Source organism: Lolium perenne, chromosome 4, assembly GCF_019359855.2.
Source record: "Lolium perenne isolate Kyuss_39 chromosome 4, Kyuss_2.0, whole genome shotgun sequence".
Lineage (NCBI taxonomy): Eukaryota > Viridiplantae > Streptophyta > Magnoliopsida > Poales > Poaceae > Lolium > Lolium perenne.
This window is the reverse complement of record NC_067247.2, coordinates 213,963,668-214,035,756: the sequence shown is the minus strand read 5'-3', so window position 1 is coordinate 214,035,756 and position 72,089 is coordinate 213,963,668. Positions and strand designations below refer to the sequence as shown.

Here is a 72,089-nt window from a genome sequence, read left to right as displayed (position 1 = left end):
TTTCGATAGCCTGACGGGACTGGGAATTGCCCCCGAAGCCATCTCCATCGACTCCACCACCATCTTCATCGCCGTTGCTGACTCACATGATGATGAGTGAGTAGTTCTCCCCCGAGACTGAGGGATTTACCGGTAGCTATGTGGTCTATCTGTTGGAGATATGCCCAAGAGGCAATAATAAATTAGTTATTGTTATATCTTAGTGTTCATGATAAATGTTTACATCCCATGATATAATTGTATTAACTGAAACATTGATACATGTGTGTTATGTAAACAACAAAGAGTCCCTAGTAAGCCTCTTGTATAACTAGCTTGTTGATTAATAGATGATCATGGTTTCGTGATCATGAACATTGGATGTTGTTAATAACAAGGTTATGTCATTGGGTGAATGATATAATGGACATACACCCATATAAGCGTAGCATAAGATCAAGTCATTAAATTTCAAACTTGCTATATGTCGAGGGAACACCTCGGCAATGCCTACGTATTGTAGACTAGGGTTTCGGGAGAGCGACGATGGAGATTCCAGGGACGAGATTAGGCACACGACGTACCCAGCTTCGGGTCCCCTCGGTGGAGGATCCCTACGTGCTGCTAGCAATCCAGTATATGAGCATAAGTATGTTTACAGGGTGCCGCCATAGGCGGAGCTATGTTGTCTATCTATTGTCTATCTCTTGGCCTCTATTTTGGGTGCCCTGGCTAGCTTTATATATGCAACCATCCTAGGGTTTTACAAGAGTCCTAGTCGACTACTTCTTCGGGTTGCCTTGTTGGGCCTTCTCCATATTTGGTCTTCTCCATATTGGGCCGAGCCGGGTATACTAATAATGGGTATCCGAAGGGTATGCCCATGTCAGTAGCCCCCGAGTTTCTAGGGAAGTCGAAGACTTGCGTAGAAACTCCAAGCATAACCATCTCCGAAGTTGAAGAAAATATAAAGCGAGGTCCATGTCGCAGATCATGTGTAGCGTAGATGATGTCAACGATTCTTGAAATTATTTTTCTATCGGGTGCGCGACAGCGCTCCCGATGGGAGTAGCCCCCGAGTCTATGGATAAGTGCTTGCACTTAGGCATAGACTCAAGTTGTACTACTCGATGAATAACTTAACTATATTTCTGAGGACTTGATGAAATCCATGTGCTCCCGATGGGAGTAGGCTCCACTCGAGTCATAGAATCGAGTTGAGTCTACAAACCTTGATTGTCATAGATGTTGTCGAAGTTATTTTTCTATCGGGTGCGCGGCCAGCGCTCCCGATGGGAGTAGCCCCCGAGGCTACAGCCAAGTGTTTGCACTTGGGTGTAGGCTCAACTTGCTTTTAATCGACTCCACAATTTTTCCTCTTTCTTTTATCTTATCAGGAGGGTGAACAATACTCTCGATAAGAGTAGCCCCCGAGCCTATGGGCAGGTGCTTGCACCTAGGCATAGGCTCAAGTTGTACTACTCGATAAAGAACTTGGCGCAGCCCCTCTTTTTATCGACTCCAGGCCGTTGCTATTTTTATTTGACATCCATATCTATATTGAACAGGGATAATGGTAATTGGGGCTAGTTCACCTGACGGATCAGGTACTAGTTAACTGCTCTAGTGGCAATCCGCAAAAACCTACTTCAAGATCACGTCCCTGGACATGATCTCGGGATACTGGTGCTAACTCGACATGTGCCGCTTAAGGTCTTACCATCTGTCGAGCCCCAGTCATGTTTTATCGGGTCCACAGCGCGTCCGCTGGGATATTTCTTCACATCTGTTGATGTGGAAAAAAGTAGCAGAGCGCAGTCTTTGGCGATGCCACGCCACACAGGACGGACCCGGGGTCTTACCTTCGCAGAGTTTTGCGGCATTCAGAGATTATTCGCGACTTTGGCGCTCTGAGAATATTTTGTCAAGTGCCTTGTTCGGCTGATGCGATGACCCATTTTGCGGGTTCTTCTATATTTTCGGGTATATCATCAATGCTCTTGCTCGGAACAATATGACGAGTCAATGGACTCGAAGATTTGTCCACCTTTTTTTTTTGAGTTCCTCCTTGATGAAAATTTCTTCGGGTCCTCCTTGAGGACAATTCTTCGGGACCTCCTTGAAGATAATTCTTCGGGATCTCCTTGAAGATAATTCTTCGGGACCTCCTTGAAGATAATTCTTCGGGTCCTGTTCTTTCTTGAAGCCAATTTCGTCGAGTTCTCCCTGTAGATAATTTCGTCGAGTTCTCTCTTATATACTTTGAATTTTGCTTTCTCCTGCACAAATAAACAAACTTTTTCTATCTTTCCCTTGACTCGCTTTTTCGCATGCGGTGTCAGATGCTCAGATTCGATGATATATAAATTGAATATATGCCGCGCAGCCCCCAAGTGTCGAGTGCGACGAAAGTAAATGATAATCAACTTTGTACAAAATAAAAGAACACTTAGCTTTTTGGACACGACGAAGTCGATGCATGATGAAGTCTTCAAGTGTAGATAAGAAATCTAGCCAAAGTAGAAACCACCTAATAGCAAAGTGGATGCCGCGAAATTGTTGATGAAGAAATAGCCGAGCCCCCGAGCGTTGCTGAGGTGATATCATGATTATTGTGTCGCAGTCGTGACCCGAGGCGAAATCGTTGTCGAGCCCCCGAGCGTTAGGCGTGACGTCGAAATAAGGTGATGGAGTCGCAGCGTCATATTTGGTGAAGCCATTTAGGATGAAGCCATAGACAATAATATACGAAGATGAATCCCAGATGAAGTATTTGAGATGAATCCATATTGAAGATTACGCCATTAAATATAGAGCATATATTGAAGATGAATCCGCCAATATCATAGAGGATGAATCCTTTGACACGGAGAAACTAAATCCAGTAATAACCATAGAAGATAAATCCATTGACCCGGAAGCTCATCGGGTAGTATTGTATAAGAGTAAACTTAGTAATATCCATATAGATGAATCCGGAAAAAGTAATTTCACTGACCCGAAGAAATTAAATCCAGTAATAACCATAGATGATAAATCCACTGACCCGGAAATGCGTCGGGTAGTTTTATATTAGAGGAAACCAATGATAAATCCACTGACCCGAGTATTCTGTGTGGTGAAAGTAAATAATAATTGACTTGTCAAAGAGGAAAACTTAGCTTCTTTTTTTATATCGGCTGCGACGAAGCCAACGTGAACGCCAGTCATGTGGTGTAGCTAGTCGATGTAATCACACGGCGCCTAGCCGGAAGTAGTTGATGAAGAAGATGCAATCGATATGATAGATCCACGATGGGTGAGCACCCGAGTATATCGAGTCCGCGATGTTGTGTCCGCGAAAGGCGAGCCCCCGAATGCGACGAATGTACGATGGTGGGCGCGGTTGCCCGGGCAAAGTGGTCGAAGCTTTGTTTCAATCTGCAGTTATATTATAGTGCACAAATTCGTGCGCAGGTATAGTACAAAGAACATATATTTGGCCAAATAAATTTTGCAAGTAGTAATTAATTGGAAGCATAGCACCTAATATTTTTGTATCGAATGTTTGTCGCTGATGAAATTGGAGGACTTGATCCACGCAGAGGAATAATGGTCGTTGAGTTGGACGTACTTGAAGTTGATGATTCCTGTATTGTATGTCGAGTGTACACGCTGGCGGGTGCGCGACGACAGTTGTGCCCTGGCGGATGTTGCTGTTTCTTAGCACTCGATTGATCTGCCTTATTTTCCTTTGCGTCTTGCGGTTATCATCGCCCCAGACCATCCTCGTAATATCCCTCGGACAGATTTGTAGCTTCCACGCGAAGTATTGTTTATTGAGACTCGAACTTCTTGTTTTGCTATTTCTTGCGTGGCGTGGAGGTCCTCGACTCCTCGCGTCGGAAGTATATTGCTTATTCTTTCCCAGTAGATCTCTTCTTCCAACGGAATTTTCTTCTTCCTTGAAACTTGAACCCATGCGCTCTTTCTCATGATATGTGATCCACGTGAAGTACACAAAAAGAAATAAGCCATGCCCCCTGCTTCCTGCTCGTGACTTGAACAAACCAACTTGGTTTCGGCTGACGGTATCGAGACTTGTTCTTCTCCTGAAGCTGATTTTGGCGATCAAGTCCTCGCATTTTACCAGCTACTTCTCCGGCGCGTCGATCGGTACGCGCTTAGGTACGCGAAAAAATTTGGCCGGCCGCCAGACATAGTAGTTGATGATGAACTATCCAGATGCAATCTGAAATTTGTCGATAATGATCGATCCCGCCCGGATCACACAATCCAGTCGCCGCAATCCCTACGGTCGGCGCCAATTGTCGAGGGAACACCTCGGCAATGCCTACGTATTGTAGACTAGGGTTTCGGGAGAGCGATGATGGAGATTCCGGGGACGAGATTAGGCACACGACGTACCCAGCTTCGGGTCCCCTCGGTGGAGGATCCCTACGTGCTGCTAGCAATCCAGTATATGAGCATAAGTATGTTTACAGGGTGCCGCCATAGGCGGAGCTATGTTTTCTATCTATTGTCTATCTCTTGGCCTCTATTTTGGGTGCCCTGGCTAGCTTTATATATGCAACCATCCTAGGGTTTTACAGGAGTCCTAGTCGACTACTTCTTCGGGTTGCCTTGTTGGGCCTTCTCCATATTTGGTCTTCTCCATATTGGGCCGAGCCGGGTATACTAATAATGGGTATCCGAAGGGTATGCCCATGTCACTATAAGCTTTCAATACATAGTTACCTAGTCCTTCGACCATGAGATCATGTAAATCACTTATGCCGGAAGGGTACTTTGATTACATCAAACGCCACTGCGTAAATGGGTGGTTATAAAGATGGGATTAAGTATTCAGAAAGTATGAGTTGAGGCATATGGATCAAGAGTGGGATTTGTCCATCCCGATAACGGATAGATATACTCTGGGCCCTCTCGGTGGAATGATATCTAATTAGCTTGCAAGCATGTGACTGGTTCACAAGGGATATCATATCACGGTACGAGTAAAGAGTACTTATCGGTAACGAGGTTGAACTAGGTATGGAGATACCGACGATCAAACTTCGGATAAGTAAAATATCGCGTGACAAAGGGAATCAGTATCGTATGTGAGTGGTTCTTTCAATCACGAAGTCATCGTTGAATATGTGGGAGCTATTATGGATCTCCAGGTCCCGCTATTAGTTATTGGTCGGAGAGGAGTTTCGACCATGTCTACATAGTTCACGAACCGTAGGGTGACACATTTAAGGTTTGATGTCGTTTTAAGTATATATGGAATATGGAATGGAGTTCGAATTTTGTTCGGAGTCTCGGATGAGATCCAGGACATCACGAGGAGGTCCGGAATGGTCCGGAGAGTAAGATTCATATATAGGAAGTCACTTTCCAAGTTTGGACATGATCCGGTGCATTTATGGAAGGCGCTAGAATGTTCTAGAACCTTCCGGATGAAATCACCATGGAAGGTGGAGTCCTGGTTGGACAGGACTCCACCAAACCCAACCAGCCAACCAAGTGGGAGGGTGGAGTCCATGGAGTACTCCACCTCCTTAGCCGGCCAACAAGGGGGGAAGGGGAGAGTCCCTGTCCCTCTAGGTTTCGTCCATATGGCAGTTTTTGAGTTGGTGTCTTATTCGAAGACTTTGGGCAAACCCTTGGGGTTCCACATATATAATGAGGAGGAGAGGGAGGGGCAGCCTTAGACCTGGCCGCACCACCAAAGGGCCCCCTGGCCGGCGCCCCTAGCCACCCCCTCTCTCCCAAACCCTAGCCTCTCACCTCATCCATCTTCTCCCACAACGCTTAGGCGAAGCCCTACCGAAGATCTCCACCACCACCGTCACCACGCCGTCGTGCTGGCGGGATTCCGAGGAAGATCTACTACATCCGCTGCCCGCTGGAACGGGAAGAAGGACGTCATCATCAACACCGTACGTGTGACCGAGTGCGGAGGTGCTGCCCGTTTGTGGCACCGTTAAGATCTTCTACGAGCTTTTGAAAGCGGCAAGTGATCATCTACATCCACCACGAGATTTATCTCGTTAACGCTTAGCGATCTTCGAGGGTATGTTGATCTTCACCTCGTTACTACCATCTACTAGATTAGATCTTGGCTTGTTGTTCGTTCTTGCGATAGGAAATTTTTTGTTTTCTATGCTACGAATCCCAACAGTGGTATCAGAGCCGTGTCTATGCATAGATTGGTTGCACGAGTAGAACACAATGGTTTTGTGGGCGTCGATATTTTTGTTGTTTTTAGTTGTGTGTACTTTGCATCTTGCGGGATGGTGGGATGAAGCGGCCCGGGCTAACTTTACATGACCGCGTTCATGAGACTTGCTCCACGCTCGACATGCAACTTGTATTGCATAAGTGACTTTGCGGGTGTCTGTCTCTCTCACCATAGTGAAGATTCAATCTACCCTTTTTATTGACAACACTAGTATCACCTTTGTGATTCATGTTCGTAGGTAGATTGGATCCTACTCGAAAACCCCAAACCACGTAAAATATGCAAACCAAATTAGAGGCGTCTAACTTGTTTTTGCAGGGTTTGGTGATGTGATATGGCCATGATGTGATGATGAATATGTATGAGATGATCATTATTGTATTGTGGCAACCGGCAGGAGCCTTATGGTTTTCTTTATATTTCATGTTGTAGTATTATTTCAAAGTAGTTGTAATAGTTGCTACACACGGTGAACAACCATGAAGACGGCGCCATGGACCTTGACGCTACGCCGACGATGATGGAGATCATGCCCGTTGATGATGGAGATCATGTCCGTGCTTTGGAGATGAAGATCAAAGGCGCAAAGACTAAAGGGCCATATCATATCACATATGAATTGCATGTGATGTTAATTCTTTATGCATCTTATCTTGCTTAGATCGCAACGGTAGCATTATAAGATGATCCCTCACATTAATATCAAGATAATAAAGTGTTCTCCCCTCGTATGCACCGTTGCTACAGTTCATCGTTTTGAAGCATCTCGTGATGATCGGATGTGATAGATTCTACGTTCACATACAATGGGTGTAAGCCATGTTAAACACGCGGGAATACTTGGGTTTGCTTGACGAGCCTAGCATGTACAGACATGGCCTCGGAACAACGAAAACCGAAAGGTTGAACACAAGTCATATGGATGATATGATCAACATGTTGATGTTCACCATTGAAGCTACATCATCTCACGTGATGATTGGTTTTGGTGTAGTGGATGTGGATCGTGTGCCACTTAACAACTATGAGGGATGTTGTATTAAGTGGGAGTTCATTAGTAATTAGATTAAAACTTGAACTAATTATCATGAACATAGTCTGAATAGTATTTTGAATTAAATTTGTAGAATTGGTATCCGTTTTCTACCATGCGCTAGTCTTTTAATTGAGATAGAAATACTGTTAAGTCTGACAAGAAACTTTACGGACTGGTACCGTATTGTTAAAGAATCAAGAAATGATTAAGTCCTATTGGAAACTTTTAGTAAACCTCACGTTTATGATTCAAAGAGCAATGTTTTCAATTAGTACCTAAAATCATCTTGTCTCCGTGAAACTTGAAGTTCAAATCCGTTTGAAAAGTAAGGAGCTGGAAATTTTGTTTTCAGAAATAAGAAAGGTATGAGATATATATGATATCTAAGACCTTATTGCAAGATGATTGAATATAATCTAGTGAGACTACATAAACTCATAAGTTTTATGGGAATGTACGAAGGTTGAAGAAGCCAGACGTCTCGATCCTCCAACTAGTTGGGCACTAACAATATTCGCATATCCATGAAGTGATCGTCCTTAGTATGCACCGTTGCTAAGACTCGTCGTTTCGAAGCATCACGTGATGATTAGGTGTTATAGATTCTACGTGTGCATACAACGGGTGCAAGCCAGATTTGCACATGCGAATACTGAAGTTAAATTTTACGAGCCTAGCATGTACAGACATGGTCTCGGAAAGTCGTCATGATGGATAAAATTATGAATGAAATTGTTCATCATATTACAAAGTTACAAATAGTGAAATCTGGAACACTTGTCATATAATGATCAACTTCAAAGTAAGAACCTCAAGGTTATTGGTATTTGACCAATGGACCTAGAAGTTATTGAAGGTGAAGTGTTTTCTGAGAATGAGGAAAGCTAAAAGAGAAACTACAAAAGATTTTGGCAGAAAGAAAATAAAGACTAGAAAGTCTAGCTCAGGTGTATATAGATGATATACATGTTATGAATGTATTCCTTGTTTGGTCACACAATGAAATTCTTGGGTATTTGTACCATATTGGTTGGTATGAGGTGTCATACGAAACAACGCAATACAAGAATACAATGGCCTAAATGACTGACAAGGAATATGGTAGAAATGCACGTCTGGAACAAAATAAACTGTTATTGTGTTCGTCGTTGGCATTCTACCTAGCCCTTCAGATTTATAATAAAGAACTTTATAATTGTTGTTTTGTTCTGGTTAAATGAAAACAATGAGTTGTTCAAATTATAACAACATTCCATGTACGATGGATAAGTTATTATAAATCTTTATGGTGAAGCACACATACATAACACTGACGCTAAAATGCCATAAGGCAAATGATGTGAATTCCACTCATTAGTGGAACCGCCATTTAGGTCATGTTAAAAAGGAACGCATGAAGGAACTCCATGAAAATGGATTTTTGGAGTCATATGATTTTCGAATTATTTGGCGCTTGCAAATCTCTTCTAAAGAGAATGACTGAAATACCGTTCATAGGCCAAGAGTTGAACGGGCAACTAACTTAGTGGAAACATACATGATGATGTATGTAGTTCACTGGGCATAGTTGTGTGCTGGAGATTCTTCTACTTCATGAAAACTTCCAACAATGAATTGAGTATATATATGTGGATATATTTATTCGATAAGGAAGAAGCTTGAAACATTTCAATGGATTCAAATAAATTTCAGCATGAAGTGGAAATCATCGTAATAGAAAAGTCAAATATCTATGATTGGATCATGGTGGAAATATTTGAATTACGAGTTTTAGCGAACATCTAAGAGAGTTATGAAACTGTTCTACAACTCACGTTTCTTGAAGCATCATAATGATGATGGAGTATCCAAGAGACGTATCAAAACCTTGTTGGATTAATGATGAGATAAAATAAAATGATGCCATTATATTTTTGTGGATTATGCTTTAGAGACTACCACTTTTACACTGAATAGAGCATCATCATGATCCATTGAAATGACACCATACGAGTTATGGCATGGGTATAAACCCTAATAGTCCTTTCTTAAATTTTGGTATGCATAGCATAAGTAAATAAGTTTACAACCAAAATCGGATAAATGTCTTTGTTGATTATCCCATAAAATTGATTGGGAATTCTTTCCACTATAAAGTCAAAGACAAAAGTGTTTGTCGATGTTTCTTACTTATTTCCAAGAAATTGTTTCTAGCGAAGTATTTGAGTGGGAGGACAATGGAACTTGATAAGGTTCATGAACCTGAGCATGATGATCAGAGTAGCACAACATCGGAAATGGTTCCGGAAGCAGCTACAAAGATCATGGCTCCCATGTCTACAAAGTGTTATAGTCATGGAGATCAAAGTACTTATTGAACCTTGTAGATGTGATTTATTTTGTGATCAAATAGACCAACTACATACAAAGAAGTTATGATTTTGCCCTGACTCCGTTAAAATGGCTATGCACCATGAAATCCAAGATAGGTGAATACTTTTTGAAAGTAAATGGATCTATAAAATAGATGGACTTGGATGGAATATCCTTAAAGAAGCTTGACTTATTGAAAATTTGTTTACGACAAAGTTCAAAGAGTTGACTACGATAAGATTAGATCTTCCGTAGCGATGCTTATAGTCTATGTGGATTATTCTAGTAATCGCTACATATTTATTTTATGAGATATGCTAGTAGGATGGAAAAATACATTACTTAACATAAATGTGTATTAAAGGTGTATACAAGATACAACCAAGAGTTTTGCTGGTCCGTGGAATACTAGATAGGTATACGAACTCAAATTGGATGAAGTGAGTATCGCGGAGTTGGAATCTTCACCGGATGAAATGATCAAAGAGTTATGATTTCATCAGAAACAATGAAGATGCTTGCATTTGCAAGAAATTAAGTGGGAGCGCTGATACATATTTATAATACTTTATGTAGATGACATATCGTTGATTATAAATAATGTAATCATGTACTTGATGTGATTAAAAGGTTTCATTGAGAATTAACTTCAATGAAAGGATATGGACTGAAACATATTTAGTGTCAAGATCTATGAAGATAGATTGAAACACATAATAAGTTTAAGTTAAAGTACATAGAATGAATATTGAAGTAGTTCAATATAAAAATATTAAGAAGGTGTTCTTTTCATGTGAAGGTTTAACAAGACTTGAGTGTATTTGACACTCGATGAGTAAAAACACATGGGTGATTTTAGATCACGAATAATATGTACAAAAATCAGATGTCCTGTGATAAAGTGTTATGAGCATATACCAGAATGATTCATGTGATGATCATTGGACGACAGTAAGAATATCCCTTAGTGCTTTAGAAGAACCAAGGATATATATATATATATAGTTTTATATGGGGTAATGGCAAACAAATCGTTGTAAGGTGTTACACCGATATTAGTTTGGTCACATATAAAAATAAAATTTCAATCTCAGTTAGGCTAGGTGTTGTTTAAAAGGTAGCACAATGAGCTAGAAGATGTCTATGCTAGATTTAGATGAGTTCTAAATATTGTGACGGATTCTACAAAACAAAGGCAGAGGATGTCATTGTTTTAACAATGACTGAGGATGTTAAGTCAAGAAGTTCTTTGAGAACTTGGTGTAGTTCCGATAGTGTTAGAACTTTGAAGCTATATTGTGTGTGACAATATTAGTGACTTATTTCAGACCGCGGAATTAAGATTCCGCCAGAGGACTAAGCATATATAATTAATGCCGACTCATTTGAAAAATGAGTGATGCGTAGAGACGCAAATGAATTGCAAAATACATACGTTTCTGAGCGTGTCAGATCCCTTGACTAAAACCTCTCCCGTGAGTAAAACATGATAAGCACCAAAAGGCCAAGGTGTTATATCTTTAGAAATGTAAACTAGATTATTGACTCTAGTGCAAGTGGGAGACTGTTGGAGATATGCCCAAGAGGCAATAATAAATTAGTTATTGTTATATCTTAGTGTTCATGATAAATGTTTACATCCCATGCTATAATTGTATTAACCGAAACATTGATACATGTGTGTTATGTAAACAATAAAGAGTTCCTAGTAAGCCTCTTGTGTAACTAGCTTGTTGATTAATAGATGATCATGGTTTCGTGATCATGAACATTGGATGTTGTTAATAACAAGGTTATGTCATTGGGTGAATGATATAATAGACATACACCCATATAAGCGTAGCATAAGATCAAGTCATTAAAGTTCAAACTTGCTATAAGCTTTCAATACATAGTTACTGATGACCCACAAGTATAGGGGGTGTATCGTAGTATCTTCGATAAGTAAGAGTGTCGAACCCAACGAGGAGCAGAAGGTGTTGACAAGCAGTTTCGATGAAGGATTCACTGTAAATGCTCACAGACAAGTATTCAGGGGGTTTTGATGTAGCAGTCGAATAAAGTACGAGTAAGTAAAGTGCGAGAGTAACAATTGCAGCGAGTGGCCCAATCTTTTTTAGCACAAAGGACAAGCCGGTTTGTTTACTTATAATGACCAAACGTTCTCGAGGACACACGGGATTTTAGTCTAGTGCTTTCGCTACATACGGCTAATTAATCTTCATTGTTTTGATAAGTGTTGTGTGGGTGAACCTGTGCTAATGTACCACCCTTCCTAGGACTAATACATACTTGTGATTATACCCCTTGCAAGCATCCGCAAATACAAGAAAGTAATTAAGATAAATCTAACCACAGCCTTAATCTCTGAGATCCTGCTATCCCTCCTGCATCGATATACCAACGGGGGCTTAGGTTTCTGTCACTCCGGCAACCCCGCAATTGGCAAACGAGTACAAGATTCATTCCCCTAGGCCCATAAAGGTGAAGTGTCGTGTAGTCGACGTTCACACGACACCACTAGAAGAATAACACCACAACTTAAATATCATAACATTGAATATTACTCAACCATACTTCACTACTAACATTTAGACTTCACCCATGTCCTCAAGAACTAAACGAACTACTCACGAGACATCATATGGAACATGATCAGAGGTGATATGATGATGAATAACAATCTGAACATAAACCTTGGTTCAACGGTTTCACTCAATAGCATCAATAACAAGTAGAAATCAATACCGGGAGAGTTTCCCCTATCAAACAATTAAGATCAAACCCAAATTGCTACGGCGGTGACGATGTCCAGCGGTGGAGACGGCGGTGATGATGATGAAGATGATGATGATGGTGATGGAGATGATGTCCAACTTGATGGCGGTGACGATGGCGTCGATTTCCCCCTCCGGGAGGGAATTTCCCCGGTGGATCTCAGCCCGCCGGAGAGCTCTTTTCTCTCAGGTCTTCTCCGCCTCGCAGAGGCGGCTGTAACTCTTCGCGAGGTACCCTCTGGAGCTTAGGTCTTCGGGACGAAGGATTTCGCGAAGAAAAGGAGGCGAGAGGGGCTGTGGGCCCCCCTCCTCACAGGGCGGCGCGGCCAGGCCTTGGGCCGCGCCGGCCTATGGGGTGGGCCCACCTCAGGTCCCCTCGGCTCCCCCTTCTGGCTCCCTTCGTCATCTGGAAAAATAGGATTTTTGGTATAATTTCCATCAACTGTTGATCTTCCGAAATATTGCATTCTGACGGCGCTTTTTCCAGCAGAATCCTGGCTCCGGTGCTCGATCCTCCAATAATCATGAAACATGCAAAATAGATGAAATAACATAAGTATTATGTCCAAATATGAAATATATCAATGAATAACAGCAAATTATGATATAAAATAGTGATGCAAATTGGACGTATCAGTTACCTAGTCCTTCGACCATGAGATCATGTAAATCACTTATGCCGGAAGGATACTTTGATTACATCAAACGCCACTGCGTAAATGGGTAGTTATGAAGATGGGATTAAGTATTCGGAAAGTATGAGTTGGGGCATATGGATCAAGAGTGGGATTTTTCCATCCCGATAACGGATAGATATACTCTGGGCCCTCTCAGTGGAATGATATCTAATTAGCTTGCAAGCATGTGACTGGTTCACAAGGGATATCATATCACGGTACGATTAAAGATTACTTATCGGTAACGAGGTTGAACTAGGTATGGAGATACCGACGATCAAACTTCGGATAAGTAAAATATCGCGTGACAAAGGGAATCGGTATCGTATGTGAGTGGTTCTTTCGATCACGAAGTCATCGTTGAATATGTGGGAGCTATTATGGATCTCCAGGTCCCGCTATTAGTTATTGGTCGGAGAGGAGTATCGACCATGTCTACATAGTTCACGAACCGTAGGGTGACACACTTAAGGTTTGATGTCATTTTAAGTAGATATGGAATATGGAATGGAGTTCGAATTTTGTTCGGAGTCTCGGATGGGATCTAGGACATCACGAGGAGGTCCGGAATGGTCCGGAGAATAAGATTCGTATATAGGAAGTCACTTTCCAAGTTTGGAAATGATTCGGTGCATTTATGGAAGGCGCTAGAATGTTCTAGAACCTTCCAGATGAAATCACCATGGAAGGTGGAGTCCTGGTTGGACTCCACCAAACCCAACCAGCCAACCAAGTGGGAGGGTGGAGTCCATGGAGGACTCCACCTCCTTGGGCGTCCAACAAGGGGGGAAGGGGAGAGTCCCTGTCCCTCTAGGTTTCGTCCATATGGCTGTTTTTGAATTGGGGTCTTATTCGAAGACTTGGGGCAAACCCTTGGGGTTCCACCTATATAATGAGGAGGAGAGGGAGGGGCAGCCGTAGACCTGGCCGCACCACCAAAGGGGCCCCCTGGCCGGCGCCCCTAGCCACCCCCTCTCTCCCAAACCCTAGCCTCTCTCCTCCTCCATCTTCTCCCACAACGCTTAGGCGAAGCCCTGCCGGAGATCTCCACCACCACCGTCACCATGCCGTTGTGCTGGCGGGATTCCGAGGAGGATCTACTACATCCGCTGCCCGCTGGAACGGGAGAAGGACGTCGTCATCAACACCGTACGTGTGACCGAGTGCGGAGGTGCTGCCCGTTTGTGGCACCGTCAAGATCTTCTACGCGCTTTTGAAAGCGGCAAGTGATCGTCTACATCCACCACGAGATTTATCTCGTTAACGATTAGCGATCTTCGAGGGTATGTTGATCTTCACCTCGTTGCTACCATCTACTATATTAGATCTTGGCTTGTTGTTCGTTTTTGCGGTAGAAATTTTTTGTTTTCTATGCTACGAATCCCAACACTATCTATCTCTCCATGTATGAACTTTATGTGATCATGAGCTTTGTAATCTAGTTGAATAAGTAGATGTTATTCTTCAACTATTGTGCTACTCAAGTGGTTTTATTATGTGATCTCTGGGACACCTTGTCCAACGGTGTGAAGGTGACAGTGTGCACACCGTGTTTGTTTCTTAAGCTTAATTTACAGAAATACTTATGAATTGTGGTGTCTAGTTAGTACCATCTTTGTATGCTCAAAGTGATAGCGTGGGCCGTCCATAGATTGGGAATGCGAACTTTAAGGAATGCTTATGCAGCCCTAAGCAGTGAATTTGTGTTTATTATCAAACCGGAGAGTGGTTTCAGAGTAGCATAGTGAAGTGATAATATCTATGTATTCAATTATGTTATCATTGTTGAGAGTGTCCACTAGTGAAAGTATGATCCCTATGCCTTGTTTCCAAGCATTGAAACACCGTTTACAACCAGTTCTGCTACATGTTTGCTTGCTGCCATTTTTATTTCAGATTGCAATTACCACTTACAATCATTCATATTACTTGTATTTCACTATCTCTTCGCCGAACTAGTGCACCTATACACCTGACAAGTGTATTGGGTGTGTTGGGGACAAAAAAGACTTCTTGTATCGTAATTGCAGGGTTGCTTGAGAGGGATATCTTTGACCTCTACCTCCCTGAGTTCGATAAACCTTGGGTGATCCACTTAAGGTAAACTTGCTGCTGTTCAACAAACCTCTGCACTTGGAGGCCCCACACTGTCTACAAGAATGAAAGCATGCGTAGACATCAAGCCTCCGCCCACGAAAAGTTCCGTAACTCCGCCACCGCTGAAGACAAGATCCGGGGGACAGAAGTCTCTGTTCCGGCACCCTGCCGGGACGGGGAATTGCCCCCGGAGCCATCTCCATCGACTCCACCGCCATGTTCATCGCCGTTGCTGACTCCCATGATGAGGAATGAGTAGTTCTCCCCCGAGGCCCGCTTTACCGGTAGCTATGTGGTATATCTATCTCTCCACGTATGATCTTTATGCGATCATGAGCTTTGTAATCTAGTTGAATAAGTAGATGTTATTCTTCAACTATTGTGCTACTCAAGTGATTTTATTGTGTGATCTCCGGGGACACCTTGTCCAGCGGTGTGAAGGTGACAGTGTGCACACCGTATTTGTTTCTTAAGCTTAATTTACAGAAATACTTATGAATTATAGTGTCTAGTTAGTACCATCTTTGTATGCTCAAGGTGATAGTGTGGGGCGTCCATAGATTGGGAATGCGAACTTTAAGGAATGCTTATGCAGCCATATGCAGTGAATTTGTGTTTGTTATCAAATCGGAGAGTGGTTCAGAGTAGCGTAGTGAAGATATAATATCTATATATTCAATTATGGTATCATTGTTGAGATTGCCACTAGTAAAAGTATGATCCCTAGGCCTTGTTTCAAAGCGTTGAAACACCGTTTACAACCAGTTCTGCTACAGGTTTGCTTGCTGTCATTTTTATTTCAGATTGCAATTACTACTTACAATAATCCATATTGCTTGTATTTCACTATCTCTTCGCCGAACTAGTGCACCTATACACCTGACAAGTGTATTGGGTGTGTTGGGGTGATACGCGTACAACACGCGTCCGTTGGGAACCCCAAGAGGAAGGTGTGATGCGTACAGCGGCAAGTTTTCCCTCAGTAAGAAACCAAGGTTTATCGAACCAGTAGGAGCCAAGAAGCACGTTGAAGGTTGATGGCGGCGAGATGTAGTGCGGCGCAACACCAGGGATTCCGGCGCCAACGTGGAACCTGCACAACACAACCAAAGTACTTTGCCCCAACGAAACTGTGAGGTTGTCAATCTCACCGGCTTGCTGTAACAAAGGATTAGATGTATAGTGTGGATGATGATTGTTTGCAGAAAATAGTAGAACAAGTATTGCAGTAGATTGTATTCGATGTAAAAGAATGGACCGGGATCCACAGTTCACTAGAGGCGTCTCTCCCATAAGATAAATAGCATGTTGGATGAACAAATTACAGTTGGGCAATTGACAAATAAAGAGGGCATGACCATGCACATACATGATATGATGAGTATAGTGAGATTTAATTGGGCATTACGACAAAGTACATAGACCGCTATCCAGGATGCATCTATGCCTAAAAAGTCCACCTTCAGGTTATCATCCGAACCCCTTCCAGTATTAAGTTGCAAACAACAGACAATTGCATTAAGTATGGTGCGTAATGTAATCAACAACTACATCCTCGGACATAGCATCGATGTTTTATCCCTAGTGGCAACAGCACATCCACAATCTTAGAACTTTCTCACATCGTCCTGCATTTAATGGAGGCATGAACCCACTATCGAGCATAAATACTCCATCTTGGAGTTAAGAGTAAAAACTTGGCCAAAGCCTCTACTAATAACGGAGAGCATGCAAGATCATAAACAACACATAGATAATAGATTGATAATCAACATAACATAGTATTCTCTATCCATCGGATCCCAACAAACACAACATATAGCATTACAGATAGATGATCTTGATCATGTTAGGCAGCTCACAAGACCCGACAATGAAGCATAATTTGGAGAAGACGACCATCAAGCTACTGCTATGGACCCATAGTCCAGGGGTGAACTACTCACTCATCACTCCGGAGGCGACCATGGCGGTGAAGAGTCCTCCGGGAGATGATTCCCCTCTCCGGCAGGGTGCCGGAGGCGATCTCCTGAATCCCCCGAGATGGGATTGGCGGCGGCGGCGTCTCTGGAAGGTTTTCCGTATCGTGGCTCTCGGTACTGGGGGTTTCGCGATGAAGGCTATAAGTAGGCGGAAGGGCAAGTCAGGAGGCGTCACGGGGGCCCCACACGCTAGGGCCGCGCGGGCCCCCTGTAGGCCGCGCCGCCCTAGTGTGGCGGCGCCCCGTGGCCCCACTTCGTCTCTCCTTCGGTCTTCTGGAAGCTTCGTGTGAAAATAGGCCCCTAGGCTTTGATTTCGTCCAATTCCGAGAATATTTCCTTACTAGGATTTCTGAAACCAAAAACAGCAGAAAACAGCAACTGGCTCTTCGGCATCTCGTTAATAGGTTAGTGCCGTAAAATGCATAAATATGACATAAAGTATGCATAAAACATGTAGGTATCATCAATAATGTGGCATGGAACATAAGAAATTATCGATACGTCGGAGACGTATCATGGGGACACAAGAGACTTCTTGTATCGTAATTGCAGGGTTTCTTGAGAGGGATATTTTCGATCTTTACCTCCCGGAGTTCGATAAACCTTGGGTGATCCACTTAAGAGAAACTTGGTGCTGTTCTATAAACCTCTGCACTTGGAGGCCCAACACTGTCTACAAAAATAGAAGCGTGCGTAGACATCACCAGCCTACCACCTAAATGGGCCAGCACAGTTATATGTTGACTAGTCAAACAAAGATATTCGGCCCGGCCCACCACCTAAATGGGCTGGTACAGTTATCTGTTGACCGGTCAAACGAAGACATTCGGCTTAGCCCACGTGCTTAGTGGGCTGGCCCATCTAGATGATTGACCGGTCAAACTAACTCCGATGGGCCGACCCACGAGCTGTATGTGCTGGCCCATTTAGGTTTTGACCAGTTAATCTGAGAAATTAGGTCCGACCCTCGTACCTAATGGACTGCCTAGTTATATAGTTGACGGTCAAACCAAGTCAGCTGGTCCGGCTCGCAAACTAAATTGGCCGGACTGATTAAGGTGTGACATGCCTTGTGTGTGCCTACCATCTACGGCGGGTTTTCAGCCTGTTAACGGCGTTACCAGACAGTTAACGACATCTGCCACATGTCAGTTTGCATGACGTCAGCAGTCAACGTCCTCCCGAAAACTCTTCTGCAATAGCACGATTTTTCGTGGCTGAAGGACACCCAAACGTGACGCACAAAAAAATCTGTGGTAAATAGGGCCTAGTGGTAAATCCTTAGTGACGCGATATGTACCACAGAGGCAATATCATCAGTTTAAACTCATAGGCGACGAAAAACACCCATTAGCTGACGAAAATTTGACGTTGTAGATAAGAACTTTTTCTTATATTGTCAATCTAGGTAAAGTAGCACTTAGATTTTGAACGATGGGCAAAAAATCATCCTATGTTTGGAACATTTTATCATGTTTGTGCAAAATAAACATTTGAAAAATTAGTTGATCTGAAATACTACTACTATCACTTAAATATTTAAAGGCGAACTTATAATAGGGGGGCCATCCAGCGCAAGAGGTTGCTGGCCATACCCCGCATCCTCCGCCCGCACCGCGCGGCCCGCTCCCTTTGACCGGCACGTCGCCCCACCCGCCCACTGACACGCGGGCCCCGCTCCCTCCGCCCCCGGGGACCTCCTCAAATCCCCACCCCTCCCTGCTCCGGCTTCCCCCACAAACACCTTCACCTCCTCCGTCCCCGGATCCCATCAACTCCCTCCCTACCTACCCCTTGCGCATCCGACCATGTCGCCGGCGGAGCCGACGCGGGAGGAGAGCGTGTACATGGCCAAGCTTGCGGAGCAGGCCGAGCGGTACGAGGAGATGGTGGAGTTCATGGAGCGCGTGGCCAAGGCCACCGGCGGGGCGGGGCCCGGGGAGGAGCTCTCCGTCGAGGAGCGCAACCTACTCTCCGTTGCCTACAAGAACGTCATCGGGGCCCGCCGCGCGTCCTGGAGGATCATCTCCTCCATCGAGCAGAAGGAGGAGGGCCGGGGCAACGACGCGCACGCCGCCACCATCCGCTCCTACCGCACCAAGATCGAGGCAGAGCTCGCCAAGATCTGCGACGGAATCCTCGCGCTGCTCGACTCCCACCTCGTGCCCTCCGCTGGCGCCGCAGAGTCCAAGGTCTTCTACCTCAAGATGAAGGGCGACTACCACAGGTATTTATTTATTTATTTATTTGCGACACTCGAAATGGGCTCATCTGTTGACGGCGGGCGTGCCCGATCTTTATATATGCTGGGGTGGCATAGAGGGATGTCATAACGACAGTTTTGTTTCATTAATCTAGCAATACGTACTATACTAGGTTTTCAGTCCCTTATGGTCTATGCAGCCATTTCTTCTTTTATATAGGTTTACCCGATCTATTCTTTGACGTTATGTGTGTGAGCTCAATTTCTTGTGGTGTGTAGGTAAAGCAACATATTGTCTCTGTATATGGATTTCCATGGTTGGTGCGAGTATTTTGTTTGTGCTAGGAGGATGTAGCTGTTGGCTAAGAGTTCTCTCCGTGGTGATTGGCTTGGTTGCAGTTTTATGGTGTGAGGATCTGTAAATGACTGGGAGTGATTTTTCGCGATGCTTTGTATTGTATGATTAAATGTTCTCTATTGTACGGAGTATGATTAATTATTTGTCATCTTCTGTGCCCAGCGATGGACATTTGATTTCTCCCTCTGATTTTTTATCAGGTATCTTGCTGAGTTTAAATCTGGTGCGGAGAGGAAGGAAGCTGCCGAGAGCACCATGAACTCATACAAAGCTGCTCAGGTTACCAATACAAACAATTGTTTTGTGATTGGCATGCGGAATACATCCTTTGGTCTGAGTTTTGTGCATTGCTTGCAGGACATCGCTCTTGCAGATTTGGCTCCGACTCACCCCATCAGGCTTGGGCTTGCACTCAACTTCTCTGTGTTCTACTATGAGATCTTGAACTCCCCTGACCGTGCCTGCAACCTTGCAAAACAGGTCTGCTGTTTTTTTTCTTTTTCTCTCTATTTGTTTCAGTTATAGGTGAATGTTCAATATCAGTTTTTGTTGTAACTGGTCTATCATTGCTTGTGAGTGGGTGATGGATTACCGAGGTTGGTTGCATATTGAGAAATTGGAGCCGTACTTCAATTGGGCTAGGTTTGCTGTGACTCTATTTTCCTTGGAAAATGAAGTTGCAGGAAACCAAATCCACTTTTAGCATCTAGGCTTGTGGGGAACACTCATTCTGCTTGTGTAAAACTCCCTAATTACTTCAATTTGTCTTCGTCTTGGAAGCATATACTTTGCTAGGAAACTTGCATTTCTTTCATATCTGAGAACTTAGCGTGTGTTTGGTTGGTGACTTGAGATGGATGGGATGTATCATCCAGGTTTTTTGGGGATGGGATGGTCTATATTGGGTGATTCCATATTCTGTTTGGTTTGAACACCTGAGTGGAATGGGATGAAGTGTGTTTATGTTATGATACTAATAAAAATTGACTAACAGCCATCCAATTGCAACTAGCAAAAAACAGAGAACGTTATCTTCACGAGCCGCGCGCCCAGGGCCAAGGCCGCCATGCTCCCCTAGGGTCGAGGCCGCCGTGCTCCTCCATCCCAACGAGCCGTCGCCCGGCCGCGCACAGCCGCCGTCGCCCGGTCGTGCACAGTCGTGCTCGCCCAGGTTGCCTGCGCATCCAGGGCTGAGATCGTCGCGCGCGCCTAGGGTCGAGGCCGCCGTGCGCGCCTAGGGCCGAGGTCCACGCTCTCGTACAGGCCGCCGTGCGCCCCTAGGACCGAGGCCGCGCCCGCACAGGCCGCCGCATGACTGAGGTCGCCAGCTCGCCGCTAGTGCCCAGGGCCGGGGCTGTCGCACCCGCCAAGGCCGCCGCGCGCCCAGGGCCAAGGCCGCTATGCTCGCCCAGGGCCGAGGTCGAGCGCGCCCAACGCCGCTCTCGCCGCCGGCGACGTCGTCAATGCTTTCTCTGTCCGCCGCATGCAAGACGAAGGTGGCAAGATGCGGTGCGCGATTAGAGACGAGGATTAGAGACGAGAGAGAGGGATTAAGCCATGGTCCACGTTTTTAGGAAAGGGTGGATGGGGAGGTTCGGTCGATTTCAAGGGATTGGTTGATTCAGGATTTTTGAGGAATATTCCTTTCTTGGGGATGGTCCCATCCACCTCAACTTGTAACCAAACATAGCAAGAAGAAGGACCATCCCATCCCATCCAGGTTTTGGTCCAGAACCAAACACACGCTTAATGAACTGCATAATCTGAAGATGCACTATATATTGCCATTTATCATGGATTGGGTATGTGTATCTGACAAATCGTAAATTAATACTTTGCGCAGTCTGCTTCAACGCCAATTTTATTTGACTGAATTGACGTGTCCCTAATGAAAAAAATAGCGCGCTATTTCACGCTAATAGCGGCGCTATAGCATATTTGCGAGTTGGACGCTACGCTATGCATTCTAGGCACGCTATGACGCTACACGCGCTAAAGACGCGCTATTTCACGCTATTTGGCGCTATTCGCTATTCCGCATAGCACTCTATTTTGTAGAGTAGTTTTTTAGTAGCTCATTCCATATTTTGACCCACTTGCGTATCCTAAATTCCTAATCCATGCAACCCTAGACTAAGAAACTCAGATTGCGCACTCCCCAACTCCTTGTCACCTGCTTTGCCCGGCAGGCGACGACGTGACGGCGCAGCTCTGCCCCCTTCTCCTCTGTCAATCGGTGGTAAGCGGCCACGCCTAGCTTCACCTTCACGCCTTCACCCCGTGCCTCCTTTCCCCTCCGTCAGTCCTTCTAGTTCGGGACAATGTGAATATGAACTATGGTTTGTGATTTTGAGACTATGTCATATCAAGTTATGGACTATGTGAACTATCTCTGGTTGATGTTTGGCTGCAAAATATCATATCCGAGATTTTATAGCTGCAGAGTGCTATATCTATTATTATATATATGCTAAAATCCTGAATTTTCATATTTTTTGTTAAGCGCTATTTTGAAAAATAGCACGCTATTAGCACGCTATAGCGGCTATAGCGTTTTTCTGAAGCCCACGCTATTTATGTTAGCGCGCTATTTTTTTCATTGGTCTGCAGTAATATTATCTGAACTCAATCATCTTGTAGTGGTTTCTCAGGTGTACTATGTTGATTGAATTTCACATGGCCCGTAAATAATTCCTCTTGATCTGTGTTATGCTACCTACATTTAACTGAAGTGAGAACTAAAAAAGGAGATATGCGAGAACTGTTGATTTGTATTTTACCCATTGATCCTTACTTGCTAGTATCACTGCATACATGAGGGTAACTGATGCAGTATTGTTCTTCCACAAGTAATATGTCATATAAAATCGACATATCCCTCACGTATGGACTTGAAATGTGTTAATTATACTTGCCATTTGCAACTTAGTACATTCTATTACTTCCACTTTTGATATACTTGTGATCTATGAATTTGCTCAAATGTACTTTCCTTTGTGTCGCAGGCCTTTGATGAGGCTATATCAGAGCTGGACAGCCTGGGTGAAGAATCCTACAAGGACAGCACTTTGATCATGCAGCTTCTGCGTGACAACTTGACTCTATGGACATCCGACACCAATGTAAGTCGAGCTTTATCTGCTTCACAGTTTTCCTTACCTCCATCTTCATGGTTCTCATGTCGAACTTACTCTTTCCAACTCTTGCAGGAAGATGGTGGTGATGAGATCAAGGAAGCCCCAGCTCCGAAAGAATCTGGAGAAGGACAGTAAGCTGAATCCAGACACTTGTCTGATGCGCCAGCTGTTCTTGGGGTGTAACAGAAACCGATGGTCTTGGATTTCGATAGCAATCTTCTAGTACGTGTACTGTTGTGGTCGCTACTTTGACACTGTTTAATTAAGCACTTTAGAGGTTTCTGGTGTTGATAAATGCTTGCTGGATTATCGTTTTCTTGTTCAATCCGGCCACAAGCAAAAACCTGCTCTTTTGCACCATTAGAATGTTTCCTGTATCAACCATGTCTGACAAGACTTTCTGCATCTAGTACTATTTTGCTGAAATTGAGTGGTCTTGTTCATGTTTGGCTGAAGTACCTGTTATCGTGATGGTTTGCTTCATTTCCTCGGGCAGTCTCAAAACGGCCTATTTGCCTGGTGTTAACAGAGTGCCATGCTTGCAATTGATAAAGAAAAGAGGGACATCAGAGTTTGTTTATTGTTCACTCATAGTGATCATCTAACCTTATCGCGAAACCAGAGATGCATTCCTGGACTGAGTCACTTCTGCTCTGGTGCTCCTCCCTGGAAAAAGTCTAGACGCGTCAAACAGAACAACGGCTGAGATCAGATCTTTGGATACCTTGGATACCTGTTCGGAAGCGGGGCAAAATCGAAATTTCAGTGTAGGTTCACCGTCGGTACGTATGCCTGCGTCCATTTTTTGTCCATATCTACGACCACGTGTGTTCGAGCGTATGTCTCCCGAAATAGAACACTCCTATAAATTGCCATTGCCTTGTCCGCCAGCCTTGCCCCACCACCCCCCCCCCCCCCCCACGCACACACCAAGGAGGGAGAAAACCCTCTTCTTCCTCCGCCACTTCGTCTTCTCCATAGCTAGCGGTCGAATCAGCTTCTTCACGCGTTCATCTTGAATCCGAGGGCGATGGAGGGTAGGAGCGGAGCACCGCAGGCGGCTACCGCTGCTCTGGTCAGGAACACGGGTGTGGCGGAGCCAGATGTGGCTATGGCGGGCGGAGGGAGCCGTCGTGGAGCGGCTGCGTCAGGCGGCTTGGTGGTGATGACGACGGACCAGGGGAAGCACGGATTTGGCGGCGCAACTGTGCCAGATCTGAACATGGTGCCTGCGGGCGACTCTCCGGCATGTCTTTCCCGCTCAACTCTCTATCTTCTGTCCCCTTCTGTGGTGGTGATTATGATTAGATCAAACTGAACCGCAAACGAGCCTTAGGTTTTATGATTAGGGTTTGATTAAAAAGGAACAAATGGATCTACTACCTCCGTTTGGATAAGATTAACGCAGGCCTAGGCATCAAGTACGCGCACGAGGTGATGTTGTTTCGCGTCGATTAGTTTTGGCTGGAGGTAGTAGCAGATTGTCCTAGGGTTTGTGACAATTGGTTAGTAGTGATTATAGTTCGATTACCATAAACCATGGTAAACCTAGTACTGACAATTGAAATCCAATGATCCTCCACCCAAAAACATTCATCCAAATCTTGACGACAAGCAACATCATAAGTTCATAACCATCCATTGTGCTCCCCAGATGCCTATCACCAATCACCAGTAGCTATTTGTTTATGAAATGTATGGTATTGCTGCTTCATGGGCATTCCCATTTGTGAAGAAGCTGCTTTCATTTTCATATTTTACTAGACCATGAATGCGCGCGTTGCCGTGCCCGTGCATATTATAAAAATAATAATCGATGAGATGTACAACCACATGAATACTTCCCACCTTCTGTAAAAGACACGAATGGAGTCTCTCAAAAAATCAATAATTGAGAAGTAAATTGTTTACTTTTTTGGTATAACGAGTTACACCATTATCCTGTGGAACCTACGAATTTTTTAGTCTGGTTGAATTTCATTAGTTTTTAGTTAAATATTTTTTCACCTCATTGACTAAAGGGTTAGTGGGAACTGGGAAGATGATGGCATGTTACGATGTTATGTTAGTATCTGTCGTGTTCTTCAATTAATAGAATCAATCTATTGGTAGAGTAGAAAAAGTACTGTGTATTGGCTATCACAGTAAACACGAACACCCACCTCTAACCAGCCATATGTCACGAGTTAGTGAAGAAAATACATCCATCAAAGACAAGACTACAATCAGCACCATCCTCATGGTGTAAAGTTGTACCAAATTACGATGGCTGAGGTAGACAGCGTAATGCTTGGTTCTGAAAAATCTCTTATATGGGTGTGTAGCTAGCAATATAACCTTGTTACGAAAACATCCAAAACGTGTGGTTGTATCAGAGTCTGCAAACGCCTATCAGCTCACATCAGGTGTTCTAATGTTCTATCCCTAGTACAGTCTTCAATTTTATCTCACTGCTACCGTTTTCGCTTTATACTATCTTCAGTTTACTGGAATGGAAGAGTTGCTGTCTCAATCTGATATTGGACCAACGCCTCAGCCTTGATGACAATAGCTAATACTAAGAAGATCCTGAGAAAGACATTTACAACAGGAGAATGACTGAGCCTTCACATATATTGTATTTCAAGAAATAATAGTATGCAATAGACTTCTCGATTGATAGCGCTATGGGGATGCCCAGTAAAAGAACACACAACTAATGACGAAAATATATGAAGGCACAAACAGATCTGATTACTACAGATAGTGGCGATGTTCTAAATGTCAGCAAGGCTTCAAGAAACATTCTTCTTAATTTCAGCATTAAAAGGGCATGCTACGTTCCACAACCTTCTGTAGTAACCTTGGGTCAATATATATCTCTTAAGTCTCCAAAATCGGTTATGGCATTGTATCATATTGTTTTTTTTTTTAATAATCTGGAACAACTTGTGCACCATTTCTTAATCAACAGATTACCAATTAGGAAGACCTTTACAACAATAGCGATGTTAAACATTCACAAAATAACATGTATCATATTGGGTTTTTTAATCTGGAACAACTTGTGCACCATTTCTTAATCAAAACAGATTACCAAATAGATTAGGAAGACCTTTACAACAATAGTGATGTTAAACATTCACAAAATAACATGTAGCTTCACTTCAAAAGAATAACTATGCATTAGGATTCTCAACAGAAAGCGCATGCACAACTCCAAAAAACAAACCTGAAGGTACCATGGGCATTGTTAAACCTTAAAACCTAGATCTCGAAATTTTGATTAATAAAAATAAAAGATATGATAACAATTGGAGGCTGCATTGTTTTCTTAATTAAAGAGGCACTATGTGCATGGTTCAAACCAGGGACGGAGCTAGGGGGTGCCAGCTAGGGCCATGGCCCCCCCACCTATGCTGCAAAATTTTCTGAAAGAGCACCTAAAATACATGTACATTGGTCCCTAAAATTTGTAAATATTGCTTGTGCAGCCCCCTCCAAGTAATCTTTTGTTCTATTGGCCCCCTCCAAATATTTTCCTGGCTCCGTCCCTGATTCAAACTTACACCTCTGAATCGTGCTCCCTAAAAATAGATGAGATAAAGTTTCTAGCATAATCAGCCAGAAATCATTCTAAACTATCATGTCAGTAATAGCCTAATGTTTGCAGTAACCTTGGCTCAATACTTTGCAAGTATCTGCGACTGCACAATTGCAGGCCTCCTAAATCAATAACGGCACTGCATCATGATGCTATTTTGGTTCAGACCCACATAATACGTGTATATCTTTAAAATTCATCATTTTCAGCAAACAAGATTAGTGTATACAGTCCAATGTAATATTATTTCCATTAGGAAGATCCTAACTGAAGTATTTTCTAAGTTATGTAGATTCTACACTTCAGTATCAAGTCATTACTAAACAGTAACTACAAGGTTACTTGCATCAGAAAACCTAGGAGAACATGTTGTAATGAACATTACTTCTTTTGGTTCAAACAATACACGGAACAAGACACATTATGCACATGAAAATGAGACAAAGGTTGTAAATATTATGTATGTTACTGATTTATAATAAAAAATGATGTGGAAAACTCTCCCGTTGTCCATCTTCAAAAATAAGAGGTGAAAACCAGAGGATGGATTCTTCGTTACCTGACAAGCTTTGTTCTTACCTTTGGTTTCAGTTGTGCTGGGGATATCATGGCTTGGTTTGTTAAATATTTTTTACCGTCAATCACATGAACCCCAACCGTGTATGAATCTGCCACCTCTTTAAACACAAGACAAAGGAAAAAAAAACAAGTCAATAGCACCAAGCACTAGTGATCTTCAAACAGAACAAGTTGCAGACGCATACAAAAAGACATACTGCATGGCTGTCATCAAATATTTCGCGAAAACGCAAAAGATTTGCGTTTCGATGCATTGATAGATAAAGAGAGTTAGATATGTACATGCCCCTCTGAAGAGGGACAAACACCCCGCAGTACAACTCGACCCAAGAGAGGAGACCCTATTCTAGGGTAGTAACTGGCGGACACCCCGGGCTCCCGCGTCCGCCCATTGCCGCGCCTCTGTCCTGATGTCGCTGAATAGGGAGGGCACCGAGGGCTGTGCATTGTAGAAGACCACATCATTCCGATGCTTCCAGATCCACCACGCCGTGAGCATGATGAGCGACGAGGTACCCTTGCGCAGCTGGCGGGGGGTAGTCCGCACCACCAGTGACCACCACTCCGCGAATTCGCCCTCAGTAGGAGGTCCCGAAGTGGATCGGATCCACGAAAGGACCTCGAACCAGATCGTCCTGGAGAATGAGCACCCAGTGAGGAGGTGCGTCATGGTCTCCATAGACTGGTCACAGAGCGGGCATCTGGGCGCATGCGGGAGGCCCCGACGCGCCAGCCTCTCACCCATCCAACACCTGTCCAGACAGGCCAGCCATATGAAGAACTTAACCCTCGGAGGCGCCCAGGACTTCCAGTTTAGCTCCCAAGATGCTGAGGTGATCGCCCCCTGGAAAAGGGCCTCATAGCATGAGTGGGAGGTGTACTGTCCATCCGTCGTCCATAGCCAGGTCATCCTATCTTGTTCCGCTGATAACTGGAACCCTCGTAGCCTACCCCACAGTTGCACATACTGCCACAATGCGAGGGCGCTTGGTGCTCCAGCTATGTCTGAGATCCAAGTGCGATCAAGCAGCGCCTCACACACCGTACGTACCTTCATGCGTTGCTTAGGTACCAGCGCATACACCTCCGGCGCCATCTCTTTGATGGATCTGCCGTCCACCCACCGGTCCTCCCAGAAGAGGGCGGACTCTTCATTACCCACCGCCATCGAGGTGGATGGTGCGAAGATGTCCAGATCCGCCTTCGAGAACTGCATGTCCAGCCCGCGCCACGGCCTCAGGGGGTCCGTGCGCATCCTCCACAGCCAGTGCACCCTAAGGCTGGTGGCCGTCCGCGCGAGGTCTAGGTTTCCAAGCCCACCTAGGTTAAGCGGTCTGCACACCCTAGCCCAATTCACATGGCAGTTTCCTCCATTAGCCTCAGCCTTACCCAGCCATAGAAACCCCCGCAGGATTTTGTTGACCTGCTTGAGCGTCTTCTTGTTTAGACCCAGCAGCATCAGCTGGTGCAACGGGATGGCCGCAAGCACCACCCGAATCAGCGTCAAGCGCCCAACACGCGGCATCATAGATGCACGCCACGTCGGCAGCTTGTCAGCTAGTCTGTCCAAAAGGGGCTGGAATGACACCGCCGTCAGCCGCCTGGTGGACAGGGGAATGCCTAGGTACTTCACCGGAAAAGGCGCTAGCTGGCACTCCATGAGCTCCGCAGCGCCAATGGCCTCAGCGTCAGTGCAGGCAATGGGGGATACCGAGCACTTCGCGAAGTTGGTGCGTAGGCCAGAGGCTTGTCCGAAGAGCTCCAAGATGCCTCGAACCGCACGCAGGTCCGTCTCATCCGGGTGACAGAAGATCACCACATCATCCGCATAAAGGGACACAGAAGTCGCAAGCTCCCGCCGCGCCAACCGTCGCAGTATACCCATCTCAGTGGCTTTGATAAGCACCTTGTTGAGCGAGTTCATCACCAACACAAACAGCGATGGCGATAGGGGGTCGCCCTGTCTCAGTCCCCTCCGATGCCAAATAGGGGGGCCTTGCTCGCCATTGAGCAACACCCGAGTACTGGCCGTGGCGAGCAGCAAGGAGACGAGCTCCCGGAATCGCGGTCCGAACCCAATCTTCTGGAGAACCTCCAAAAGGAATCCCCAGGATACTGAATCGAAAGCACGCGCTATATCCAGCTTCAGCATCACCCTCGTCTCCTTTCCCCTGTGCAGAAACTTGGCTGTCTACTGCACCAACATGAAGTTGTCGTGGATGCACCGTTTGCGAATGAAGGCGCATTGGTTGCGATCCACCAGCGAATCCATCCGGGGGCCAGTCTAGACGCCAGGACCTTTGCCACTAGTTTGGCGAAGATGTGGATCAAACTGATCGGCCTATAGTCAGCCAGCGCCGCCGCGTCCAGGCGCTTAGGCAGCAGAACTATCAAGGCTTGGTTGAGGCCTTGAAATCCACGCCCGCACATCGTGTAAAGCTTGTCGAAGGCCGCCATGAAGTCAGCCTTGACCACACCCCAACACTTCTGCAGGAACTCGTCCGTAAACCTGTCAGGCCCGGGGGCCTTTCCTGGCGGCAGGTGTCCGATGACGTCCCAGACCTCGTCCTCAGTGAATGCCGCCTCCAGCTCGGAGAGATCCTCCGTGGCCATGCCTAGGAAGTCCAAGTCCAGCGAGTGCGCCCTCTCCACCTCGGTGCCAAGCAGGCCCTCGAAGTGTGCGAAGGTGATAGGGCAAAGGTGTCCGATCTTTCGATGAGATGGAGATAATTCGATTTGTTGGTGGAGTTCGTGCTTGACGATCCGACAAAGGTGTCCGATCTTTCGATGAGATGGAGATAATTCGATTTGTTGGTGGAGTTCGTGCTTGACGATCCGACTACACGTGCAAAGCTCGTGCGCCAATGCAATCGCTAGGACAATCTCCGGGAGTTACTGATCTTGCGGGAGCACGATCAGCCTGACCAGCAAGGGTCTTAATTCCTACCTGAAATCGAGAACAAGTAAGAACTAAAGATGCAATCAGAATATTGCGAATAGAGATGAAAGCTTGATTGATAATGGTGGGATTCTGAATAGTCGGTCTTGTTCTGGGCGTTGGCCTCAAAAGAAGTACACGAAGTTGCAGCAATTGGCTAACTTTTAATCTAATCAAAATCCAAGTTCTAATGACGGCTACAGAAGGATATATATGGGGGAAGTCAAGGGATTTTCGTCCAACCAGCTAGGGTTGGCCAAAAATACCCCTAAATGGGCGTTCCTCCACTTATAAGGCCTCTTAAAATCCCCTAAAATACCTAATCCGAAAATATATGGACCTGGCCCATTAAATAAGGTGACGCAGCACCAAAAATAACTCTTTGGACGAATTTTATGATGGAGTAACTTGTATAATTCATCCAAGCATCGTTGCTTCACTATGGTGGCTTCAATGTTCTGAAATCCTCGCTTGCAACTCCATCCTGAATCCTTGCAGGTCTGCTGCCATCTCCATGCACGTTCCTAATGCAATGCTTGGCGTCCATGCTAGATCCATTCATAAATAATATAAATACATTTGATTTAGGCAGCATCATATTCTCATATATATCAGGAAGGATTCCTAGTAACGACTGTACCTGAAATGTGGCTGTAGGAGTATTGGCTGTATCTATCATAGAGATGTCCTCATCATCCTTCCCTACTTGAATTGAAGTCGTCCTCGACGTAGTCTCATCTTTTTCACCAAGATATGCCTTCAAATCGGAGGTAATCATGTCCTCATCATCCTCCCTTTCTTGAAAGAAAAGCCGTCCTCGGCGATGTTTATTCTGTAAACATGCTAACAAAAGAGACAAGGTATATGCATGGTATATGTATATGTCATCCGTTTTAACAGCTCTGTCATGTTTCCCATTAAATTCTGTACATATACCAGTATTGTAGTAGCATAGAAACTCATTAGTTCCCATTAAACATTTATCACAACTCAGTTTACAGATATAAGTGAAGCACATAGTAACTCCTTTCAAATTATAATGCTCGTCATTAAACCATCCCAAAGTTGGTAAACCAAACTTCAGTATTTCCAATTTACATGCTACAACTAGCTTAAATAAGCGATCATGCAACAAAGTATTTGGCATAAAGTCTACACCGTTATTGGAGGTCATATCAAAATGATTGAACATAGGTGGAATTTTACTTCCCCTCAAACCAATAGTATATGGAACATCATCACATGCAATGCAAATTTTATTCACTAAAAATTCATTGTCTACACCATACTCTCCAATTAAATTAAAAGTATAACCATGGGTATAAACACTCTTCAAATATTTGAGTTCAGCAATCTTATTTCTAGCATGTGATAAAGACATAGGAGGATCCATCACAACAGAAAACAAAGAATTAGCATGAGAAATCTTAGCCAACACTTCATTGTTCCTAACCAGTTTTATATGATCCATACTATAGTCATCTTTCAAATCACGAGGTGCATTATCAGGAGCAAAAACTTCAGTTTGTACACTCATAGATATGGAAGAATTAACTTGTACAGTAGGTGTACTCAACATAGTTGGTATATCATTTACACAATTTCCTAACACATGGTCATCCTTGGAAACAAAAGTCTCCGTTGGTGCACTCATATCAATGCATGAATTAGAATCAACAATAGGTGCACTTAAACCATCATCTATCTCAGTTGTTTGATCACATAACATCAAATTAGCAGCACAATCCTCTAATATAGGTGATGTGACCAGATTATTTTCTACCTCATCACATGGTATATTTAAGATAACCTTAAATTCACCAATCTCATGTGGAGAGATAAAATCAGTACCTTCATTTTTACCTTGTGACTCCAACGTAGAAGATGTTCGCAGCGACGTGTCACAAGTCTGTGGTTGGGCGACTCGCACTACAATATTCATGCGTGGAACGTTGGAAGAAACAACCGGTGCTAGTGTGCATGACTTGAAGGAGTTGAAATGGTCCACCGTGTTTTCCTGTATGTGTTTCTCAAAAGCACAAGCGCGAACATATATACCAATAGTAGAACGAGGAATATACTTAAACATAACCTTAATATCAGGGTTTAAGCCGTTGAAAAACATATTTCTAGTACTTTCCTCAAATTCCTTTATATCACAACGGTACATGTAAAATTTAAATTCCTGATAGTAAACATGCACGGTGTTACTACCTTGTTCTAACCTTTTAAGTTTGCGGGTCATTTCACGTTGATGAGAAAGAGGCACAAATCTATGTCGCAAAGCAGATTTTAAATCTCCCCAAGTAGTAGGTTTCTTATCAACAGTTTCTTTGTAAGTCATATCCCACCAAATGGAAGCAAAACCCGTAAAAACTCTAGCACCAGTTCTTACTTTCTCATGTTCAGTAAAATCATGGCATCCAAAAATATTGTCAACTTCAAACTCCCAATCAAAATAAGCATCAGTATTATATCTACCCTCATAAACTGGTAAAGAAATAACCTGATCATGATCTCCAGTAAATGGTCGCACATGCATCTCCGTAGTCATCATGGTTTTTGGGCGGCGGATTGGTCCTCAATTCCTGGCATGGTTAGTACCCCAAAATCACAAGTGTATATGCCTACAAGCTACGCAAATATGGTGGTATCGCGCGCAATTCGTCAAGCAAAATATAAAGCTCTTGCAAGTTCTTACCAAACAGGAGGCGGCGATCGGCAACCAACAGTATCAAGTAACTCCAAAGATTGAGCGAAGCGATTGCCAAGCACACGTATACCGCACGATGTAGAAATATGTAGAGCTGTAGGTAGGTTTAATATACGTGGAACTACAACCACAATAATCAATGTGAAACTGAAAATCCGTTCAAAGTAGTCAAGTGCTGGTCCTAGGCTAGACTGTACTAGAGACGCGAGCCTAAGACACAGATAATATATCACGCACGGAATAGAAGATAGTTGAACCTCTGATGTTGTAATACAATGGAGAGAAGAGCTTTGCTGGCTCGCTACTGAGAACAACTCAAATGTCCACAACACACTCAGGCAATACAAAGGTTCGATTGTTGTACTAGATTAATCTGGCTAGCAGCGGAAAGCCGTAGATAGCAAGCCTACGCGTCTTGTCTGAAAACAAATCCTGCTACTCTCCGGAAGCCTTCGTACGGGACAGAAAAAACAATGATCTACGGTGGCAGTAGATAGGCTGAGCGGAAGGAATCAAGTGCAGATATAGCAAGTCCAAGGTAAATAGCAACTGACAAGTCTAGCAATGGTAGAGAAACAGCGATTCAAGTTCCATGACCCTCTCTTTCTTTTTTTTATCCGCACGGTTCCCAAAAGGATAAACAATAGCACAACTCTTTTATTCTTCTTTTGCTGCAGCACGAGTCAACCAAGATATGCAAAAGAAGTTTCAACCTAGCTTCCAGGATCTGATCGGCCCTTCCTTTTTCTTTGCTGCACTTTTTTTCACCTCTTTCTCACTTTTTTTATTCTTTTTTTAACTCCGTTTTTTTTTCTCTCTCTTTCTATTTCCTTTGGCCGATTGAAAACTTTCCAAAACAAACAGGTGCAAGACTATCTGTTCCGTTATTTGGGAACTTGGAACCAGGATCGGAAAAAATCTGGCCAAACAAAAGTAGTACACTTGGAACCTGGCCGAACAACACACGGCACTCAAATCTGTACGTCCTTTTTTTTATTGCACGTATCAGAACACATGCATGGATCTAGTTTCAATCTGCCCAAGCCTTCCAAGCAGCCTAACGATTTGATGAGACTTGGAAACCAACTAACACACGGCTTTTGCTTGGGAATTGATCCGGTAAAATCTGACCAAACTAAAGTGTTCGGCTTGGAACTTGAAGGAAGAAAAAGGGGAATCAATCTCTTTTCCTTTTACGATGTAGAACCTCACAGACGAAGGAAGTCGATCTAACTCTAAATATGCAGGCGGAGACAATGAGCGGACGATGGCGAGGGATACAAAAAATATGATAACGGTGGCGAGGCGGAAACAAAGGTGGATGAAGTTGGCCGACGTGACAAGAACGTGGTTAGAACTCGAAACTCTAAAGACTAGACACTAAAACCAGCAACTCGACACGATGCAATGAAAATTCAACAAAACAAAAACAAAGTGGTGATAGCGAAAAGGCTAAGACTGGTTTTAGGCGAGGATTAACTAATCTAACTTCTTTTTGTGGGGCTTTTTTTGGGTTATAGGTAAAAACAAATCTACACTAGGAAAACTGTAAATCTCACCGAGCAACCTGAAATCTGATACCACTTGATAGGGCAAAGGTGTCCGATCTTTCGATGAGATGGAGATAATTCGATTTGTTGGTGGAGTTCGTGCTTGACGATCCGACTACACGTGCAAAGCTCGTGCGCCAATGCAATCGCTAGGACAATCTCCGGGAGTTACTGATCTTGCGGGAGCACGATCAGCCTGACCAGCAAGGGTCTTAATTCCTACCTGAAATCGAGAACAAGTAAGAACTAAAGATGCAATCAGAATATTGCGAATAGAGATGAAAGCTTGATTGATAATGGTGGGATTCTGAATAGTCGGTCTTGTTCTGGGCGTTGGCCTCAAAAGAAGTACACGAAGTTGCAGCAATTGGCTAACTTTTAATCTAATCAAAATCCAAGTTCTAATGACGGCTACAGAGGGATATATATGGGGGAAGTCAAGGGATTTTCGTCCAACCAGCTAGGGTTGGCCAAAAACACCCCTAAATGGGCGTTCCTCCACTTATAAGGCCTCTTAAAATCCCCTAAAATACCTAATCCGAAAATACATGGACCTGGCCCATTAAATAAGGTGACGCAGCACCACAAATAACTCTTTGGACGAATTTTATGATGAAGTAACTTGTATAATTCATCCAAGCATCGTTGCTTCACTATGGTGGCTTCAATGTTCTGAAATCCTCGCTTGCAACTCCATCCTGAATCCTTGCAGGTCTGCTGCCATCTCCATGCACGTTCCTAATGCAATGCTTGGCGTCCATGCTAGATCCATTCATTAATAATATAAATACATTTGATTTAGGCAGCATCATATTCTCATATATATCAGGAAGGATTCCTAGTAACGACTGTACCTGAAATGTGGCTGTAGGAGTATTGGCTGTATCTATCATAGAGATGTCCTCATCATCCTTCCCTACTTGAATTGAAGTCGTCCTCGACGTAGTCTCATCTTTTTCACCAAGATATGCCTTCAAATCGGAGGTAATCATGTCCTCATCATCCTCCCTTTCTTGAAAGAAAAGCCGTCCTCGGCGATGTTTATTCTGTAAACATGCTAACAAAAGAGACAAGGTATATGCATGGTATATGTATATATCATCCGTTTTAACAGCTCTGTCATGTTTCCCATTAAATTCTGTACATATACCAGTATTGTAGTAGCATAGAAGCTCATTAGTTCCCATTAAACATTTATCACAACTCAGTTTGCAGATATAAGTGAAGCACATAGTAACTCCTTTCAAATTATAATGCTCGTCATTAAACCATCCCAAAGTTGGTAAACCAAACTTCAGTATTTCCAATTTACATGCTACAACTAGCTTAAATAAGCGATCATGCAACAAAGTATTTGGCATAAAGTCTACACCGTTATTGGAGGTCATATCAAAATGATTGAACATAGGGGGAATTTTACTTCCCCTCAAACCAATAGTATATGGAACATCATCACATGCAATGCAAATTTTATTCACTAAAAATTCATTGTCTACACCATACTCTCCAATTAAATTAAAAGTATAACCATGGGCATAAACACTCTTCAAATATTTGAGTTCAGCAATCTTATTTCTAGCATGTGATAAAGACATAGGAGGATCCATCACAACAGAAAATAAAGAATTAGCATGAGAAATCTTAGCCAACACTTCATTGTTCCTAACCAGTTTTATATGATCCATACTATAGTCATCTTTCAAATCACGAGGTGCATTATCAGGAGCAAAAACTTTAGTTTGTACACTCATAGATATGGAAGAATTAACGTGTACAGTAGGTGTACTTAACATAGTTGGTATATCATTTACACAATTTCCTAACACATGGTCATCCTTGGAAACAAAAGTCTCCGTTGGTGCACTCATATCAATGCATGAATTAGAATCAACAATAGGTGCACTTAAACCATCATCTATCTCAGTTGTTTGATCACATAACATCAAATTAGCAGCACAATCCTCTAATATAGGTGATGTGACCAGATTATTTTCTACCTCATCACATGGTATATTTAAGATAACCTTGCATTCACCAATCTCATGTGGAGAGATAAAATCAGTACCTTCATTTTTACCTTGTGACTCCAACGTAGAAGATGTTCGCAGCGACGTGTCACAAGTCTGTGGTTGGGCGACTCGCACTACAATATTCATGCGTGGAACGTTGGAAGAAACAACCGGTGCTAGTGTGCATGACTTGAAGGAGTTGAAATGGTCCACCGTGTTTTCCTGTATGTGTTTCTCAAAAGCACAAGCGCGAACATATATACCAATAGTAGAACGAGGAATATACTTAAACATAACCTTAGTATCAGGGTTTAAGCCGTTGAAAAACATATTTCTAGTACTTTCCTCAAATTCCTTTATATCACAACGGTACATGTAAAATTTAAATTCCTGATAGTAAACATGCACGGTGTTACTACCTTGTTCTAACCTTTTAAGTTTGCGGGTCATTTCACGTTGATGAGAAAGAGGCACAAATCTATGTCGCAAAGCAGATTTTAAATCTCCCCAAGTAGTAGGTTTCTTATCAACAGTTTCTTTGTAAGTCATATCCCACCAAATGGAAGCAAAACCCGTAAAAACTCTAGCAGCAGTTCTTACTTTCTCATGTTCAGTAAAATCATGGCATCCAAAAATATTGTCAACTTCAAACACCCAATCAAAATAAGCATCAGTATTATATCTACCCTCATAAACTGGTAAAGAAATAACCTGATCATGATCTCCAGGAAATGGTCGCACATGCATCTCCGTAGTCATCATGGTTTTTGGGCGGCGATTGGTCCTCAATTCCTGGCAAGGTTAGTACCCCAAAATCACAAGTGTATATGCCTACAAGCTACGCAAATATGGTGGTATCGCGCGCAATTCGTCAAGCAAAATATAAAGCTCTTACAAGTTCTTACCAAACAGGAGGCGGCGATCGGCAACCAACAGTATCAAGTAACTCCAAAGATTGAGCGAAGCGATTGCCAAGCACACGTATACCGCACGATGTAGAAATATGTAGAGCTGTAGGTAGGTTTAATATACGTGGAACTACAACCACAATAATCAATGTGAAACTGAAAATCCGTTCAAAGTAGTCAAGTGCTGGTCCTAGGCTAGACTGTACTAGAGACGCGAGCCTAAGACACAGATAATATATCACGCACGGAATAGAAGATAGTTGAACCTCTGATGTTGTAATACAATGGAGAGAAGAGCTTTGCAGGCTCGCTACTGAGAACAACTCAAATGTCCACAACACACTCAGGCAATACAAAGGTTCGATTGTTGTACTAGATTAATCTGGCTAGCAGCGGAAAGCCGTAGATAGCAAGCCTACGCGTCTTGTCTGAAAACAAATCCTGCTACTCTCCGGAAGCCTTCGTACGGGACAGAAAAAACAATGATCTACGGTGGCAGTAGATAGGCTGAGTGGAAGGAATCAAGTGCAGATATAGCAAGTCCAAGTTAAATAGCAACTGACAAGTCTAGCAATGATAGAGAAACAGCGATTCAAGTTCCATGACCCTCTCTTTCTTTTTTTTATCCGCACGGTTCCCAAAAGGATAAACAATAGCACAACTCTTTTATTCTTCTTTTGCTGCAGCACGAGTCAACCAAGATATGCAAAAGAAGTTTCAACCTAGCAACCAGGATCTGATCGGCCCTTCCTTTTTCTTTGCTGCACTTTTTTTTCACCTCTTTCTCACTTTTTTTTATTCTTTTTTTAACTCCGTTTTTTTTCTCTCTCTTTCTATTTCCTTTGGCCGATTGAAAACTTTCCAAAACAAACAGGTGCAAGACTATCTGTTCCGTTATTTGGGAACTTGGAACCAGGATCGGAAAAAATCTGGCCAAACAAAAGTAGTACACTTGGAACCTGGCCGAACAACGCGCATTTTTTTTAAATAATACACTTTTTTTTGTTTATTTCAGAAATAATACTCGGTTTTGAGATATTTCAGAAATAATACACCGTCGGGTTCGTTCAACCCGAAATTTAAAACTCGGGGTAGAGGAACCCGAAATTTCAAAATCGGGGTAGAGGAACCCGACTTATTCTTTTGGCGGGAGGGCGAAAAAGGAAAAAGAAAAGGAAAAGAAAGAATCGGGTTTTAGAAACCCGATATTAGTGAATCGGGTTAGGCGACCCCGAGATTCCCACATATTTCGGGTTACTCTACCCCGATTTTTGAAATTTCGGGTTCCTCTACCCTAATTCTGAAATTTCGGGTTCCTCTACCCCAATTCCTTCTTTTTCGCGCGGAAACAGGATTAGTCGGGTTCCTCTACCCCGATTTTTGAAATTTCGGGTTCCTCTACCCCGAGTTTCAAATTTCGGGTTTCCTGAACCCGACAGTGTATTATTTCTGAAATATCTCAAAACCGAGTATTATTTCTGAAATAAACAAAAAAATGTGTATTATTTAAAAAAAAATCGCGCGAACAACACACGTCACTCAAATCTGTACGTCCTTTTTTTTATTGCACGTATCAGAACACATGCATGGATCTAGTTTCAATCTGCCCAAGCCTTCCAAGCAGCCTAACGATTTGATGAGACTTGGAAACCAACTAACACACGGCTTTTGCTTGGGAATTGATCCGGTAAAATCTGACCAAACTAAAGTGTTCGGCTTGGAACTTGAAGGAAGAAAAAGCGGAATCAATCTCTTTTCCTTTTACGATGTAGAACCTCACAGACGAAGGAAGTCGATCTAACTCTAAATATGCTGGCGGAGACAATGAGCGGACGATGGCGAGGGATACAAAAAATATGATAACGGTGGCGAGGCGGAAACAAAGGTGGATGAAGTTGGGCGACGTGACAAGAACGTGGTTAGAACTCGAAACTCTAAAGACTAGACACTAAAACCAGCAACTCGACACGATGCAACGAAAATTCAACAAAACAAAAACAAAGTGGTGATAGCGAAAAGGCTAAGACTGGTTTTAGGCGAGGATTAACTAATCTAACTTCTTTTTGTGGGGCTTTTTCTGGGTTATAGGTAAAAACAAATCTACACTAGGAAAACTGTAAATCTCACCGAGCAACCTGAAATCTGATACCACTTGATAGGGCAAAGGTGTCCGATCTTTCGATGAGATGGAGATAATTCGATTTGTTGGTGGAGTTCGTGCTTGACGATCCGACTACACGTGCAAAGCTCGTGCGCCAATGCAATCGCTAGGACAATCTCCGGGAGTTACTGATCTTGCGGGAGCACGATCAGCCTGACCAGCAAGGGTCTTAATTCCTACCTGAAATCGAGAACAAGTAAGAACTAAAGATGCAATCAGAATATTGCGAATAGAGATGAAAGCTTGATTGATAATGGTGGGATTCTGAATAGTCGGTCTTGTTCTGGGCGTTGGCCTCAAAAGAAGTACACGAAGTTGCAGCAATTGGCTAACTTTTAATCTAATCAAAATCCAAGTTCTAATGACGGCTACAGAGGGATATATATGGGGGAAGTCAAGGGATTTTCGTCCAACCAGCTAGGGTTGGCCAAAAACACCCCTAAATGGGCCTTCCTCCACTTATAAGGCCTCTTAAAATCCCCTAAAATACCTAATCCGAAAATACATGGACCTGGCCCATTAAATAAGGTGACGCAGCACCACAAATAACTCTTTGGATGAATTTTATGATGGAGTAACTTGTATAATTCATCCAAGCATCGTTGCTTCACTATGGTGGCTTCAATGTTCTGAAATCCTCGCTTGCAACTCCATCCTGAATCCTTGCAGGTCTGCTGCCATCTCCATGCACGTTCCTAATGCAATGCTTGGCGTTCATGCTAGATCCATTCATAAATAATATAAATACATTTGATTTAGGTAGCATCATATTCTCATATATATCAGGAAGGATTCCTAGTAACGACTGTACCTGAAATGTGGCTGTAGGAGTATTGGCTGTATCTATCATAGAGATGTCCTCATCATCCTTCCCTACTTGAATTGAAGTCATCCTCGACGTAGTCTCATCTTTTTCACCAAGATATGCCTTCAAATCGGAGGTAATCATGTCCTCATCAGAAGGTAGCCTCAGCCATTGCCGCAGGTTCCGAGGTAACCGCACCATTCACCCGCAAGCTGTGAATCACGTTTTTTTGGCGCATGTAGGCCGCATGCTGGTGGAAGAAGGTCGTGTTGGCGTCCCCCTCCTGCAGCCATGCAATCTTTGCCCGCTGGCGGGCCATCGTCCTCTCTAGGGAAGCCAGCCCTAGGTAGGCTTGTTTGAGATGCGTCCGGAGTCAATGGCGATGTCAAGCCTCAGCACAACCTCCCGCGCTATCATCAGCTGCAGTTTAACACAACCGACCTTCTTATCGCTCCAGCTCATGAGCTTGCGCGCCGTGAGTTTCAACTTAGCGGTGAGCCTTCTGAAGGGGTCCGTGTCTCCCTGGATCACCCCTGTCAACACCCGGATTTTTAATTCCAGATGCCTATTATGCCATACATCGCAATCCTAGGAAGATTGTTTTTGCGAGACATAACAGTCGATATCACAGAACATTATTCATTACAAACCATAATCGTCTTACAACAAGGGATCTCATGATCCAATATTAAAACAACAGTTGATCTACAGATCAACATACAAAACACATAGCGGAAGAAACGTAGTAGCGGTCCATTTGTTCCACAGGTAACGCTTGACGTCGGGAGGGATCTTAGTTATCATAGACATCCTGCTGCCCATCTTCCTGGTACTGGTGCTCTTCTTCATAGTCTGGCCATTTGAATAGCCAGGAACAAAGCCAAAAGTACTCGCAAACTAATACTAGTGTAATCACTATCAACTATAGTAGGGGGTTCTAAGCTCTCGGTTTATTTGCATAAAGCTATTTTTATTTCATAAGCACTTAGTAGTAAAAGACTCTTTATTTGCCTAACTAAAATCAAGTGGGAACATTAGTGTCATTCCCACAACTTTGTTGTGATCCAGTCAAATTCATCTTTCAAGTCACCAGTCATTTTTGGAAAACATCTGACAACGGAACATTATGGCCATCCAACCGTCCATGACCGTGGACACGGCTATTCGAATAGTTTAACACTCTGCAGAGGTTGTACACTTGTGCCACAACTTTTGATTACATCCGTCAGGGATAGCCCTGAATAATCATACTCAGTATGTGGATCATCAACCATTAACCTTTCACTTATATACCCTAGTATAGGCACCTCCCTATGAGCTTGACCTCCCAGTGAGGGCAATCTGCCATCCTGGGAACTGCACAGGGCTTGGGTAAGACATTCACCTCTTTTTCACGTCATTTCACTTTTCACGGAGGCAGCCTCGGCATAACCCCTATGACACTTGTTCAGAGGGAACCCATACTAAAGTGCATAAATTTCCAGTTAAGCCCTACCCATGATCAGGTATTGTGGGGGTACTCTAAAATTGGAATGGTATCGCATACGAACCCAACCATCAGGTTTTTTCAAAATCACCTTGTTATTCACAATGCATATTCACCTTCAAAACTTTCAATAGAATGACTCATCATTCTAAGGTTTTCAAAGTCATTTGGTTCACAAGTTCCCATCTAGAGTGGCCAGTTTTAGTTTTAGCACTAGCAACTAGTCATGAGGGGTACTAACTAACTTGTAGCTATCTAGGCTAAGTTTGATGCTCTTGTAATACTCCAAATTTAGACCAAAGTTAACTATAAAAATAAGCCTTGATAACCAAAGTAAAAGATTGCAAAATAAAAACTTGGGCTTGGAAAAGAAACTCCTTAAACACAAAATAATATTGCAATGGTGTCTTGCTCTATTAGAGCTTGCATTAGTGGAGCTTGCCTTGGTTGGTACAATGATCAAAGTGTTCCTCCTCTTCTTCGTAGAATACCTCCTCCTCCTCGTAGCATTCGGTACTAGCGTCTATAAACGGATACGAGGTATACAATCACCAAACAATACTTAAGTACTAGACTTAACACTCAAAGGGCTCACACAAGAGGATCTAGCATCACACCCTTTTTAATATTGTGGTTGGCTTTGTTTTCTTTTTGAAAAATAATTTCCTCTCATTGAAATATTTACTAGGGTTTCTATTTATTTCCTTTGAAAAGTAATTTCCTCTCATTGAACATTACTAAGGTTTAATATCCTCAAATAATAAAGTATGAGATCATGTTGACCAAAGTCACCACTTCATATTTATTCATTTGAGAAATTGATGTAAATGAGATACTACATCTCATACCATTTAAATACTACTTTGGAAAAGATTTAATATTATCAAGTAATAAAATATGAGGTTCTATAGACTAAGGTCATTACCTCACATTAAATTACTTGGGATAGTGATTTAAAGGAGAGGCAACCTCTCATAATATTTTGCTAATATTTTTGGATGATTTAAATGAGCTATAAATAGCCACATAACCATTATTTCACTCTAGCACATGATCATGGTAAACACTAATGTCATATTTTTACATATTCATGTAGAGTGTTTGAAATGTGAATTTTGAGAGGTGGAATCAATTCAAAATAAATTATGGTTGATTTTTAATAAATTTTTGAAGTTTGAAAAGGTAATGCATTGTTATTTTTTACTACAAGTGTTCTACAATTCTTCTGATGTTGAAACCAATTTATTTGGCTAGATAATTTCTTAAGCTTTCCAGAAATATTTATTTCATAAATTTTGGCTCAGTAGATATTTTTCTATTTAATTTTGAATCGAGCAGCAGTATTATATCTAAACTAAAAAGAATAAAACGAATTTGAATTCGTGGGCTTAGGCGGGAAAGCTAAACGGGCCAGGAGAGAAAAAAAAAGAAAAGGGCCGGCCAGCAGCGCGTCTCGCACACGCGGGCGGCCTGACAGTGGGTCCCACTGTCAGCGTCACTTAACACGCCCGAAGCGGACACGAACCAGGGACGTTGGATTAGATCCAGATCTAACGACTAAGGCTCGTCGTCGTCGACGGCGAGCTCAAACCCTACTGGCGGCGAACCTAGGGGGTCGGAGGCTCACCGGAGGTCCGGCGAGCATCGGCGATGAGGTAGATCGGCGTTGTCGACGACGGCAAGGCTCCTGGTACCGGCAACAGCTCCTGGGGTGGCTCCAATCGTCGGCGAGCTTGCAGGGGTACTGGCAGAGCTCCGGCGAGAAATTGGGACGGTGGTGGTGAAATTGGAAGGAGGCAGTGCTCGAGGAGGGTCAGTGAGATGAGTGGAGGCGAGTGGTGTGAAGAAATCGAGCGGGGGAGGGCTCCTTTTATAGAGAGCTAGAGGGGTAGCGCGGCACGGGCAGATCGTCGGTGTCGACAGTGCTACAACGGTGGAGAGGCGTGGGCGAGGAGCTAGGACGGTGCAGCGTGGCCTGGCGGTCCTTGTGGACGTCATGGCGCAGCAGGAGGTGGACGGGATGGCTCGGGCGACGTCAGTGTCCAACGGAGCCGTGGCGGACGTCGTCGATGGTGACGACGGCTACAGGACGCTCCGGGCCAAACGGCCATGTCTAGGACGTTGCTGGTGTCGTGGTGAGTGCGTGGGTAGAGGCAGGGATCAAGGCGAGGACGGAGTCGACGGGGCGAGCGCGTGCTCTGGTGTGCCCGTGCGTCGCGACCATGCCGGTCCTGGCGTCACTGGGTGACATGGGCACGTCCTGTGCTGGCATGTGCTGGTCTCTCCTTGGCCAATGGCTGGTACCAGCAGGTTCAGGAGAGGAAGGTCAACCTCCAGGACATGATGAGGTAGGCTAGGGTTGAGAGGAGAGAGGGATGGCATGGTGAGTGGCATGAGTGTCACGACATGGGCTTGGCATTGCCATGATCATCAGTGATCATTGGTGCTAGTGCTTGACATTGTCCAGAGGGGTGTAGAGGGAGCTGAGGTTGACCAGGGGAGTGATGGTTTAGGCTAAAACACACTGGTTATTAGAGTGTATGCACATAGCTGATTTGTGCACACCAAGTGTTCGACACAATGGCCGCAAGAACTTTTTAATTGAATTTTGCAAAAATATTTTAGGGGTGTTACTCTAATATTGTTTGACATACCTTGGTGGAATTGGTTTGCAAAATGAAGTTGATTTGGTGAAATTCAAACTTGATGTGATCTTAAATCTGTTTCAATGTTTCTACTTTGGATGCTTATTATAAGCAATTGAAAATGAATCAGCAAGGTTGGTAAACTATAAGATGATCACCTTGATGTGTTCTTGGATGATGGGCACAGAGATGAGAAAGTTTAGTTTAGAAAAGATTAACCACAGGGGCTCAAAGTAGGCATCATGATAAAATTGTCAAAAGTGACCATTATCATATGTGACTTGATTTTCATTTTTCTTTATTTATTTCTTTGACTCAGTTGTTATTGTATTTGGGTTTAAAGGTATTTCACAATAAACACTCAATCATGGCAACATCACAACATAAATGCATTAACACTATGCACCACACTTTAATTCAATTCAAGTTTTTGTTGGCTCCAAATTTTGAAATAAGGGAAATTAATTTTCTTCATTGCTTTGAAATTTTGGGATGTTACAACCCCCCAGGGCGTCCTGAACCGCCTAGTTGAACCCATCAAGCTTCAGCCAGAATCGCTCGAACTGGAACCTCTTCCGCCCCATCGACTGTGTGGTACAGTCAAGGAGGAGGGGGCAGTGGTCCGCCACCACCGTCGCCAAGCAACGTAGAGTGCACCTACTGTGGAGTTCCCACTACAAGAAATTTGCTGACTCGCGACCCTCCATATTGGTCACGAGAAGGTCATTGTACGCCATTTATGACCACGTCGTGACCAAAAACTGTTGGTCGCCAGTTGAGCGTCACTGACGGCTCACAACGACCTTTATTGTGTATTGGTCGTAGAGGACTATGACTAAAATAGTTGGTCGTAGATTCTATGACGAATATTTTGGTCATGGGTAATCTAGCTTATCCACGTCAGATTCGAGGTGGCCAATCCTACGTGGCATATATATATGACCAAATCAAATGGTCCTCAATCAAAATCAGCCCAATCCAGTTTGGTGCTTTACATGGGCCGAGCCCAACAATGTTTCTATGCAACATGGGCCAAGCACAACATTTCAGCCTTTTTATTTTCGATCTGTTTTGTGTCACTTATTTTTGATTTCAACCATTTCGTTATATCCATTAATGGGCTCCAATCATCAGTTTCCAATTCTTTCACGTCAAACGACAATATTAAAATAACAGCCAATACTGCAACATAACAGATAGAGAAACTTTACACTAGTTCGAGTCACAACCAGTACACCATCGTATCTTTGATCTAAAGAAAAATCTCTTGCTGCCATAGTAAGTCAATTACAATATTTCCACATTACGTATCACATGTACAGGTGTCCCAGCAACCAAATTATAACTGCTCTAGGCAATAACTAGCTACCATTTCTTTGCCGAGACTTCTCTTAAGCTTCCTCAACCTCGAGCTCTATCATACTTGCTCTTGATCACTCCTGCATGACAATACAACATAAAAAGATCATACCATGAAAGTGCTTCTAAATTAAAATAATAATAACATAACTGCATGTCCATATCTGAAATTGCACGGGCATACTAGCTAGCAAAAGGTGCATGATCTTATCCGAGCATTTGGTTAAAACTGGTTTGGAATAAAGGGTACATTCTGAAATACCTACAAAACACTAAAACTTCATATGACCATACAAGTCTTGGGAAAAGTTTGTTAGCTAATGCAAAAACATAATTATTTTTATCTGAATACCAAGCAACCAAGAAGAGCAAGGATGCATGTTATACTCATAGTGGTGTGGCCTTCCAATTGCAAAAATATGCAACCACGTGTAACTTATGACCGGACTACTAGTAGTCATGCAGGAACCAAAAACATTCTCTCTTTGTGTTTCAGTTTGAGAAAGGCATAATTAAGCATAGTGTTTATAGTCGATAATCTGACAAGCAGCAAATAAGGAATTTTTAACTTCAACCATCACGATTTCATCTCATGATAATTGCGAAACCAGTATTATGTCAAACTTCCAAATGTCAACAAACAACTAAGTGTCATACAAAGCTCTAAATGAGTCATTGACAGACACACACAAAATATATACTACACAGCAGCCTGTTACAATCATCCACAGCTCACACAAAAACATCTCCTAGCAAAAAATAAATAGAATAGATAGCGCGAGGAAACAAGAACAGGGTTTAATACTTACCACATTGACTTGGGAAGAACCCAGTGTATACAAAGTGCCTCAGCAATTAGAAAAAAACATGTGTATCATGATCGTGATGGCACGACCCTTCTAAACATTATGCAATGTCCATCAATCTGTCTACCTGCAATGCACACAACTTTAAGAAAAGATGCCTAAGCAAGAGCAGGATCAACTACCAGTTACTGGAAACATTTAACGGACAACAACATACGGTAGCAGAGTACTCTGAAATATCCAGAAGGTTACAAACGAAAGTCACAATGCAGACGATGTTGATCTTCAACATTATGCAGAAACAGGAGATAGAACAAGCTACTTATCAGCAATTTAGCTAGGTGCAGAATGAATCAAGCAGGAGAAACTATAGAACATCATCTGGGAAAATACTATAGGGCATTCATGTAAAAAAATTAACATTGTATACATGCAGTCCAAACCCGTGCATAACAAGGATTTTTTTTAGTTTATACTTGATTAGAAACTGAGTACACTTTCAGAAGATCATATATTTCATGCTAAACTATAGCGAATCAGAAACAATATACTGTTAGCAACGGAATATTTGGTTCTCACATTATACAAGATAAACTGTAGTACACAAACTACAACTGGGGCAGGATGTGTCAATTTTCGTACTATACAAGAATATATACAGTTAACGCCATGATAAAATGAGAATACCCAAGTATAACATTGCTAGTCTACTAATGCAACACTTGTAATTTTTCTTTGGGACAACACAATACAAACAGCCTGCTCTGTATATGACCAGTATCATACTAACCTGTAGAGCCTTGTAGTAGGCCTCGGACCCCTCAATGAAGAGAGCATGGCATAGAACATCATCCATGATCATGCTGACCAGCCAAAGGTACAGCATGCAGCAGAACCTGATCTTGGCACGCTTGCCTTAAATACCCACTCCACTAAGAGCAAGTTTAATAGTAGAGCCAACTGTTGGCTATAAGCCAAGTGCCATGTCATCTATAGTCATCTTAGAGCCAACATGTACAATAGTGAGCTATAAAATTATACTACTTTATTAGTGTATGGCCCATCATTCACTCTCACATAGTGCCTAGGAGCACGTGCTAGAGCTGGCTCTTGCATAAGAGCCCACTCCTCTTCTCTCTCCTCCTCTCTCTCCTCCAACTAGGCAACAATATATTATTTTAATCCTTATAGCCAGCTGAGTAGGACTTATTGTACTTGCTCTAAGCAAACATACAACTGTATCAAAAATAGCACATCCAGTTCAGTTATTCATAAAGGCCTGGACTAAATAATTTTACAGATTGAAGACAAAATGTAAAAAATCTGCAAGTGGGAGAGGTGCTTGCATAAAAGATGTTGATTTATTAGTAAATTTTGCTTTCCATGCAAATTATAGTCGAGGGGAAAATTTCATGAAACAGTATCAACATACACTAACAAAGGAACTGGACTTGGCTGCTAATGGACAGGTAGTGGGGTTCAATGGATTGGCTTGTTGAACTCTCGCTTCTGGAAAAACAAATAAAGTAAGATAAGGACTTGCTCCAGGAAAATATGCATTCAAATTATGAAATCAAATGATGCTTATAATATGCTGATATTACCGGGTATTTGTATTTAGATTCATTCTTCACTGAATTTTGAGTCCACGGAGCCACACATCAAAGAATAGCTCATTTTGAAATAGTTCTTGAGGTTAAGCATTTACATTCTGATGGTCCCCAGTCACTACTATTATTTCCTTCAATTAAAGGAATCTCATATCATCAACAAACACACGGCTGTTTAGAGGTAGTAAGAGATCAGCCCAACGAGTGCCACATGCCAGAGTTAATATGGTTCAGTTTGGTTCTCTATATTTGCACATCTATTTGCACACATTAATCACTCAAACAGGAAAGGAAGCAAGGTACGCAAAGCTGCAAACAATCAGGAATAAGCTCCTTATTGCAATTTTAGAAGTTGTATATGAATTTGACCAAACAGTACGCTATCAACTAAACTAGCTGAAACACATTTGGAAAGAATTTGATCCACTTTCACTAGTACTTGCAAAACAGGGCGTGCTCCAGTTCAATAAGCAATCAAGTATACATACAACCCAGGCTAGCCTCATTCTAGCCGCCGAATAAATGTTTAGTGAATTTTCAGAGATGAACATGCAAATTATATTTTGCTAAAACATCACTGAAATGCACAGGTACTAACTGGAATCTGAACCTCTACCAAACGTGTTCTAGCAATAAAACATCAGGCTCTCAACCTGATTCATATACGCACATACATAAGTTGCTGTTGTAAGGATACCAAAATCTGAATACAAGAACTGAACCTACAGAGAATTAATTATGTGTACCCTCCAATATGACTTTACTGGAAATGAAGGTTCTGAACTACTGGAACCTCTTTCCAATAGCAGGAGAAAACATTTTGAGTAACCATAAACATCATAGCGCAAGCCAGAAAATCTAACTCGAAAGCTAGATTCAGTCAAACTGCCCAACATAAGCACCGTGACTACATCTTCAACCTCTTCAGCAATTTCCACTCACACGGGTGTGAGGTGGAAACCGGTACAAATTGTTCAATATATAAATCATAAGCTAGATTAACTCAAATTGACAAACATGAGCATAGTGATTATACAGCAGCGCTTCCCCTGTGCCCCGTCACACATAGGGAAATCAGTACGAAATTGTTGCATGGTGCTTGAATTCACCAAGCCATCAGTACCCACAGCCCCTCCTAGCACTTTAGAGATTAGAGCCGACTCGTGAACACCACACACTAATTTCAGTTGCAAGTAATACTACAGTTAATGTTTGATAACCATAAAAACACCAGTATAATCAGCTACGCTGGCCAGCCAGTTCAAAATCCCAAAATCAGCACAGCGTTTCACAGGAAATGAAAGCTAGATGGTTTCGATAAGAGAAGACTAGCGGAAAGGGACAGAGTGCGGTCACCTGGAGGAGCTTGACGAGGGCGTCCTTGCCGAGGCGCAGCTGAGCGAGGTGCTTGCCGACCTCACTCGCGACCTGCTCCGGCAAACCAGGCACTGCGGCGTATGTGGATCTCGCGCGAGACCGTGGGGCGGCCGGACCTGCGAGCGCCGCCGTCAATCCTTGCGGTGAACCAGCCACTGTGGCGGCTCCAGATGTGGTCCGCGAGATGTGCATCTCGCGTGAGGAGGCGTGGCGAGTGGCTAAATACGGCGACCAGGTGGCCAGATCTGCCGTGAACTGGTCCGCCCCAGGCCGCGCCCCGCCGCCGAGGTCGTCCATCTCCGCACATTGGGCATGGAGGAACCGCCGCGGGTCACGACAGGAGAGGACGGGGAAAGGGAGAGGCGACGGCGGTGGGGAAAACCGGAAAAGGGAGGGGCGGCGGCGGCGTAGGAGGGCGGGGGAGAAAGCGATAGGGTTTCGTTCTCCCGCGGGTGGGGTGCGGCCAGTGAGCGGGACTTATTACACCAAAAAATTCATTTTGAAAGGCGCGGAAAGGGGTTGGCGCGGATCCAATTTCTGATTCCGCGGACGTTTTTTTTTTACACGAGTTTGGTGGTGGGTCACTACTATCTTTAGGGCATCTCCAACCAGCTGACCCAAACGGACGCGTTTTCGCGTCCAATTTTGGCTGTTTGGGTCGGCCTCCGGAGACGCGGACAGATAAAAACGTCCGTGGCTTTTTTTCTTCCCCAACGTACAGTCACGCAAATTCTATTCATCTTCTCCCATGTACTAGTACTAGCTAGTTGGCCAAGAAACAGCCTAGCGAGCTCCACCACGTCCGTGCTCCGGCGACCGGCCCCGTCCGTGCGTCCCCGCCCTGCTCCGTCGCCAACTCGGCCGTCGCCGCCCCCGCCCTGCTCCGTCGCCGCGCGGCCGCCGGCCCCGCCCACCCCGCCGTGCCCGACGTGCCGTCGCGGCCCGCCCGCACCCGTCGCGGCGAGCCCCGTCCGCCCGTCCCCGCCATGCCCGCCCGTCGAGCGGTTCTTGTGCGGCACTCGAGCGCGTCGAGCGCCGCCGCGGCGTGGTCGGGCTCCTCGCGCCATGGCCGGCCGCGAGGCGCCGCAAGGCGAGGCCGCCGGCGCAGGTCGGCCGGGACAAGCTCCTCGCGCACGGCCGCTGCGAGGCGCTGCAAGGCGAGGCCGCCCCAAGGCGCAGCTTCCTCCCAGGCGGAGCTCCTCATGCCGTGCTCCCGGCCGACGAGGTGTGTATGTAGTGGCGGCCGTCGCGGAGCTCGTTTCGGCGGCGGTGAACTCCGCCATGGATGAAAAAAAAGGTCTAGCAAAGGGCGGCGGAGGCCTCCATGCGTGGGCGACGGCGGCAGTGCGCCCGGCGAGCCTTCCCGCCGGCAGCCATGGGAGCATCCATGGGGGAAAAGAAGTCAGAAAAGAGGGACAGAGGAGAGAGAGTGGTGGGTTGGTTTTGTCTCTCTGGCAACTGGGCCATACGTGGAAAGAAATGACCATCCGCGCATGTCCTCGCCTGTCCGTGAGACGCAAAGTGTCCGCAAATTTAGTCGAGGTTTGGGTCGTCCCGGACCACGCGGACTGTCCGTTTTGCATTTGGGTCCGCGCGTTGGGAGCAGGTTTTACCCAAACGGACCTATCTCACGTCCGTTTTTGGGTTTGGGTGCCCCCGTTGGAGATGCCCTTAGTACCCAATTTTTACATGTAGGTATATCCCACGTGTCATTGCATAGGTAGTGTATTTTTTTTAGAGAAAACCACCACGGCGAACTTTATTAATTATGAATCGAAGATATATATCTTTAGCTAGCACAGAAACAATAAAATCAGGGGTTCTCTTGCCATACGATTGAGAATGATCCCTCTGAATCTAGCTAAAACATGTGTTGCCATATTAGCTTTCCTAGGATAATGAAAAAAATAAAACTTCATAAAAACCACGACACAGCAAAACACATTTCTCATACATAGCCATAGTCGGTCCATGTTCACGCCTTCTTTCATAACCTCGATCACGTCCATGCAGTCGGAATTAACTTCCACTCGATTGTAGGGCCCACCCGACCAGCTAGAATTGCATAGGTAGTGTGTTGACCTCCTGATTAATATGTCAATGTGTGGGTATCACCTCTTAGCTCTAGATTTAAACCTATTTTTGTTTAAACACGTAAGCAAAAAATTGGTATCACCTATTAGCTCTAGATTTAAACCTATTTTTGTTTAAACACGTAAGCAAAAAATTGACACCTGGATTTGACACATAGATGAAATGTTGAGGTGGATGACAAGGCATTATAAGGAATCAAGCATTAGCAGACATGATCATTTAAATTGGTTGTAATCGGATAAACATAATGTTCTAAATCGTATCATATTCTCAGTGACCAATTCGTGTGACTAAGTTACGACCTTTATGATCATAATGGTCGTAGAAAATTAGGGTTTGGACCCTCCCGAACGGCTTACAACCATTTGCTATGAAATGGTCATAGAGTTATGACCAACTTTGTCGTGGTCACTGTAAGAAGGTCACTAGTTAACACATTTCTTGTAGTGTCCTCCCATGTCACCGTGACGAACACTCGGTCGAGACGGACTAGTGTGGGAGTCTCGCGCTCATTGGACCAAGTATATCGGCGGCCATGCAGGTAGATCTCCTTGAGCTCGCAGTCATTCAGGAAGCGGCGGAACCTGCCCATCATCCTACGGTTGAGATTACCGTTGTTCTTGTCCTCAGCCCGATAGATCATGTTAAAGTCCCCACAGAGGGCCCATGGGCCTTGGTGGGTTCCGCGGATGTCGCACCACTCATCCAGGAAGGCGATCTTGTCGGCCTCAGCCTGTGGCCCGTAGACGTAGGTCAACCACATCCATGATGCCCCCCCAAAAGATGCCACCCTAGCAGTGATACTATTAGCACCTATGTGGGCGCTGTCGAGCTGCACCACCCTACTCATCCATGCCACAAGCACCCACCCCGAGTATCAGACGCGGGCAAGCAGAAATAAGCATCAAAATCCGCGCCCAGCACTTCCATAACAATGGCAGGGGTTACAACCGATAGCTTTGTCTCCTGGAGACACACGATAGACGCACCCGTCACCCGTGGTACCTACTACACTCCTAACACCCGTTCGTCTTGCGCGATCATTAAGGCCTCGCACATTGGCCACCATAATCTTTGGTTCGTATAACATTCAGTAGAATTTTCCTTGCTTCCAAATGCGATTATTTGTAGAAGCATGATATTGTACTCCACCCTGAGATGAGTTAGAGAATTTAGACGATGATGATTCCTCTCTATGAAGTGTAGAACTCACTGTCAGGCAGGGCAGTGGAAAAAACACGGACCTGATTTCTTTATGCATGTATTCCCACTCATCAAGTATTCAAGCCTAGTCGCTCTCTCTAGAATCTGAAATCAATATGTTGGGAGAGAAGTGTAAACCATGAAATCAAAGCTTCACACAAATATATAAGCACAAAAAATACAGTAAAATGCATCCGATTGATTAATGTTGAGAGAAAGGACGAAGAAAAAAAGGTATTGCTCGGCTAGTGCCTTCCTGACGTCCGTTCACCTTCTTCCCTGGCTTCTTATTTCCTTCCCGAGATGTGAATCCGTGAAAATTACACCGGAATCTCCGGAGAGCTACTTATGAATGCAAGATAGAAATGAGGGGGGAGGTATTAGAAACAAACAGAAGAAGGGGATGTTTTATTCTAACTTTACACAACCATGCACGAATCATCTCATGACTAGAAAAGTGAAGCCACCAACAATCTGTGAATCTGCAAGAACAACAAATCTTTATATTTCTATTGGGGCATGCCTTCTGATATTTTTATTTTATGACATGGAAAGTTCGGGCATACTAAACTTCTCACCTCGGGAGACCATATATAGAATAAGGATAGCATTTGCTTCACTTCTCCATGTCCACCTACTCAGGCATCCAGCTCAGCTACCTTTCCATTAATTTTGTTTCAAAGCCTTTCCTAGTCTCCTTCAATATCTGAAGATAGTAATATTAGCAGTCAGAACCCAGTAAAATTGCACTTGGATATAAATGATGAACACAACATCTGTCTTTTGTTTGGAACAGTTACCATGTGGATTTCTGAGAATAACAAACCTTTTGTTCCTGGAAAGATTGTGATGACCAGGCGGCGTGCGGTGGGCTCGGCGGTGTGCTGCGGGCGTGGCTGCCTGAGGCGGGCGCGGCGGCTCTTCTAGCTGCTGGCGGCGCGTGGGGCTCTGGCGGTCGAGGGCGGCCGGGCCAGATCTGGGCCGGGCGGGCCGGCTCGGAGCGAGGATGGCCGTGGCGGCTGGCCGGCGCGGGCCCCTGCTGTGTTGCGTCGGGAGTCCGTGTCGGAGGCGCGGTGGCCGGCGCCATGGGCGACCCCCGATCTGGGCCTGCTAGGGCCGTGCGGGCCACGGGCGCGGTGACGGCGTGGTAATGGCCTGGCCCTGGGCCGGGAGGGCTGCGCGGCCGCAGCCTTGGGTTGGCCACGAAGATGCTGCAAGAGGACAGTCATGGCGGCGAGGTTGCTGCGGGACGTCCTCGGCGGGTTTGCTTGGTGAGGTCGCGGAGCGCCGTGGTTGCAGGCCAGGGGTGGTGGCGCTCGATGGTGGAGGTGTGCCTGGAGGAAGAGCTGGGTGAGGGGCGCGACGGACGGCATCCTCGGCGGTGCGGCGGCTGCGGTGGCCGCGTGGGCGACGCGGCGGCCGGATCTAGGAGCTCTTGTCTGCATGCTTCGGCGTTCGTCATCGAGCCCCGCGTTGGTGTTGGTCGGCGTCCCCTCTATGTGGCGTTCCAACGGCGCCCACGGTTCTCTTCGGCGGTGCTCCGTTGGCTACAGGCGCGTTGCTCCGGGGGTCGCGATACGGCGGTTGAAGGTGGTGGTCTGTGCCGGTCCTTGTTGGGCGGGCGCGAGTTTTTTGGGACTCTTGTTGGGCGAAAGCTTTGTCTTGGCGGCCGGCCAGGACCGACGACGGTGACGCCCGTGGGCGCCGCATCCTTCTTGAAGGCGTCGTCGAAGTGGGTGTCTCATGATCTCAACCCGGGCTCTCCGGGGAAACCCTCATGGGCGGGCCTACTTGTATTCATGGGTATGCAGGTGAATACCCAAAATATTTGTCAAAAATTTCAAATCATATGATACAGCTATCAGTTATCATGACACTGTATAAAATACAGTCTACCAATTGATATTAGTAGTATGTTGGTCGGCTGGCTAGAGGTAGTTGGCTTGCATATGCACGTCCTGTGCTCGTATTCTGGCCTCCTCACCATTTTTTCCAATTTTCTTTGTATTTTTTATTTGTTTGAATACCCATTTACAAAGTTCTGGGCCCGCCCATGGAAACCCTAGATCCCTCGCGGGATCGGGCGTGGGCGGCGCTCTTGTGTCGCTTTGCCTCTTGGGGCCTCGCTTTGGACGTCCACCGGACAGTGGGGCTTGTGCAGTGTTTTGGTGGTTCGGCGGAGGCGGGTTCGTCTTCGGCCAGGCGGGGCGCGGCCTTGGGGTCGGCGTGGTAGTTGGAGCGGTGGCTCCGCTCTTTCGCCTCCGCATGTTGCGTTGAGGTGTGGTGTCGACCTGGTTGGTCGTCGACGCGTGTGGAGCGCAGCCTCGGGGCTGGTGTGTGGTGTCGTGTTGTAACGGTTTATCAGCCAGTTTTCCTCATAAACGGGCCAACTCTTTTCTCCTATATCAATGAAAGGCAAAGCTTTTGCCTCGTTTCAAAAGAAAAAATGATTTTCTGAGTTTACCAACCACATATGCAAAAAGAGCAATTAAACAGTTATCCAATCTTAAAAATTACCATCACCATGCCCATACAGGCATATAGCCACCAACATAATGTTGCACCTCTGAAAACAGTATAGACAGTTTTTACTTGCTATGAGTTGTAAGCAGCAGTTAGAATGCTTCTCGCCCTGACGATGCATTGTGTTCATTTATTAATCCATCATCCTTCGCGGTGAAGGCGATCGGAGGTGCAAGAACAAGCTAGGCCCGTGTTAACATTAGTACATTACTAACAACTAGCAAAGTGCTCGTGCGTTGCTACGAATTTTCAATTCATTTTCATGTAGACACAATGCCATATGCACTCATGTTTTAAAGTTGTGACAGTGTGATTGTTTTTTTGTAACTTTGGATCCATTTTTTACTGATAGCTGGTAGGATATCCAACCAGGCATACATATCAGTCTCATAACTTGGCGGGTGCAAGAAATAGGATAGGTGCATGTCATGGTGGGCATAAAACCCGATACCCAAGCCTGAATCCGAAATTTCAGATAGGTGCATCTCTTCCACCATATCTAATGGTGACATAAATACACGTAATTTACTCAGCAAATTTAGGTTTGTACTTCCTATACCCAAACAGCCCCGAATTTAGTGTAGCCAGTTATGACCTTTGCACTTTCATCCTAGCCAAAGAACAATAAAAAACACCCGCATGACAACCCACTCCAACCCTAGCATCGCACTACGCCACTACCCAAGGTCTGCACCACCATGCCCTCCATCTCACATAATTTTAAGCTGCACCTCCTCTTCAACTCACGCGGGAACAAGATCTATCCGGCACCAGTGCCCGCAATGAGGCCGCTGGCCGGCCACCTAGCTCCCTCGTGTCATGATGCCATCGTGATAGCAACAAGTGCAGTGCTGGCTTCCTCCCTTGACTAACACTGCCCGCCTCCCTTGAGGCCACAACCGTGATGGCGTGGAGCGGTGTAGCGCCCACTGGCCTCCCTCTTGTCCCGCCAGCCGTCGCTGGGCGGACCTCTTGCTAAGTCCCTCAGTCAATCGAGAGGACAAGCTTAGCGACAAAGCAACGATGACGTGAAGCCTCCAACTTTGCCGATGTGTCGTCGTCGTCCATCTTTAGATCAAACGCTTTGCATCTTGGCTCGGGTAATTCAGTATTACATGAACTCGAAACCTATTCTCCGAGTACCCAAATTATTAGGTATCAAACAGTTTGGACAAATTTGAGGCGTCACTTCTAAAAACCTGAATTAGCCGACCCAAAATTCCGAGCAAACCCAAAGGTCCAGCTTGAGGTGCATAAATCATTGCATTCCATCTTGTAAGGCTTATGATCGATCTGGCCAGAAGACACGAGAAATAGAGTAGCTAGCTTGGGCATGATGAGGAGAGGAAAGATTGAACGGGGTGATTGATTGATCATGTTTGGGCCATGCATTGCTGTACTTGACCAGCTAGTACAATTCTGATCGATCGGTTTTCTAAACCACGTGAACATAGCTGAGTTAGCACACCATCGTCTCATTTCTACGTCTCTCTCTACGTAGCTAGCTTTTGCATGAGCAGATAGCTTGTTGTGTGTTGAGTTGATTTACTCGCCGTCCACGGAGACGCGGGATTATCTGAAGAGCGGTGCGGTCGTACGCGGCAAAGAGCCGTCCGGTCGGTGCTAGGTGCCAGCGCCACCGAGGCATCCACGATGCTAATGTAACAGAGAGGAGAAGATTGGGGAAAACGATTCAGAGTTTTGTTCGGCCACGGCCCGTCTGTGCTCGCGGGAAGAAGCGATGAACCGCGTTAAACAGGGACGACTTACACCTACGAACGACGGATAGCAATTTAATAGTAGAGACTAGCAAAGTGCTCGTGCGTTGCTACGAATTTTCAATTCATTTTCATGTAGACACAATGCCATATGCACTCATGTTTTAAAGTTGTGACAGTGTGATTGTTTTTTTGTAACTTTGGATCCATTTTTTACTGATAGCTGGTAGGATATCCAACCAGGCATACATATCAGTCTCATAACTTGGCGGGTGCAAGAAATAGGATAGGTGCATGTCATGGTGGGCATAAAACCCGATACCCAAGCCTGAATCCGAAATTTCAGATAGGTGCATCTCTTCCACCATATCTAATGGTGACATAAATACACGTAATTTACTCAGCAAATTTAGGTTTGTACTTCCTATACCCAAACAGCCCCGAATTTAGTGTAGCCAGTTATGACCTTTGCACTTTCATCCTAGCCAAAGAACAATAAAAAACACCCGCATGACAACCCACTCCAACCCTAGCATCGCACTACGCCACTACCCAAGGTCTGCACCACCATGCCCTCCATCTCACATAATTTTAAGCTGCACCTCCTCTTCAACTCACGCGGGAACAAGATCTATCCGGCACCAGTGCCCGCAATGAGGCCGCTGGCCGGCCACCTAGCTCCCTCGTGTCATGATGCCATCGTGATAGCAACAAGTGCAGTGCTGGCTTCCTCCCTTGACTAACACTGCCCGCCTCCCTTGAGGCCACAACCGTGATGGCGTGGAGCGGTGTAGCGCCCACTGGCCTCCCTCTTGTCCCGCCAGCCGTCACTGGGCGGACCTCTTGCTAAGTCCCTCAGTCAATCGAGAGGACAAGCTTAGCGACAAAGCAACGATGACGTGAAGCCTCCAACTTTGCCGATGTGTCATCGTCGTCCATCTTTAGATCAAACGCTTTGCATCTTGGCTCGGGTAATTCAGTATTACATGAACTCGAAACCTATTCTCCGAGTACCCAAATTATTAGGTATCAAACAGTTTGGACAAATTTGAGGCGTCACTTCTAAAAACCTGAATTAGCTGACCCAAAATTCCGAGCAAACCCAAAGGTCCAGCTTGAGGTGCATAAATCATTGCATTCCATCTTGTAAGGCTTATGATCGATCTGGCCAGAAGACACGAGAAATAGAGTAGCTAGCTTGGGCATGATGAGGAGAGGAAAGATTGAACGGGGTGATTGATTGATCATGTTTGGGCCATGCATTGCTGTACTTGACCAGCTAGTACAATTCTGATCGATCGGTTTTCTAAACCACGTGAACATAGCTGAGTTAGCACACCATCGTCTCATTTCTACGTCTCTCTCTACGTAGCTAGCTTTTGCATGAGCAGATAGCTTGTTGTGTGTTGAGTTGATTTACTCGCCGTCCACGGAGACGCGGGATTATCTGAAGAGCGGTGCGGTCGTACGCGGCAAAGAGCCGTCCGGTCGGTGCTAGGTGCCAGCGCCACCGAGGCATCCACGATGCTAATGTAACAGAGAGGAGAAGATTGGGGAAAACGATTCAGAGTTTTGTTCGGCCACGGCCCGTCTGTGCTCGCGGGAAGAAGCGATGAACCGCGTTAAACAGGGACGATTTACACCTACGAACGACGGATAGCAATTTAATAGTAGAGATTACAATTTTGAACATATGACACATATGGGGTGCACATAGTATGTACGTATCAATTGCTTGAACGTTTTTTTTCTCTGGGAAGGTATCTGGGCAAGGTTACGTATAATTGGGGAAAATCTGGGCAGAAGCTTACCCTTCGGGCACCCAGGCTAGGTCGCTGTCCATGCCCACCGGCAGATCTTGGTCGAGCACGTGGGCGTGGGTGAGTGCGGCCGAGGGGGCTAGTGAGCGGCCGCGAGTGCCGGTGAAGAGCCTAGATCTTTCCTGGGCAGCGCGCACCTTGCGTCCCTGCAGCTGATCGCCAATTTTGCAGATGCAAGGCGGGACGACGTAGGGAGAGAAGGCTCGTTGGGGATGAGATAGGTGGGGTTGCCGGCGGTGAGAAGTAGGTTGGCGGCTGCCGTAACGGAGGACGGCGGCATCGGCTCGTCGTTGACGTCCCATTGGCTGATATGGTGTACTCGCGTACCCCAAAAAACCAGTTTGGTTTATTTTATTTTATTTATAATTAGAGCTAAACCAGTTTGATTCTGGGGCACATGTGCCAAGGGTGGAGTAACATGACAATTAAAAGTAGTAAAACTTTCCATTTTCGGTATGCGTTGTGTTTTAGCAAATGTACCTCAAAATTATAATGGTACTGAGCAAAGATAAATTTAAGTGGTGTGTTCCAGCAAAGACCGAAAAACAGCGGTGTCTCATAGCAAACTTTCCCTTAAAATAACGAGCACTTGAAATATAAAATATAGATTTAGAGTTCATACAATGATAGCATACCATACACGTAGTAGTCTAGTAAACAACAATTGTTGAGATTATAGCAAGAAATACATACACGATAGAGGACTGCTACTCCTCCCCCTTGCACCTGTGCAGGGAAGGCAATGGATATAGGGCGGAAGCGCGGCGGCCGTCTTGGACAGAAGCGCGCATCGGGATGCCGGTCGCTGGGTCACCAGCGCAACCACCGGGCGAGCTGACGAGTCGATGTGAGCGCTGCCGCTCGAGGTCGAGGTTGTGGCTGTTCCCTAATCTACCTCGATCGAGAGAACGAACAACGGAGCGAGAGAGAGGATGAACATGAGACAGGTTTTTGTGCTGCGTACTGCATCTGCAGCTTTTCTTATTCTCTTATTCTCTTCCTTTTATTCAACGATTACAAAAGGGAAAACGTGGGCGACGAGCTCCACTACTGATCGTGCCATCTCACGATCCAAGCTACGCGCTACACGAGTTAAGACTCGGCCAAGACGACGCACAAAATGCGCTCGGATGGTTGCGAGCAAAACAGAAAATCGGCTAAGTGCTAAACCTAACGAAACTGGCGAAACTGAAGAAACACAACACTAGCCTGAAATTCAGAGATGTGAGAGAGCAAGGGTTTAACCAACAATCTCCCCCTCAACCCTGGCGAGCGAACTGAGTATCAACGATTCCAACCTTGCCACAGAGCTTCTGGAAGCGAGTGCGGCTAAGTGGCTTCGTCAAGATGTCCGCCTTCTGCTCGTTGGTGCTGATGTAGTCAACCATGATCGTCCCCTTCTCCACGCAATCACGGATGTAGTGGTACCTCAGGTCGATGTGCTTGGTGCTCTCGTGTAGAACTAGGTTTTTGCAGAGCGAGATGGTCGATTTGTTGTCGATGAACAAAGTGACCGGCGCAGCTTCCTTGTTCAGTAGTTCGCTGAAGAGACGAGCGAGCCAGACGCCCTGGCGCGCTCCTGACGCCGCCGCGATGTATTCCGCTTCGCAGGAGGACGTGGCGACGGCGTTTTGCTTCAGCGACTGCCAGCTGACAGGACTATCGCCAAGGAAGAACAACACACCCGATGTGCTTTTCCTTGTGTCGATGTCACCGGCGTGATCGGAGTCCGTGAACCCCACCAGGGTCTCGCGGTCGCCGCGACGATACACGCAAGCAAAGTTCAGTGTACCGGCGACGTAACGAAGAAGATGCTTCACGGCTCCCAGATGATCTGCCGCCGGTGCCTCCATGAACCTGCTCAGGAAACCGACGGCATACGTGATGTCTGGACGTGTATGCAACCCAAGGCTGGCGTCCACCGGAGTCTCCTTGCTCCGGCGGCTGAGGTTGCAGCGAGCTTCCATGGGCGTGCGAGTGGCGTTGCAGCTGGACATGCCTGCCTTGTCGAGCAGTTTGCTTGCATAAGCTCCCTGCGAGACGGTGACTTTCCCCCGCTCCTGCTTCACCTCCAGGCCAGATAGTATCGGAGGAGACCAAGATCACTCATCGAGAAGAGATTCTTCATCTCCTCCTTGAAACGACTCACCTCCAGTTTGTCGATGCCAGCGATCACCAAGTCATCGACATAGATGCCGACGATGAGCAGTGCTTGTCCCTCGCCCCAAGCGTACACGCCGTGCTCCGAAGTGCAGCGCCTGAAGCCGAGCGACGCCAGGCTCGCGTTCAGCTTCGCGTTCCAAGCCCTGGGAGCCTGCCTGAGGCCGTACAGGGCCTTGTGCAGCCTGTAGACGCCGTGCTCATGTCCGTACACAACGAAACCTGGAGTTTGTGCAACGTACACTTCTTCTTCGAGGTCGCCGTTGAGCAAGGCGGACTTCACGTCCATGTGATGGACCTGAAGGAGATATGCCCTAGAGGCAATAATAAAGTGGTTATTATTTATATCTTTATGTTTATGATAAATGTTTATATATCATGCTATAATTGTATTAACCGAAACATTAGTACATGTGTGATATGTAGACAACAAAGAAGTCCCTAGTATGCCTCTTAACTAGCTTGTTGATTAATGGATGATTAGTTTCATAATCATGAATATTGGATGTTATTAATAACAAGGTTATATCATTGTATGAATGATGTAATGGACACACCCAATTAAGCGTAGCATAAGATCTCGTCATTAAGTTTTTTGCTATAAGCTTTCGATACATAGTTACCTAGTCCTTATGACCATGAGATCATGTAAATCACTTATACCGGAAAGGTACTTTGATTACACCAAACGCCACTGCGTAAATGGGTGGTTATAAAGGCGGGATTAAGTATCCGGAAAGTATGAGTTGAGGCATATGGATCAACAGTGGGATTTGTCCATCCCGATGACGGATAGATATACTCTGGGCCCTCTCGGTGGAATGTCGTCTAATGTCTTGCAAGCATATGAATGAGTTCATAAGAGACCACATACCACGGTACGAGTAAAGAGTACTTGTCAGGAGACGAGGTTGAACAAGGTATAGAGTGATACCGAAGATCAAACCTCGGACAAGTAAAATATCGCGTGACAAAGGGAATTGGTATCGTATGTGAATGGTTCATTCGATCACTAAAGTCATCGTTGAATATGTGGGAGCCATTATGGATCTCCAGATCCCGCTATTGGTTATTGGTCGGAGTGAGTACTCAACCATGTCCGGATAGTTCACGAACCGTAGGGTGACACACTTAAAGTTGGATGTTGAAATGGTAGAACTTGAATATGGAATGGAGTTCGAATATTTGTTTGGAGTCCCGGATGAGATCCCGGACATCACGAGGAGTTCCGGAATGGTCCGGAGAATAAGATTCATATATAGGAAGTCATATTCCAAGTTTGGAAATGATCCGGTGCATTTATGGCAGGTTCTAGAAGGTTCTAGAAAAGTCCGGAAGAAATCACCATGGAAAGTAGAGTCCCGGAGGGACTCCACCATGCATGACCAGCCAACCCTAAAGGGGAGGAGTCCAAGGTGGACTCCCCTAGGGTGGCCGGCCAACCCACCTCAAGGAAAGGTGGGAGTCCCACCTTGGGTAGGACTCCCTCCTTGAGTAGGTTTCCCACATATGGGAGGTTTTAGTGTTGGGGTCTTATTCGAAGACTTGGACTAGAACTCTTGGGGCTTCCACCTATATAATGAGGGGCATAGGAGAGGGGGCTGACCACTTCAAGCCTCAGCCTTGGCCGCACCCCTTAGAGGGCCGGCGCCCAACCCCCTCTCTCTCCCCAAACCCTAGCGGTCTCTCTCCTCCACCACATCCCGCACGCTTAAGCGAAGCTCCGCCGGATTTCTCCACCACCACCGACACCACGCCGTTGTCTTTGTCGGATTCGAGAGGAGCTACTACTTCCGCTGCCCGCTGGAACGGGGAGGTGGACGTCGTCTTCATCAACAACCGAACGTGTGACCGAGTACGGAGGTGCTGCCCGTTCATGGCGCCGGAAGCGATCGTGATCAAGATCTTCTACGCGCTTTTGCAAGCGGCAAGTGAACATCTACCGCAGCAACAAGAGCCTACTCTTGTAGGCTTTGGAATCTCTTCAAGGGTGAGACTCGATAAACCCCTCGTTGCTACCGTCTTCTAGATTGCATCTTGGCTTGGATTGCGTGTTCGCGGTAGGAAATTTTTTGTTTTCTATGCAACGTTATCCTACAGTGGTATCAGAGCCGTGTCTATGCATAGATGGTTGCACGAGTAGAACACAATGGTTTTGTGGGCGTTGATGCTCTTGTTATCTTTAGTTTGAGTACTTTGCATCTTTGTGGCATAGTGGGATGAAGCGGCCCGGACTAACTTTACATGACCGCGTTCATGAGACTTGTTCCTCGTTCGACATGCAACTTGTATTGCATAAGAGGCTTTGCGGGTGTCTGTCTCTCCTACTATAGTGAAGATTCAACTTACTCTTCTATTGAAAACATTAGTATCACCGTTGTGGTTCATGTTCGTAGGTAGATTAGATCTCTCTCGAAAACCCTAAACCACGTAAAATATGCAAACCAAATTAGAGACGTCTAACTTGTTTTTGCAGGGTTTGGTGATGTGATATGGCCATGATATGATGATGAATATGTATGAGATGATCATTATTGTATTGTGGCAGCAGCGGGAGCCTTATGGTTGTCTTTAATTTTCATGTTGAGTAGTATTTCAAAGTAGTTGTAATAGTTGCTACATGAGGTGAACAACCATGAAGACGGCGCCATGGACCTTGACGCTACGCCGACGATGATGGAGATCATGCCCGAAGATGATGGAGATCATGTCCGTGCTTTGGAGATGAAGATCAAAGGCGCAAAGACAAAAGGGCCATATCATATCACATATGAACTGCATGTGATGTTAATCCTTTTATGCATCTTATTTTGCTTAGATCGCGACGGTAGCATTATAAGATGATCCCTCACATTAATATCAAGATAATAAAGTGTTCTCCCCTCGTATGCACCGTTGTAACAGTTCGTCGTTTCGAAGCATCTCGTGATGATCGGATGTGATAGATTCAACGATTCACATACAACGGGTGTAAGCCATGTTGCACACGCGGAATACTTGGGTTTGCTTGACGAGCCTAGCATGTACAGACATGGCCTCGGGACAATGGAAACTGAAAGGTTGAACACGAGTCATATGGATGATATGATCAACATGTTGATGTTCACCATTGAAGCTACATCATCTCAAGTGATGATCGGTTTTGGTGTAGTGGATGTGGATCGTGTACCACTTAACAACTATGAGGGATGTTGTATTAAATGGGAGTTCATTAGTAATTAGATTAAAACATGAACTAATTATCATAAACATAGTCTGAGTAGTATTTTGAATTATATTTGTAGTATTGGCATCCGTTTTCTACAATGCGCTAGTCTTGTTATTGAGATAGAAATACTGTTAAAATCTGACAAGAAACTTTACGGATTGGTACCGTATTGTTAAAGAATCAAGAATTGATTAAGTCCTATTGCAAACTTTTAGTAAACCTCACATTGTTGATTCAAAGAGCTATGGTTTCAATTAGTACCTAAAGTTATCTTGTCTCCGTGAAACTTGAAGTTCAAATCTGTTTGAAAAGTAAGGAGCTGAAAATTTAGTTTTCAGAAATAATCAAGGTATGAGATATATGTGATATCTAAGACCTTATTACAAGATGATAGAATATAATTTGGTGAGACTACATAAACTCATAAGTTTTATGGGAATGTACGAAGGCTGAAGACGCAAGGCGTCCCAATCCTCCAACTATTGGGGCACTAACAATATTCGCATATCCATGAAGTAATCGTCCTTAGTATGCACCGTTGCTAAGACTCGTCGTTTCAAGCATCACGTGATGATCGGGTGTTATAGATTCTACGTGTGCATACAACGGGTGCAAGCCAGATTTGCACATGCGAATACTAAGGTTAAACTTTATGAGCCTAGCATGTACAGACATGGCCTCAGAAAGTCATCATGATACAATGGATAAAATTATGAGTGAAATTGTTCATCATATTACAAAGTTACTAATAGTGAAATCCGGAACACTTGTCATATGATGATCAACTACAAAGTAAGAACCTCAAGGTTATTGGTATTTGACCAACAAACCTAGAAGTCATTGATGTTGAAGTGTTTTTCTGAATAATGAGGAAAGCTAAAAGAGAAACTACAAAAGATTATTGGCAAAAAGAAAGAAAAGACTAGAAAGTCTAGCTCAGGTGTATATAAATGATATACATGTTATGGTTGAATTCCTAGTTAGGTCACACAATGAAATTCTTGGGTATTAGTACTATATTGGTTGGTATGAAGTGTCATACAAAACAACGCAATACAAGAATACAATGGCCTAAGTGACTGACAAGGAATATGATAGGAATGCACGTCTGGAACAAAATAAAGTGTTATTATGTTCGTCATTGACATTCTATCTAGCCCTTAGAATTTATAATAAAGAACTTAATAATTGTTATTTTGCTCTGGTCAAATGAAAACAATGAGTTGTTTAAATTATGACATTACTCCATGTAAAATGGATAAGTTATTATAAATCTTAATGGTGAAACACACATACATAACACTGATGCTAAAAATGCCATAAGGCAAATGATTTGAATTCCACTTATTTGTGGAACCGCAATTTAGGTCATGTTAGAAAGGATCGCATGAAGGAACTCCATGCAAATGGATTTTTGGAGTCATTCGATTTGTTGAATCGTTTGGCACTTGCAAAATCTTTTCTGAAAGGTAATGACTGAAATACCGTTCATAGGCCGAAGAGTTGAACGGGCAACTAACTTAGTGAAAACATACATAATGATATATGTGGTTCACTGGGCATAGTTGTGTGCGGAAGATTCATCTACTTCATGAAAACTTTCAAACAATGAATTGAGTATATATGTGGATATATTCAATAAGGAAAAGTTTGAAACATTTGAATAGGATTCAAATAAATTTCAGCATGAAGTGGAAATCATCGTAATAGAAAAATCAAATATCTATGATTGGATCATGGTGGAAATATTTGAATTACGAGTTTTAGCGAACATCTAAGAGAGTTATGAAATTGTTCTACAACTCACATTTCTTGGAGTATCATAATGATGATATAGTATCCGAGATATGTATCCAAACCTTGTTGGATTAATGATGAGATAAAATATTATGACGCCATTATATTTTTGTGAATTATGCTTTAGTGACTACCGCTTTTACACTGAATAGAGCATCATCATGATCCGTTGAAATGACACCATACGAGTTATGGCATGGGTATAAACCTTAATAGTCCTTTCTTTAAATTTTGGTCTAAGAGTTTTCAACCAAAATCGGATGAATGTCTTTGTTGGTTATCCCAGAGATTTAATTGGGAATTCTTCCCACGAGACAAAGACAAAAGTGTTTGTCAATGTTTCTTATTTCAAAGAAATTGTTTCTAGTGAAGTTTTTGAGTGGGAGGACAATATAATTTGATAAGGTTTATGAACCTGAGCATAATGATCAGAGTAGCGCAGCATCGGAATTGGTTTCGGAAGCGGCTACGACGATCATGGCTCCCATGACTACAAAGTGTTTTAGCCATGGAGATCGAAGTACATATTGAACCTTGTAGGTATGGTTTACTTTGTGATCAAATAAAAGATTTGTGGACAAAGGATTGATTTTGAACAATAATAAACCAACTACAAACAAAGAAGTTATGATGGGCCCTGACTCCGTTAAAATGGCTATACGCCATGAAATCCAAGATAGATGAATACTTTTTGAAAGTAAATAGATCTATGAAATTGATGGACTTGGATGAAATATCCTTGAAGAAGCTCAACTTGTCGAAAAGTTGTTTATGACAAAGTTCAAAGAGTTGACTACGATAAGATTAAATCTTCCGTAGCAATGCTTATAGTCTATGTGGATTATTCTAGTAATCACTACATATTTCTTTTATGAGATATGTTAGTAGAGTGGCAAAATACACTACTTAACAGAAGTGTGTATTAAAGGTGTATACAAGATACAACCAAGAGTTTTGCTGGTCCATGGAATACTAGATAGGTATACGAACTTCAATTGGATGAAGTAAGTATCGCGGAGTTAGAATCTTCACCAGATGAAATAGTCAAAGAGTTTTTGATTTCATCAGAAACGATGAAGAGGCTTGCATTTGCAAGAAATTAAGTGGGAGCGCTAAGACATATTTATAATACTTTATGTAGATGACATATAGTTGGTTATAAATGATGTAATTATATACTTGATTAAAAGGTTTCATTGAAAATTAAACTTCAATGAAAGGATATGGACTGAAACAAATTTAGTGTCAAGATCTATGAAGATAGATTGAAACACAAAATAAGTTTAAGTCAAAGTACATAGAATGGATATTGAAATAGTTCAATATAGAAATATTAAGAAGATGTTCTTGTCATGTGAAGTTTTAACATGACTTGAGTGTATATGACACTCAATGAGTAAAAACACATGAGTGACTTTAGATCACGAATAATATGTACACAATCAGATATCTTGTGCTCTAAAATGTTATGAGCATATACCAGAATGATTCATGAGATGATCATTGAAAAACAGTAAGAATATTCTTGAAGTACTTAAGAAGAACCAAGAATATATATATATATATAGTTTTGTATGGAGAAATGACAAACAAATCGCTGTAAGATGTTGCACCGATATTTGTTTTGTCACATATGAAAATAAAATTTTAATCTCAAATTAGACTAAGTGTTGTTTAAAAGATAGCACAAATAAGCTAGAAGTTGTCTATGCTAGATTTAGAAGAGTTCTAAATATTATGACGGATTCTACAAAAGAAGGCAGAATATGTCATTGTTTTGACAATGACAAAGGATGTTAAAGTCAAGAGGTTCTTTGAGAACTTGGTGTAGTTCCGACAGAGTCAGAACTTTGAAGCTATATTGTGTGTGACAATATTAGTAACATATTTCAAACCGCGGAATTAAGGTTCCACCAGAAGACCAAACATATTTAATGCTGACTCATTTGGAAATGAGTGATGCGTTGAGACGCAAATGAATTACAAAATACATACGGTTCTGAGCATGTCAGATCCGTTGACTAAAACCTCTCCCATGAGCAAAACATGATAAAGCACCGGAAGGCCAAGGTGTTATATCTTTACAAATGTAAACTAGATTATTGACTCTAGTGCAAGTGGGAGACTGAAGGAGATATGCCCTAGAGGCAATAATAAAGTGGTTATTATTTATATCTTTATGTTTATGATAAATGTTTATATATCATGCTATAATTGTATTAACCGAAACATTAGTACATGTGTGATATGTAGACAACAAAGAAGTCCCTAGTATGCCTCTTAACTAGCTTGTTGATTAATGGATGATTAGTTTCATAATCATGAACATTGGATGTTATTAATAACAAGGTTATATCATTGTATGAATGATGTAATGGACACACCCAATTAAGCGTAGCATAAGATCTCGTCATTAAGTTTTTTGCTATAAGCTTTCGATACATAGTTACCTAGTCCTTATGACCATGAGATCATGTAAATCACTTATACCGGAAAGGTACTTTGATTACACCAAACGCCACTGCGTAAATGGGTGGTTATAAAGGCGGGATTAAGTATCCGGAAAGTATGAGTTGAGGCATATGGATCAACAGTGGGATTTGTCCATCCCGATGACGGATAGATATACTCTGGGCCCTCTCGGTGGAATGTCGTCTAATGTCTTGCAAGCATATGAATGAGTTCATAAGAGACCACATACCACGGTACGAGTAAAGAGTACTTGTCAGGAGACGAGGTTGAACAAGGTATAGAGTGATACCGAAGATCAAACCTCGGACAAGTAAAATATCGCGTGACAAAGGGAATTGGTATCGTATGTGAATGGTTCATTCGATCACTAAAGTCATCGTTGAATATGTGGGAGCCATTATGGATCTCCAGATCCCGCTATTGGTTATTGGTCGGAGTGAGTACTCAACCATGTCCGGATAGTTCACGAACCGTAGGGTGACACACTTAAAGTTGGATGTTGAAATGGTAGAACTTGAATATGGAATGGAGTTCGAATATTTGTTTGGAGTCCCGGATGAGATCCCGGACATCACGAGGAGTTCCGGAATGGTCCGGAGAATAAGATTCATATATAGGAAGTCATATTCCAAGTTTGGAAATGATCCGGTGCATTTATGGCAGGTTCTAGAAGGTTCTAGAAAAGTCCGGAAGAAATCACCATGGAAAGTAGAGTCCCGGAGGGACTCCACCATGCATGACCAGCCAACCCTAAAGGGGAGGAGTCCAAGGTGGACTCCCCTAGGGTGGCCGGCCAACCCACCTCAAGGAAAGGTGGGAGTCCCACCTTGGGTAGGACTCCCTCCTTGAGTAGGTTTCCCACATATGGGAGGTTTTAGTGTTGGGGTCTTATTCGAAGACTTGGACTAGAACTCTTGGGGCTTCCACCTATATAATGAGGGGCATAGGAGAGGGGGCTGACCACTTCAAGCCTCAGCCTTGGCCGCACCCCTTAGAGGGCCGGCGCCCAACCCCCTCTCTCTCCCCAAACCCTAGCGGTCTCTCTCCTCCACCACATCCCGCACGCTTAAGCGAAGCTCCGCCGGATTTCTCCACCACCACCGACACCACGCCGTTGTGCTGTCGGATTCAAGAGGAGCTACTACTTCCGCTGCCCGCTGGAACGGGGAGGTGGACGTCGTCTTCATCAACAACCGAACGTGTGACCGAGTACGGAGGTGCTGCCCGTTCATGGCGCCGGAAGCGATCGTGATCAAGATCTTCTACGCGCTTTTGCAAGCGGCAAGTGAACGTCTACCGCAGCAACAAGAGCCTACTCTTGTAGGCTTTGGAATCTCTTCAAGGGTGAGACTCGATAAACCCTTCGTTGCTACCGTCTTCTAGATTGCATCTTGGCTTGGATTGCGTGTTCGCGGTAGGAAAATTTTTGTTTTCTATGCAACGTTATCCTACAGGACCTCCCATCCTCGGTGAGCTACGACGACAAGGATGAGTCGCACGGACTCGAGCCTGGCCACCGGCATGAACACCTCCTCGAAGTCCACGCCTGCCAACGTACCCTTTTGCGACGAGGTGTGCCTTGTGCTTCACGACGCGCCCATGCTCGTCCTTCTTCACCTTGAAGATCCACTTGAGGCCGATCGCTCGGTGGCCTGCAGGAAGTGAGGTGAGCGTCCTTGTTACATTTTCGTCGATGGAGTGGAGTTCATCGAGCATCGCTCGCCGGCAGTGATCCTCGCGCTCTGCATCAGCGAAGGTTGACGGTTCCTCTCCCACAACAAGGTGTAGTTCCTCGTCGTCATCTGCACGTTCCTCCTCAAGCTGCGGTCGCTGCGCGAGCTGAGAAGGCTCGGACGGCGCTCCTAGCAGGTCGGTGACCAAGCGAAAACGGTGCGGGACCATCGCGCTGTCAGAGACATCGAACTGCGAGGATTTTTTCGACGGTGGCTGATGACCCACAAGTATAGGGGGTGTATCGTAGTATCTTCGATAAGTAAGAGTGTCGAACCCAATGAGGAGCAGAAGGTGTTGACAAGCAGTTTCGATGAAGGATTCACTGTAAATGCTCACAGACAAGTATTCAGGGGGTTTTGATGTAGCAGTTGAATAAAGTACGAGTAAATAAAGTCCGAGAGTAACAATTGCAGCGAGTGGCCCAATCCTTTTTAGCACAAAGGACAAGCCGGTTTGTTTACTTATAATGACCAAACGTTCTCGAGGACACACGGAATTTAGTCTAGTGCTTTCGCTACATACAGCTAATTAATTTTCATTGTTTTGATAAGTGTTGTGTGGGTGAACCTGTGCTAATGTACCGCCCTTCCTAGGACTAATACATACTTGTGATTATACCCCTTGCAAGCATCCGCAACTACAAGAAAGTAATTAAGAATAAATCTAACCACAACCTTAAACTCTGAGATCCTGCTATCCCTCCTGCATCGATATACCAACGGGGGTTTATGTTTCTGTCACTCCGGCAACCCCGCAATCGGCAAACGAGTACAAGATGCATTCCCCTAGGCCCATAAAGGTGAAGTGTCATGTAGTCGACGTTCACACGACACCACTAGAAGAATAACACCACAACTTAAATATCATAATATTGAATATTACTCAACCATACTTCACTACTAACATTTAGACTTCACCCATGTCCACAAGAACTAAACGAACTATTCATGAGACATCATATGGAACATGATCAGAGGTGATATGATGACAAATAACAATCTGAACATAAACCTTGGTTCAACGGTTTCACTCAATAGCATCAATAACAAGTAGAAATCAATACCGGGAGAGTTTCCCCTATCAAACAATCAAGATCAAACCCAAATTGCTACGGCGGTGACGATGTCCAGCGGTGGAGACGGCGGTGATGATGGTGGAGATGATGATGATGGTGATGGAGATGATGTCCAGCTCGATGACGGTGACGATGGCGTCGATTTCCCCCTCCCGGAGGGAATTTCCCCGGCGGATCTCAGCCCGCCGGAGAGCTCTTTTCTCTCTGGTGTTCTCCGCCCCGCAGAGGCGGCTGTAACTCTTCGCGAGGTACCCTCTGTGGCTTAGGTCTTCGGGACGAAGGATTTCACGAAGAAAAGGAGGCGAGAGGGGCTGTGGGCCCCCCTCCTCACCAGGCGGCGCGGCCAGGCCATGGGCCGCGCCGGCCTATGGTCTGGGCCCACCTTGGGTCCCCTCGGCTCCCCCTTCTGGCATCCTTCGTCATCTGGAAAAATAGGATTTTTGGTATAATTTCCTTCGACAGTTGATCTTCCGAAATATTGCATTCTGACGGTTCTTTTTCCAGCAGAATCCTGGCTCCGGTGCTCGATCCTCCAATAATCATGAAACATGCAAAATAGATGAAATAACATAAGTATTATGTCCAAATATGAAATATATCAATGAATAACAGCAAATTATGATACAAAATAGTGATGCAAATTGGACGTATCAACTCCCCCCAAGCTTAGACTTCGCTTGTCCCCAAGCGAAACTGAACTCGGTAAATAGGACCACATGTTTATGGAGTGAAGAGTCGATAAATAGAATACGGACAAGAAGCATCATATTCATTCACACAAGACATTCTAGTAAACAACTTCCTCATATAACTCAACTTGAAACAAGTATAAGGTAATCACAAATAAAGGTGCATAAGAAATCAGAGTTGGTGATGGCAAACTTCGTTCTTGGTCAGAGAACAATTAACAGGTTATACTTATCTATCGA

General features: G+C 44.3%; 1 protein-coding gene and 1 long non-coding RNA gene across 2 annotated transcripts; one reads left to right on the top strand and one right to left on the bottom strand.

The window, feature by feature from the left end:
• The first annotated feature begins 18,849 nt into the window (after positions 1 to 18,849).
• LOC127295046 (14-3-3-like protein GF14-D) lies at positions 18,850 to 23,270 on the top strand. The gene is made up of 5 exons (XM_051324962.2): positions 18,850 to 19,356; positions 19,891 to 19,969; positions 20,048 to 20,170; positions 22,696 to 22,812; positions 22,900 to 23,270. The coding sequence occupies exons 1-5, from the start codon at positions 18,938 to 18,940 to the stop codon at positions 22,960 to 22,962; spliced, it is 801 nt and encodes a 266-aa protein (XP_051180922.1). The 5' UTR covers positions 18,850 to 18,937; the 3' UTR covers positions 22,963 to 23,270.
• A 1,832-nt stretch (positions 23,271 to 25,102) lies between these two features.
• Positions 25,103 to 52,760, bottom strand: LOC139838840 (uncharacterized). Its single transcript, XR_011756697.1, has 3 exons — positions 52,695 to 52,760; positions 26,990 to 27,087; positions 25,103 to 25,395 (listed from the first exon to the last, which is right to left on the bottom strand). It is a non-coding gene; the product is annotated as an uncharacterized lncRNA (long non-coding RNA).
• Positions 52,761 to 72,089: the final 19,329 nt, after the last annotated feature.

Bases quoted from the DNA above. Each gene is read 5' to 3' on its own strand.
- LOC127295046 (XM_051324962.2), top strand. From the start codon at position 18,938: ATGTCGCCGGCGGAGCCGACGCGGGAGGAGAGCGTGTACATGGCCAAG. The intron at 19,357-19,890 runs GTATTTATTTAT...ATTTTTTATCAG, and splicing joins ATGAAGGGCGACTACCACAG to GTATCTTGCTGAGTTTAAAT. The intron at 19,970-20,047 runs GTTACCAATACA...CATTGCTTGCAG, and splicing joins ACTCATACAAAGCTGCTCAG to GACATCGCTCTTGCAGATTT.